This window comes from Silene latifolia, chromosome 6 (assembly GCF_048544455.1).
Source record: "Silene latifolia isolate original U9 population chromosome 6, ASM4854445v1, whole genome shotgun sequence".
NCBI lineage: Eukaryota > Viridiplantae > Streptophyta > Magnoliopsida > Caryophyllales > Caryophyllaceae > Silene > Silene latifolia.
This window is the reverse complement of record NC_133531.1, coordinates 15,736,255-15,808,343: the sequence shown is the minus strand read 5'-3', so window position 1 is coordinate 15,808,343 and position 72,089 is coordinate 15,736,255. Positions and strand designations below refer to the sequence as shown.

The 72,089-nt window shown below is 38.7% G+C and overlaps 3 protein-coding genes across 3 annotated transcripts; all 3 read right to left on the bottom strand.

Annotated features, from left to right (window-relative positions):
* Window positions 1-22,728: 22,728 nt before the first annotated feature.
* Window positions 22,729-33,200, bottom strand: LOC141587565 (heat shock 70 kDa protein 18-like). The gene is made up of 8 exons (XM_074409040.1): window positions 33,092-33,200; window positions 30,284-31,882; window positions 29,771-29,905; window positions 27,577-27,811; window positions 25,690-27,296; window positions 25,493-25,603; window positions 25,261-25,398; window positions 22,729-23,955 (listed from the first exon to the last, which is right to left on the bottom strand). Exons 4-8 carry the CDS (start codon window positions 27,791-27,793, stop codon window positions 22,729-22,731), a joined length of 3,300 nt encoding a protein of 1,099 aa, XP_074265141.1. The 5' UTR covers window positions 27,794-27,811; window positions 29,771-29,905; window positions 30,284-31,882; window positions 33,092-33,200.
* On the bottom strand, window positions 32,799-34,958 carry LOC141586450 (pentatricopeptide repeat-containing protein At1g20300, mitochondrial-like). The gene has a single exon (XM_074407663.1). The coding sequence runs from the start codon at window positions 34,864-34,866 to the stop codon at window positions 33,253-33,255; it is 1,614 nt and encodes a 537-aa protein (XP_074263764.1). The 5' UTR covers window positions 34,867-34,958; the 3' UTR covers window positions 32,799-33,252.
* Window positions 34,959-42,523: 7,565 nt separating this feature from the next.
* LOC141586449 (pentatricopeptide repeat-containing protein At1g20300, mitochondrial-like) lies at window positions 42,524-44,407 on the bottom strand. The gene has a single exon (XM_074407662.1). It carries the CDS (start codon window positions 44,324-44,326, stop codon window positions 42,713-42,715), a length of 1,614 nt encoding a protein of 537 aa, XP_074263763.1. The 5' UTR covers window positions 44,327-44,407; the 3' UTR covers window positions 42,524-42,712.
* Between the last annotated feature and the right edge of the window lie 27,682 nt (window positions 44,408-72,089).

The window sequence follows — 72,089 nt, the reverse complement described above, 5'->3', positions numbered from 1 at the left end:
CCGTCAAATAAAATTGTCAAGCTGCTTCCTCCTATTAGTAATTTAAAAGCTACCTTTGAGCATAATTGTGAGATTTGTCATTTTGCGAAACATAGTCGGACTAGTTTTCATTTGAATAATAATAAGGCTTCTGCAATTTTCGATTTAATCCATTGTGATTTGTGGGGTCCTTATCGTACTCGTTCTTCTTGTGGTGCCAAGTATTTTCTTACCATTGTCGATGATTGTTCTCGGGCGATGGGTGTATTTGTTACTTGATAAGACGGAAGTAACGGAAATGTTCATGAGTTTTTTAGCCATGGTTGAAAACCAGTTTTCACGCCGAGTCAAAATTGTTCAGTCGGATAATGGTACTGAGTTTGAACCTATGGCCAGCCATTTCTTTAAACATGGTATAATTTTTCAGCAGTCTTGCGTCGGTACTCCACAACAAAATGGGCGTGTCGAGCGTAAGCATCGCCATATTTTAAATGTGGCTCGTGCTCTAATGTTTCAGGGTAACCTTCCGACTTTCTTTTGGGGTGAATGTGTGTTGACAGCTGCTCATTTAATAAATCGGACTCCCTCCATTCTTTTAAACAATAAAACGCCTTTTGAGTTTTTATTTGGCTCTGTTCCTTCTTATGATAATCTCCGCGTTTTTGGTTGTTTATGTTTCGTACACAACCAAAATACTCGTGGTGATAAGTTTGCCAAAAGGAGTCGAAAGTGTGTCTTTATTGGCTACCCACATAACAAGAAAGGGTGGAAAGTTTATGAAATCGAGACGGGTAAATTCTATGTGTCTCGAGATGTTCATTTTTATGAGAATAGCTTCCCGTATTGTGATAAAGACGATGTTGACGGTGTTAGCACTCGGGTTCAGCCACTTATACCCGAGGAGCTCGCACCCTCTTCTCGGAAAACCCTTCTCCCATTCTCACGCGGGGGAGTCTTTGGCCTTGACTCGGGTACATGGGAGTGTAACACCTCGGAATCTGATGGAGTTTTGGTTGATCCGACGGGGTCTGATGGCGGGGGGAGTGTAGATGATCAGACGGGTTCCACGAGATCGGTTACTCCTCCAGCTCCTGAATTGGGTCGTGGAAAACGGGCTAAGCGACTGCCTCCGCATTTAAATGATTATGTTCTCGACACCACCACCGCCTCTACTGCTGCACAACCCGACTCACCAAGCTCCACATCCTCAGGTACTCCCTATGCTATTACTAATTACATTAATTGTCACAAATTTTCTCCTCGACATAGACATTTTCTTGCAGCTATTACCACGGGTGTTGAACCTCCCAATTTCCGAGTTGCGATTAATGATCCTAATTGGTGCCAAGCTATGCAAGACGAGATAACGGCGCTAGAAAATAATGGGACATGGGACCTTACCGAACTTCCACATGGCAAGAAAGCTCTCGGTTGCCGGTGGGTTTACAAAATTAAATATAAATCCGATGGAACTATTGAGAGGTATAAAGCTCGGTTGGTTATCTTCGGGAATCATCAGGTTGAAGGCATTGATTATGGTGAGACTTTTGCACCCGTTGTTAAGATGGTGACTGTTCGAACTTTGCTCGCGGTTTCTGCTATCAAAAATTGGGAGCTTCATCAAATGGATGTGCATAATGCTTTTTTGCACGGTGATTTGTCCGAAGAGGTTTACATGAAGTTACCACCTGGTTTCAGTCGAGGAAAAGAGGGTAAGGTGTGTCGTCTACGGAAGTCTTTATATGGACTTCGTCAGGCACCGCGTTGTTGGTTTGCAAAATTGGGAACCGCCTTGCGTGACTATGGTTTTATTCAATCTTATTCCGATTACTCCCTTTTCAGCTATTCTAGAAAAGAGGTATGTCTACACGTTTTGGTTTACGTGGATGATCTCGTTATTGCTGGGAATAGTTCGGCGGCCATTAAATTATTTAAAGACTATCTTGGGACTCGTTTCCATATGAAAGATTTGGGTCGTCTGAAATATTTTCTGGGGGATAGAGGTTGCTCGTAGCTCTGAGGGGATTTATTTATGCCAACGAAAATATGCTCTTGATATTATTTCAGAGTCCGATTTTTTGGGTGCTAAACCCGCGATTACTCCCATTGAGCAACATCACCAGCTTGCTCTTGCTTCTGGCGATTTTCTCGAGGATGCAGAGCAATATCGCCGTCTTGTGGGGCGATTGGTTTATCTTGCAGTCACCCGTCCGGATCTTTCCTATGCTGTTCATATACTGTCTCAGTTTTTGCACAAACCACGCAAAGAGCATATGGATGCTGCTCTTCGGGTGGTTCGTTATCTTAAGGGGAGGCCGGGCCAAGGAATTTTGTTACGTTCCGACAGTTCTCTTACTATCTCTGGATGGTGTGATTCGGATTATGCAGGTTGCCTCTTAACTCGACGTTCTCTTTCGGGTTGGGTTGTGTTTGTCGGAGATTCTCCCGTATCTTGGAAAACGAAGAAACAACAAACTGTGTCTCTTTCTAGTGCCGAAGCTGAATACAGGTCCATGACTGCAGTTTTATGCGAGTTAAAGTGGTTAGTGGGTCTGTTTTCTAGCCTCGGTCTCTCTATTCCTCGACCTTTGAATCTTTACAGTGATAGTAAGTCCGCTCTACATCTGGCTCAGAATCCCGTCTTTCACGAGCGAACGAAGCATATCGAGGTGGACTGTCACTTTATTCGTGATGCTATTTTGGATGGTTTGATACGACCGTCTCATGTTGCCACAAACTCCCAGATTGCTGATATCTTTACGAAAGCTTTAGCATCGTCACAATTTGATTTACTACTTCGCAAACTGGGCATTCATGATCTCCATGCTCCAGTTTGAGGGGGAGTATTAGGCCGTGTATTAGCATTGACCCGAGGCCGACTTATCGTAATCCCAAGGTCGTCTTACTGTAGTCCCAAGGCAAACTTATTGTAGTTCCAAGGCCAATACATTGAATCCACTTATCCCTATCTTGTATAAATACCAAGTATTTCTCTAATGGAAGGACACAATTCATTCTACCAAAAACACTTGTTGATTGTGATTATCATTGTTAGTTTGTTACGTTTATTATCAGAATACTCGGTTTCTTGGTGAAGATTTCGGTTGGCTTGTGCATGTTGCCCAAGCAAACTACTTACACTATTTTAATCACTTGTGCTTATGAGTGTAAGATATTTTCTTCTACTTATTAACTTCAAACTATTTACTATAAGAAACACATTGCACTATATGACTTCCAAGATAGATATTTTGTACATGAGATTTTCTATGCCTCTTGTGGTAATATAGCTTTTTTTTAGACAGACGTACCTCATGTGATATAGAATTTGTGTATAAAATTTTCACGAGGATATATTTAAACAAATTAAACACTAGAGAAGAATTCCTATGTTAACAAAATACAAGCATCATTCATTATTCATTTATAATTATACAAGTAATACGTTATTGGAGAGATGGCAAAGAACTACAATAAAATATGTTTCACATGCAATATGTTTTTTCACTCTTGCAATAACAGACGCCTGAATTGCATCACATAAAATGAACATTCATGCTTTTAAGTATGCTCCCTCACCTTACTTTTATAAGCTAAAAAGTGTTGTTAACGTAAAGAATCAAATCAGACGGCTCAAAATGAAATATGTAAAGAATTCATGAAACGGGGTAAGTAGTAGGAAACTAACTTGAAAGACCGTCTTATACTTGACTATTCATTTGGACTTAAGTCGATCCCTTTAAGTTCAGTTCAGCTTTTTTAAGTTCAGTTGAAAACAGTTACTCTCCTATAAGTTTAGTTCAGAAAAGTTCTGTTCCAATAAGTTTAATTCAGCTCTCAGAAGTTTAATTGAGAATTTTAAGCTCAATTCATAAAATTAAGCTCAATTCATACCCACTTACCAAATATACATTTAAAGACATTACTAAAAGGCCCGTGCATCGCACGGGCATTAAATCTAGTATATATATAAAAGAGGCTTTTTTCAGGCACTCTGAGAGACTCCAAGTTTTTTAAAACACCATTATTATTTTAATTATTAAAATCCATCTTTTCATAACTACTAAATATAAAATATATATCTACGTTTAGAGATAGAATTCTACCATTAATTTTGCTATAAATACTCACAATACATAAAGTGATAAAGTTTGAATTTTATAATTTAATATTTTAATCATAAGATAAGTTTTATTATAGATCTGCCATCTACGAAGAGTCTTACACTACAACAAATTGTCACTTGCGCCACGAATTATGCCACGGGAATTTTTAATTCGTGGCTAAATTCTGCTTAGCCACGGGAAAAACTTATTCATTATTTTGGAAAAAAAATTATGCCACGGGGTAACTTTTTCCGTGGCTAAAAGTCACTTGCGCCACGAATTAGGCTACACCCGTGGCAAATAATCATTTTAGTCACGAGCTATGCCACACCTGTGGCGAAATTTTATTTAGCCACGAAGTGTTACGTGGCAAAAAATTTCTTAGCCACGAACTAACAAACACCCGTGGTGAGTATCATTTCCTACTTAAATTAAGATATTTTCATGTTAAGGCAAACCTAAAAATTAGTTGATTAAAAAATATATAAAATCTGAATGAAATTTAATCAAATATAAATAATATGAAAATACATTTAGATATAAATTTTTGGAAACACTTTGATTAATTTAATTAATATTTTTTATTGTTTTATTTACTTTAATAAGAAATTTTAAAATTTTAAAAACTTATATGTAAGCAAAGAAAAGTTTATCGCCTAAATTTTTTGATTTTTTTACAAATCACAATTATGTTTTGTAGGTTTTTAAAAATATTTATAATTAAACAAATTTGTTTTAATATATAATTTTGTTTAATAAAGTCGTGAATTTCTATTACTTTTTTAATTAAAACTTTATAATTTTGAATAACAATCTTAAATGATCGTATCACATTTAAGGACATAGCATATCAAATTAAATAATTAAGTTATTTACCATCTATCTTAGAAAAATCTAAAATTAATATATTGTCAAACCGTTTGATTCAAAATTAGATTTACAACTTTATTTGTAAGATATTTATAGAAAAATATGAATTTCATATAAAATTGAACTTGTTGAGAACAAAAATTTGGGAAAAATTTTTTAGGAGTGAAAAAGAAATAAAAATTAGATTACAAAATTGATTAAATAAAATAAGTGCGCTAAAAAATGAAAGTAAAAAAATGATCTCCCACAAATCAATTAAGAAAAAAAACATATTCGAAAAATTATCAATATAAAAATTTAATATGGTGAATTTTTTCCATTGAAAATGAGCGTATCACAGGGAAAATATAGAAATTATAATAATTTAAAGTCACATGTGCAAATAATGTGAAAACTTTGAGAAAAGAAACGATAAATCTTAACAAAGAGAAATCAGTTTAGGAAAATAAGCAATTCTGTTATATGACAATCTTTTTCGTGTTTTTTGTGTAAAAAGTGACTACCTTTTGGTTAATAATGACCACTTTGGGGGAAAAAGACCATTAGTTATAAAAAGTTGTCATTATGTTACAAAAAAAATGGTAACATTTTTCATATCGCAGGTACGACGGTCATAGTATAGAATTTGAATAGAAAAATATACGAAAAAATGAGTACAAGAGAAATGAAAATAAAAATGTTGATAAACCAAAGAAATAACAAAAAAAATTTAAGTAAAACAGGATTAAGTTTACTTTTTTGAGAAAATGATTTTGCTGATTTCAGCAAAAAAAATTGCGTCAAAATCATAGTCGGAAGGTTAACATCGAAAATTTGATTGTTTTGGCCAAACTAATGCTTTTTCTCGCAAAAATTTGTAAATCATGTAACATTTTTGTAATTAAATAGTACTAAAAGGTAAATTTTGAAAGAAAAAAAAATAAACTTAAAAGGATTCAAAGTGCTAATTATATCAACAAAGTTAACTTTCAGTTTCGGTAGCACATCAAAAGAACTCTACGGTTAAGCGTGCTCAGGTGAGAGTAGTTTTGGGATAGGTGACCTCCTGGGAAGCATGTCCGATGCGCATGGATGCATGACTGGTGAAAACAAATAACGTTCAAATGACTCGAGTTAACTAGCGAAACAAGTACCTAAATTGTCACGGACCCATATATGATAAAATATCCGTTGTGAAAAAAACAAATTATTTTACGTTTTGTTTATTTAATTTTCATATATATTGTTTGTCACGGGAATTATTTTTTGGCCACGAGAAATTTTTTGGCCACGGGAGTTATTAGCCACGAGAGAATCCGTGGCCAAAAATTCAATAATAGCCACGTTCTTGTTTTTCCCATGGCTATCTCTTTGCCACGGCCACTTGCGTCACGGAAGTATTCCCGTGGCAAAATGATTTAGCCACGGAAATTTAGGACTTGCGCCACGAATTTAGCCGTGGCCCAAGTGCTCATTTGTAGTAGTGTTATACGAGCTCGCCTTAAATAGTGAGAGTTCTAGGTAAACAAAACTACGTAAAATTTAGTACCTATAAATTGAAAACTATCTACCATTGTTTATATATGCACATAGAAGTCTAGGAGCATTTGTTTTATCGTTGGGAAGGTTGATCAAGATGATTTTTTTTCCCTGCACATCTCTACCACCCTACCAGTTTGTTTGTTAAATGCTTCTAATACACTGTATAAAATTTCTTATTCATATCTCTATAGGCTTTATTTTCCTTATGGATTAAACTCATCATATATATTGATAATAAATCTAAATATTGTTTTCTTTGTTGTATTTCTAGGGAAGCCCCGCGCATATCTATTCGACATGGACATTCATCGTCGTGAATATTGTTACAAACATCCAATACATACAAGGTGATTAACCTGTATAATGTGAAGATATTTCTCTTATGGTTTATACTTATATAGCTTTAACCATTATATGTATACACCTCTAACAATTATCAATTTTGCAGCAAGATATCAATCTCTCATCATTAGTTGCATCTAATCATGCGATGCTAGCAATTTTGATAAACAGATTCATTGTTGTCACGGACTTCTGATTCTGATACGGAAATATGAAAATAGTTTACATAAACTATTAAACAATGGGGCAAAACTCCAACACTATTGATGATCTAATCGTGTACATTCATGAACAGATGAATGAGGATTATGTAGATTTAAAGAAAAATGAGTTTCAACTCATTTAAATTTAAATATCATGGTTTACAACTCCTCTCCAACCCAAGCCTATATTAACTTGGACATACGTTTATTGTAGATTTAAAGTATTTGTATTCGTTTTTTTAATAAAATTTTGTACCAATATTATTATTAGCAGACATGTAATACATGCTTTGATTTTTTTCTCTTTACATTGCAAGTTCTCTCACATGCAATTAAACAAGCACTAAGCGTTTTGCTCCCTACTTCGCCCCATCATCAAAATTCGAGTCTATCGTTGATATGAGCCAGTCGGCTAAATATAGAGTATATCATCACTTAATCAGTGCATAGTTTCATCTAATAGAAAATATGAGTATAAATATATCATGATATAGTATGAGGCAAACAACACGAGAAAAATCGGCAATAAAACTACACATGACACTAATACATGTACTATCAATTAGTTTAGCTACGTTGCTTCAAAATTCATGTATGCAAATTGTAAACAACGAGAAAATGAGAAGTTCAAATTGAGATTTTTCGAAAGAAGTTAATAATAACTCAAATTATACAAAGATTAGAATTCTTATTAAAATTATCGTAAAACAAGATCTTTAACGATCACTTTTACCCATTATTAGGGATTTAGGGTTATCTTTGGATATATTAGTATCAAAACCTGCTTAGACAAGACTAACTCATTTATTTACTTCATGTCAATGTTATCTCAACGAAAGTTATTTGTTGGGCATGCCGATTGAACGTATATTTTTTAGTTTACTTTATAAAACTACCTAATTAATTTTTATTTAAAATAATATTATGTATAATTATCCCAATATTTATGTATAGTTAGTTATCCCCAATATTTGTGCAAATTCTATCTAATATTTGTGCAAATTCTATCTAATAGACTTTTATAAGTTATGTACCGGTGGAAAATCATAAACTTATATGGCTATATATACCAACAAAAGATGTGTATTCTCATAGCTAATATAACTAATGTGCATTAATGAACAAAACGGAGGGTAGTGTCAAAGCCGGGTTTGTAAACTATTTTGGTAGTTGCTTTTTATTGCCCAAGTTTTCTAATATCGTCCACTTATGATATAAATTTTCCAATAATTTTGATCCTATGCCAAAATAAATAAAAGATATAAAAGGATTATTAAAATAACAGCTATTATATTGTTCCTACTTACGGTCACTTTGATAGTGACTATTTCCTCCGTCCCGGTCAATAGTTTACATTTTCTTTATTACTCCCTCTTAAAATAAAGGAAATGTAAACTATTCGACGGGAATAGTTTACATTTGCTACATTTCCCGCTCATAAAATAAAGGAAATGTAAACTATTCTACCTTTAGTGTTTCTATTTTTAGTTTCAATTCATTAGAGTGTATTTTACGAAATTATTTAGCAACCTAAAATATCTAGGACTCTTTAATAGTTAACACTTAACACTATATGTATGTCTATTATTATAGTTATGGTGTAGAGTTTTTAGTAAGAAGTCTATAACGACACACACTATAATGATGTAAGTAATACGAGTAATACATAAATGTGAATATATGAGCAAAAAATCGAAAACCAAGTAACACTTTAATATAGAATAAAAGTTACGTGCTATAATAATGCGGTAGTAGTCTAACTCAAAGTTATTCTTTAATGTTTGGCCTAGAAATAAGTTGGGAAAGGTGTTTTGGAGATAGATTTGTTATTAAAAATGATTATTTACGAGTTATTAATAACATGTAGTCAATTTCTAACAAGAAACTTTTCCTCAAAAAAAAAAAATCTAGCAAGAAACTTAGGTGGTTAAGGGATGATAGCACCGCCATCGGCAAATATTACATTTACAACATGGAGTTAAATTCCTGATATTACTATTATCTATCAATAAATATAAATATTACCCTTATTATTGCAAGTGGTTATAATACGTCCGTCACATAGGAAATCAAGTACAGAATACTTCATATAGACATATATATCAGTTGGCTAGATATGATAAGAGAGTCCCTCTTATGATAAAATTTGATTAAAACAATCCTTCTAAGTATTTAAATATAATTCATCGAGTAATTATAAATAAATAAAATATTTTATTAGAAGGTCTGAGAAACATATACGAAGTATTAATTAGCTAATTATTAAGTGTTTGTTAATTAGTAGATTACGACTATTAGATTGTTATTTTCAAATTAATTATCTTTTCGAGAACTATGACTTGATAAAAGAAATTTATCGAGTTTGAAATTCGTGACCAAGAAAGTGATAACCGGAATGGAGGGAGTACAATATTAGGAATTAGCATTCGCAAACTACATAAATTTTATATGAAAAGATTTTAATTAAAATAATTTAAAATGAGATATGGACTGAACATAAGACTCTCTAACTTAAGATTAAATTAATCTCAAAAAAAAAACAAATCTACTTAATGATACAGTAGTTTTATATGATGTTTATCATATTTTGTTGTTGCTGTCAATTTAATGATACAGTAGTTTTATATGATTTTGTAATCTACTACAGAGTACAATTTTGTTGAATCAGGTAACTGCACTGCTTAATTTGGCTATAATGTTTTAGTATACTGCATTATATTTTGTTGTTGCTGTTGATGTTGATTCGCGGAAACAATTTGATATGGATAAGTCAGTTGTTGCTCTCCATTCTGTTTATACTTTAAATTAATATTGATCTTAATTGCTCTGAAACGTGAGATATGTTTACAACAGAAAAGGTGAAATGTCGTCGTTAAAATCTGTGGTTCTGCAGTTTGTGATACGCAGTAATGTTCTGCCTCTTCTCTTGATTTTGTTTGTTGATGACACTGGTAAATGGTTTGCGAGGTTATGAACTACGATTGATGGGGAAACTGTAAAATGCACTAGTAAATGATCAATAAAATGTAAAGAGAAGGATTGTATTATATGTTAAGTTATGTTACAGAGAGTACATAAGTTGTATATATACTAAATACATGAGTATTAGGTTAGTGTGAATCAAATAATTTGATCCATAAAATAAGGAGTATAAAGAGGAAAATATAAGCAATAATATACAGTAGCTATACTTAGCCGAGATGCTCAATCAATCTGTTGATTGACTTCCTTGATTTGTGGAGATATTGTTGTGATTGATATGCTTATTATTAACATTCCCGCTCAAGATGGACGGTCGGAGACGAAGGCCAATCTTGGAAGATAATTCGTGAAACCGGGGCTTATGAAGGGGTTTAGTAAGGGTGTCAGCCAGTTGGTCGGTGCCGTGTATGTGCTGAACCCGAATGGTACCAAGTCGTACTTGTTCCTTGACAAAGTGGAAGGATAGAGCTAAGTGTTTCATCCGGGAGTGAAACACTGGGTTAGCCGCATAATTTACCGAGGATAGGTTGTCACAGTAAATGCTTGGAGCTTGGACAGTGGTGATACTAAGTTCATGAAGGAGGGATTGAAGCCATAGTAGTTCAGCGGTGGTGTCGGCGACAGCTCTAAACTCGGCTTCGGTGGAGGAGCGCGAAAGAGCGCGCTGCTTCTTTGAGGACCATGAGATGGGGTTGCCACCTAGATATACTAGGTAGCCGGTCGTAGAGACATAGTCAGAAGTATCGCCTCCGTAGTCCGCATCACAAAAGGCATGGAGGCGAAGAGGAGACGTGTTGGAGATGTGAATTCCAAGGTGGAGGGTGCCTTGTAAGTAACGGAGTAGTCGTTTTAGGGCTGTCCAATGAGAGGCTGTTGGATGGACAAGGAATTGGGCGAGCTTGTTAACAGGGAAGGCGATGTCGGGTCGAGTCAGTGATAGATATTGGAGGCTTCCTATTATGGCTCGGTAGTCAGTCTGGTTTTCGACGGGGTTTTGAGGCTCGGCCAAGACTGGTGGATGAGTTAGCATCGGTGTCGAGGCAGGCTTGCAATGTTGGAAATCGTATTTGTGAAGAATGTCTGATAAGTATTTACTTTGATTTAGATGGAGTCCATTTTTTGTGGGTGTGACTTCTATGCCGAGGAAGTAGGATAGAGGTCCGAGATCTTTGAGTGAAAATTTGTCAGAGAGACGGGTTATGAAGGTGGTAATGTGGGTTTTATTTGGGCCTGTGACGATGATATCGTCAACATAAACAAGAACATATAATTGGGTGGTTTTATTTGTGAGAAAGAAAAGAGAGGGGTCGGAAATGGAGTGGCGAAATCCACATAGGGCGAGATAATTTTTGAGTTCGGTATACCAGGCCCTAGGTGCTTGTTTTAAGCCGTATATGGCTTTATTTAATTTGCATACATAGTCTGGTTTTTCCGAGTCAATAAATCCCGGGGGTTGGGTCATAAAAACAGATTCGGTGAGGTTACCTTGAAGAAATGCGTTGTTGATGTCAAGTTGATGTAGATGCCAGTGTTTGTTGACAGCAATTGTGAGAATTAGACGAATTGTTGTTGGCTTAATAACCGGGCTGAAAGTTTCCGAGTAATCGATGCCGGGTCGTTGATGAAAACCTTTTGCAACGAGTCTCGCTTTGTGTTGTTTAATGGTTCCGTCGGTATTATACTTGATTCGGTATACCCATTTGCAGCCGACAACATTGGGTGCTTGGTTTCGGGGTACAAGTGACCAGGTATTATTGCGGAGAAGGGCGGTGTGTTCATCTATCATGGCTGCCCGCCATCTAGAATCAACAAGGGCTTGTTTTGTTGTTGTCGGGGTGGGGTGGGTTGGCTGGACAAGGGCGGTTTTGGCGTAGCGCGGGTTAGGACACACGATGTTGTTGGACAGTCGTGTGCCGTGTTTGTGGGAGGGAGGAGGTGGGGGAGGGGGAGGAGGTGGTGGACTGGTGGATGGGGGGGAGTTGAGAGCAGAGGAGGTGACGGAAGATGGTGTAGACGGTGTTGCAGGGGAGTCAGTTTCGATGGTGGTGGAGGCTGATGAGGACTGAGGTAAGGCGGAGGAGGAGGCAGGGGAAGGCGGTTCAGGGGTCATGACTGGGTGGGTGGTTGGTGTGACGATGTCAGGGGAGGGTGGTAGGATTGGAATGGTGAGCGTGCACCACTGTTCGGTGGATGGAAGGGGCGTGGGGCTGGAGTTTGTTAGGGTAAGGTAAGGGAAGCTTGTTTCGATGAATCGAACATGTCGTGAAGTGTATAGTTTATTAGTTTTGGGCTCGAGGCAAAGGTAGGCACTTTGGGTCAGCGAATAACCAACAAAGACACACGGTTGTGACTTGGGGTCGAGCTTGTGTTGATTATAGGGTCGGAGCCACGGGAAGCATAAACAACCGAAAGGTCGGAGTTTATTATAATTTGGATCATTATTGAAGAGAATTTGGTACGGCGATTTGTTTTTAATTGTTTGTGATGGTAGCCTATTAATCAAATAAGTGGCAGTGGAAAAAGCTAGGGGCCAAAAGGTATTGGGCATTTGGGCTTGGGTTAATAAGGCAAGCCCGGTTTCGACAATGTGACGGTGTCGTCTTTCGGCGAAACCGTTGTGTTCGGGGGTGTGCGGAGGAGAAGTAAGATGGGAGATCCCGTGGTCTAATAGGGTCGGAGTTAACTTTTTGTATTCCCCTCCGTTATCGGAATAGAATTGTTTGATGGGTCGTTGAAAATAGTTTTCGATAATAGCTTTAAATCGATTAAAGGTTGTTAATGAATCGGATTTATTTTTGAGCGGATATAACCAAAAATAATGTGAATAATGGTCGACAAATATTATGTAGTATTTGTATGAATCATGAGAGAGGACAGGCGAGGTCCAGACGTCCGAAAAAATGAGGTCGAGAGGAGCGTTTGAGGTCATTGTGGAGGCGGAAAAGGGAAGCTTATGACTTTTATTAATCAAGCACGCATTACAGTGTGTAAAATCTGAAATTCGAAAATTAAAAACAGAATTTAAAGACTTGAGAGTGGCGGCAGAAGGGTGTCCTAAGCGGTTGTGCCATAAGCTGCTGGTGGAGGCCGTGAGTGCAGACGGCTTGGGTGAAGGGCGCCATTGATAGGAGCCATTAAGGAACTGCCCGAGAAGAAGGTTGTGCCCCGTCGAGGTTTCCTTAAAACAGAAAGAAGTTGATGAGAAAAGAGCAACAGCATGATTATCAATACAAAATTGTGAAACGGAAAGTAAGTTTTGAGAAATTGATGGAACAACAAGTACGTTATTAAAAACAAGGGTATGAGTAGGAGTAGAGATAGAATAAGAACCAATATGAGTGATGGGAAGGGACGAACCATCGCCAATAATCAAGTCATCGGGTCCGTCATAGGGAGTGTGCAGTGAGAGGTTGGTGAGGTCGTTTGTGATATGGTGAGAGGCACCACTGTCAATAAGGTAGGAAGTCGGGTTTGGGTCCATATTTACAGTGGCAGAATGCGCATAGGGGCGGTTTTGCTTGCTCGGTGGTGGGGGGAAAACGACATTAGGGTAGTCTCGTTTGAAATCCGGGCACGCACTAATGACATGACCCGAGGATCGACAATACTGACATTTTCCCTTGAAAGGTTTGTGTTGGGAGTTGTTGGGTTGATTGTCACGGTGTTGCTGTTGGTATGGCTGACGGGTTTGGTTAGAATTGTAGTTGGAGTTGTTGTAGTGGCGGGTTTGGATGTTGTTGTTGGAGGAGCGATAGGCGGCATGGGCCGAGGGATTAAAAACAGGGGCAGGTTGTTGTTTGGCAATGAGTTCATGTTGGATAAGTTTTTCATGGAAGGCATCGAAGGAAATAGGTGTGTCACGAGCGCGAACCGCATCGATGACGGGTTTGTAAAGATTTTGGTCAAGGCCGTGTATGATTTGCGTGGTGATGTCTTCGGCATCCATAGGTTTGCCGAGATGTGCAAGTTGAATGGTACATGCTTTGATGGAGAGCATGTACTCGGAGATCGACTTATCGCCAAGGGTGATGTTGCGAAGCCGTTCCTTGACTTGGTTTATATGTCCACGGGTGGGATTGGCATATGTGGTGGCTAGGGTTTGCCAAGCCTCATGAGAGGTCGTGGCATCTAATATGATAGACGAGATGGATTCGTCAAGGGTGCCGGCAATGGCTCCAAGAATAAGTTGGTCTTGGCGAAACCATGTGCCGTAGGCCGGGTTGGGAACGGGTTCAGGCTTGGGTGTGGCGGTGGTTGGGTCAGGGGTGATGGTTTTGCTGGGTGGTGTGGTGGTTCCGTCAAGGTAGGAGAACAAGGCGTAGCCTTGAAGGAGACGGGTTATTTGAAATTGCCAAGTACGATAGTTTGTGGCAGTGAGTTTGGTGCAAGTAGGAAATGAGAGGGAAAGGAGGGGTTTGTTGGGTTCATCAAGGTTAGGGATAAGGGAGTTGGTATTGGCTGCCATGGGTGGTGATACGGTTGCAAGTATAAGAACGACGGAAGTGATGATGGTTTGGATCGAGATGGATCGTGATACCATGTAAAGAGAAGGATTGTATTATATGTTAAGTTATGTTACAGAGAGTACATAAGTTGTATATATACTAAATACATGAGTATTAGGTTAGTGTGAATCAAATAATTTGATCCATAAAATAAGGAGTATAAAGAGGAAAATATAAGCAATAATATACAGTAGCTATACTTAGCCGAGATGCTCAATCAATCTGTTGATTGACTTCCTTGATTTGTGGAGATATTGTTGTGATTGATATGCTTATTATTAACATAAAATATCGACATTGTGCTGCAAATACTTATCTATGCAGTCAATAAGCATAATCGGAGTTGCCAGTTCAAACCTTGAACATCCAAAGCTTCTGAACAGTCAAAGCAATCCACCTTGCCCATACTCCCTCAAGGTCAAGCTTCATGTCCCATTAAAGACCATCTGATAAGTTATTCGGCCGACTTCACAAGACTATAAAATCTCCACCAAACACGTTTGCCCAACATATTACTCGACTACATATTGGGATAGTTTAATAAACAACTAGTTCAGATTAATGATAGATTAGTTTCATTTCTCCCCTGCGGCTCTTATTCATAGGAATGACACCAGATCCTTGGCTCCGTATCCCTTGTATAACACCAAACTCTCCGAATATGTTTCTAGATTTATATACGAGTTCTTCAATTTTACTAGCTGTCGGACTCGACAAGTAGCAATGTTGTAGGAACCTTCCCCACAAATAAGACGGCCACCATCACTCTCACAATACAACACTTTTTCCTTCGAGTACTTAAAGGTGAACGAGCTGAATAAGTTATAACCATTGTTACTTGAAGATCCTGAGAACTGCAGAATCCACACACCGTTTTCCAGCACCCTTATCTTTGGACCTTACCAAGAAAAATCTTGAAAATCGCTAGTGACTCCCTTCGAAGAAACAGAACCTCGATGAGTCTTCTTCGTATGAAGCAAAGGGCGATTCAAAACGTGAATTTTTCCGTATCAAAGTCAAAGGAAATGAGATGAGTTGATTGATTACTTCGCTCGTTAATATCCCCATATAAATTATTTCCGATCCAGTGTGCCGCTCCTTGAAAGTAAATCGTATTTGATTTACTTTGGCTGTTATTGCCGTTAATCAAACTCTTAAGATACGAACTATCAATATTCAACCCGTCATCTCTAACAGTCCATTGTTGATCACTAAGTGTATAAACTGCGACATACATCTTCTTAGCTTCATCACTATCTCCAAATGTGATCGCAACCACTTTATAATCTTTACTAGCACGGGCGAATCCAAAAATATACTTGCCCCTACCGATCAAACCAGGGGGAAGTGGGTTCATGGGGAGAATTAATGATTTGCGAATACAAGGGTTAAACAATCTTAATTCTTTCTTTCTTTCTTTCTTTCTTTTAATTTGGTGGTAGACGAAGTTTCAAGTATTTTAATATGTGGGGGCAGTCTGATCAGTTCCTGGGCAGTGTTCAGTCTGTTTGGAGTAAGTATTACCCAGGGACACCTATGTTTACCATTGTTAAGAAGTTAAAGCTGCTGAAACCAGTGTTGAAACAACTGAATAAACACTGTTTTTCTGATATTGAAAATAGTACAAATATTACTAGTGATCTGCTGGTACACATTCAAAAGCAGTTAGTGGATCACCCAGGCAATCTGGATCTGATGCAGCAGGAAATGGAGCTTCATCAGGATTTGAAAGAGCTTATCAAAGCTAGAGATAGCTTCCTTACTCAGAAAGCTAAACTTCAATGGTCTTTGGAAGGGGACATTAATACTTCTTATTTCCATAGGGCAATTAAAAAAAGAGCAATGTTGAATAAAGTTTTGATGATTGAGGATATGAATGGGGTTATTTGCACTGAGGGGGCTCAGATTCAAGAAGCTTTCCTGTCTTATTACAAGGATATCTTGGGAACTAGCCATGAAACTATTGATGTGAATGTTAAGCTGGTGCAAAGAGGCAAGTGTTGCACCCAGGAGCACTGTGATATTCTATCCAAACCTGTAACTGATACTGAAATCAGGAAGTGTCTTTTGACTATACCCAAGGATAAATCCCCTGGTCCTGATGGGTATACAAGTCAGTTTTATAAGGATGCCTGGGCAGTAGTGGGTTCTGATATATGCCTTGCTGTGAAGGATTTCTTTGAACATGGCAAATTGCTGCAACAAATCAACTCTACTTCAGTAACTCTTATTCCCAAAATTGATAGGCCAACCAGTGTTCAGCATTTTCGACCCATCTCTTGCTGCAATGTGGTGTACAAAGTGATCTCAAAGTTGATTTGTAATAGACTGTCTCTCATCCTACCTGACATTGTTAGTAGGAATCAAGGTGCTTTCATACAAGGGAGGAGTATTTTGGAAAATATCCTAATCTGTCAAGATTTGGTCAGACTGTATAATAGAAGTAATGTTTCTCCACGGTGCATGTTCAAATTGGATCTTCAGAAAGCTTATGATTCAATTGAATGGAAGTTTTTGGAACAAATGTTGGTTGCTCTTGCATTCCCTGTAAAGTTTAGGAAGTTGCTTATGCTCTGTGTAACAACTACTACTTTTTCTTTGAGTTTGAATGGTGCTAATTTTGGATACTTCAAGGGTAGAAGAGGGTTAAGGCAAGGGGACCCTGTCTCCCCCTTGCTCTTTACAATCTGCATGGAGTACTTGTCCAGGGTGCTTGATTATGCTACTCAGAAATGGTATTTTAGATATCATCCAATGTGTGGGGGCTTGAAGCTGACACACCTCTTATTTGCTGATGATTTGTTGTTGTTTTGCAAAGGGGATGTGCGTTCTATTATGCTTATTCTCAAGTCTTTCTCTACTTTTTCCTCCACCACAGGCTTAAAGGTTAATGCTGGTAAATCTGAGGTAGTTTTCAGAGGGGTGGCAATGGAGACTCAGTGTGATATTCTTCAAATTACTGGATTTAAAGATGGTGACTTGCCTATGAAATACCTGGGTATTCCTATTCAGGCTACCAGGTTAACCAGGCAGGACTGTAACATTCTTATTGATAAGATTGTGGCTAGGGTCAAGAGTATTGGAGCTAAGAAACTGAGCTATGCTGGCAGGTTAACTTTGATCAACTCTGTTCTGAATACACTTCATAACTACTGGGCTTCTATTTTCCTAATTCCCAAGTTGGTGATCAGAAAGATTGAGGCTGTTTGTCGCAATTATTTATGGGATGGTGATACTGCTTATACAAGGGCTCCTCTGGTAGCATGGCAGGTTGTGTGCAGGAGCAAGAAATGTGGTGGATTAGGTGTCAAAGAGGCAAGTTTATGGAATATTGCTATTGTAGGGAAATTGGTGCATTGGATTTATACGAAAGCTGATAGACTGTGGGTGCAATGGGTTGATCATGTCTATATAAAAGGCACTAATTGGGATGTATATAAGCCTCCTCCAGATTCCAATTGGAACTGGAGGAACATTTGCAAAGTTAAGGAGAGGTTGTCTGGTGGGTACCAGAATGGTCTTTGGATACCTGATGCCAAAGGCTATTCTATTAGGTCGGGATATGATCGTTCAGGGGCCGCACCCGCTCGTTTCGGGTATAAGGAAGTTTGGGGTGGTTGGAATGTACCCAAACATTCTATGGTAGGCTGGTTGATTAAACTGGAAGCTCTGAATACTCGTGAGAAGTTACATAAGCATAGAATCTGTGATTCTGATCTATGTATTCTTTGTGAAGACGAGACTGAATCACATGTTCATTTATTTGGTTCATGTAAGTTTAGTAAGCAGATTCTGAGGGGACTGGAGAATTGGCTGCATCTGACAGTGCACGGTTCTCATGGTAATTACTCCAAGATGCAACATAAGGTGTGTTCTATGGCTTGGTTAGCTTATCATGAAACTGAAATCGACGGGTGAGAGGAATATTTGCAGAATTGAGTTACAAGTGAAGAGGCCTTCTTTAGTTTTGAAGCATTTGATACAGGTTGTTCGTGGAAGGATACAAAGTCTACTCCCGTCTAGGATCAATTCCACTGATGCTCAATGGTTAATTAGCATAGGTATCAATTGTTAAGCTGATTATTATGATTAGGTTGAATGTTGGATTGGATAATGATTGTACTTGTAATACGCCACTTTTATTATTAATGGAAAGACTCACATTTTACCAAAAAAAAAAAATCTTAATTCTTTCTTGAAACTAGGAGGACCGTATCGTTGAACTAGGAGTAATCCATCACAAGCCCCTAAAATGGAGTAACCAAATACATCTTTTATCCTAAAAATGCCACTGGTTTTTTTAAGAGTGTCGGTCTGAAGAACTGCCAATGAGCACCCTCTTTGTCCGTAGCGGCCATACCTCTCAAGGGCGAACAATAATTTATCCTTGTCCCGACGAACACGGGTGTATTTAAGATGCATGGAAACAAAATTAGGGTGGTCGATGATGGAGCACCATAATTTACAGACGCATTTGAATCTTATCAGGGTTTCCACAGACAAATTTGCGAGAATTAGAGTCACCAATTCCGGTGGAATATAACTGAATTCTGACATCATGGGTCTCCTGGGAATTACGTTATATAGATAATAATTTTTTATTTTTTTGGGTAGAGATATAGATACAAATTAATCAAAGCCAATTTAAAGGAAAATGATGGAGAAAAAAAAGGAGATTAGGTCAATTGAAATTAGGGTTTTATTCAAATGGATGTTGGGCTTGCCCAAAACTTTACAAATTGGGTTGTTTGTGTAAACCGGATTTATATTTACATAACCAGCATTCCAGCAACACTCTTGAAAAAAAAAAACCGTCTTATACCATAGGACCGTCCAGTAGAATAAATTATAGTCACCCTAACTTTTATTGTGAAATTAAACTTACAATAGTTATTATATTTGATTTGATTTCCAACGACTACAAATACAACTTCAAAATTACTGCAATATTCAATCAGAGGAAGAATGGTTGTTTAATCTAGAAAACGAATTGAGGTAAATCAACCTTAAAGAACAAACCAAGCTTCTCCATCCGTCTTCTGCCAACATAACCTAAACGAGACATTGAGCATCCCGCTAAAACCTCCAGCTCCTTTGTAATTCCATAGCTGTCGTCAAATTGAACCGATTTCTCTAGCTTGTCTAAGGCAAGGCGAGCTGCCTGTCTCTCTTCTAGTCGCCGCCTTTGGTTCGCTGACAATTCTTTGGTTCTTGCTTTCTCCTCACTCTTTTTCAGCACTTCACATGACTTAGCGATGATGTTTGCATATCGAGCTCTCAACATTGAGGCGCGTAATTCCTTTGGATCTTGGACAATCTTCAACTTCTTCGCCATCTCTTGTTTTTCATGTTCTTCAACTCCACGGCACCTCTTAATTCCTGACATTATTATTGTGATTCACTTCCGTATGTTGTAGTTTGTAATACTAATTAATATTAGGCTTTTGTTTTTGTAAGATGAAATTTGTTGTAAGAGAAATAATAAATGGAGTATTGTGTTGGAGTAATGATTTCTGTGTATATATAAAGTGATAAGGGTGTATATGTGTCGGTGTAAAACTTTCCTAAAACTGGAACTTAATTGGGGAAAACGTGTCTAGCTAGTTAGTTGGCTTCATCCAATTTATTCGAGTTTCAAATTTCAATCGAATTAGTACTTTCCATATTTGATGTTCCGAATCTATTACTCCACTCTTGCTGGGTAGTTCCTTCACTTCCTTGCATAACTTGTAAATTAGAGCTTGTAAACAATGACACAATCCGAGAAAGTGTCACGAATTCAGCACAAAATTAACAAATTTGGGTTAAGTTTTATTATCCATTAATTAATGTAAATTTTTTTTTTTTGGTCAATCGAAGCGCGCACTTAGTCGCATTACAATAGAGGGGAGGGGGATTCGAACCTGGGACCTATTGTCCACAATACCTCCGTCTTAACCACTAAACTAAGACATCTTCGGTTAATTAATGTAAATTATCCTTAAATTGTTTTAATTTTCCGTCGCAAGATTTTATTTACACTCCCAAATGTTGATATGACACGAAAACACAACACGGACCTGAAACGAAAAAAACGAGTTTGGGTTGAGGTTTAGACGATGACAGATCATTATTTAATTGAGTAAAATCCGTATTTGAAAAAGTATTAACCCTTATTTAATTGAGTCACAAACCTAATACAAAATTTACTTGAGTTGGGTTTAGGTTGAAGGTTTGTGACCCATTTACAAAGGGTGTTGCTATTTCATGGACATGATTTACTTAATCATGTACATGTTTTCCGTAATTACTCTTCTCATTTACTTCACCCACTCTAAACTCTCATTGTTTCCTTCTCTCTCAAAGAAAAAGAATTTGCTCACTTCAAACCTAAAATGGGAATCTAAAACTTCTAATTTGTCCCCAATTTATGCAACTTAAATATCACTAAAACTTGGGAGAGACGGTCTCTCACTAAGTTATTGAGAGACCAATTTTTCGTACCCTTTTATTTGTATTTTGTACCCCTTTTATTGTTGATCGTGACATAGTAATTTTGTACCTATTTACATAATAAATGTACCCATTTTATCATTAATCATGATTTGTACCTATTTTATTACCTTTAGTACCACTTTTTCTTAAAATTGTACAATGATCTCTCAATAAACCTTATTAAGAGACCGTCTCTCAGAAGACCTACTCTATATATGGGATTATAATTATCTGCATACCTGCAATTCAATGTCATCAAATACTAGAATTCGATTTGTGTTGATAAGTTACATGAATGTCAATTACCAATATTAGCCTTAAGCCCTTAACATTCAAAAAATATCTGCATTCAAGTTCCTTCTACTAATCATTGTCACATTAATCAATCATTCTTAACATTTCAATCCACCTTTGAAATGCTTGATTGCAAAATCCCGTAGAATTAAATTTTCCTCATATTTGTTTCTTTTTTGAACCAATTTCTAATTAATTATGGTGTCAAGATTGTTGACGATGTTGAAGATGATTGAAAGAAGCAAACTAATTATGCTAACGAAATTTCAAACGACATTCGAACAAGTTTGGTGCAAATTTAATTCATTATGTCACCCCTCCCACAAACCCTAATTAAAAAATCAAACTCAAATTGAAGAAATCAACAAAGTTAATGTAATTTATCAATAAAATGAAGTAATGTTTTATTTAATATGTAAATTGATATTCATTTCAAAATTTTGATGAGAATTAATTTGATTAATATGTTGCAGAAGAAAAGAGAGAAATTTTGACTCTCTACTTAAGAGAAGGATAGAGCGTGGAAATTTTATGAAAAAAAAAGTCCATAAATGAGTAAAATGTGTAAATGAAAGAGCAATGACGTTTACAAATGACATGAATACAAAATTGTTTGTTTGTCTTATAATGTGAATTAGCAATCAGAGCAATGCAATTCTAAATATATTTTGTTTCAATGTAGGTCTTCCTGAAATAACATCTCACTGAATCCTTTTAGAAGACAGGGGATTAATATTGGCGTGATCGGGATTCGGGATTTATATGATTTTTCATGCCCAATGTTTTGATTATGTGGTTGCTTAGCCTTACTGTCTTGTCTTGTTTTCAATTTACCCACCCCCATTTGTCTCGCTATCTTTAACACGAAAAAGCAAGGCTGCTTTCGCTTCCTCCACCTCCAGAGCGCAGATATGTCGCGTCTGTGCCACTACCCGAGTATCCGTCCTACAATATCCACCTTCCCTTATCGCCAAAAATCAATGTTCCGCCATCGCCAATTAACAACCTATAACCTTTCTTCAGCACCCATTTAGCCTCGTTTTAGCTATGTCATACGAACGAGGGATGATAACCAATAGAGGTAGTATTTCGCCTTCGGTAGCTTTAGACGACACCAAGGAGTGAGGTGGAATTAAAATTATCCATAATTGTTTCCTCAACATAGCATTATTAATCAGGAAACTAGAATAGTACTCGTAAATAATATGTTGTAGGTCCTGTCGTCCTACAATATCTATGATTAAAATCAAACAATGAACCCAAAGGAGAATAAGCAAACATGCATAGATATTTCAAAATCTATAGTAGACGAAGTTGTAATTTGTACTGTGTCGTTGAAGCTTTCCAGTTCATAACTAAGAAAATCAAGAGACGAAGTTGTAATTTGTACGAAGTTGTAATTAAAATCAAAGATATATCTATCTTCCCTATTCCATCGTGTTCTGTTGTTAGTCATGGGAATGATATCAGATCCTTGGCTCCGTATCCTTTGTGCAAAACCAAGCTCTCTGAATACGTTTCCAGTCCTAGATTTGACTTCGTTAACTTCTGCACTTGACAACTAGCAATGTTGTAAGACCACTCCCCAAAATTAATATAGCAGCCACCATCACTTTCAAAATAGAACACCTTTTCATATTCCACCGAGCTGAATACTTCGTGACCATCCGCAATTGAAGATCCTGAAAACCGTAGAGTCCATGCACCGTTTTCCAACACCCTTATGCTCGAACTTACTGAAGAAATACTGAAAATCGCTAGTGACTCCCCAAAAAGGAATAGCACCCTCAATGATCTTTTTTCGTACGAAGCAAAGGGAAGTTCCGAAAAGTTAAATTTTTCCATATCAAAGTCAAAAGAAACAAGATGAGTTGATTTCTTCCGCTGCTTACTATTCCTGAATGGATCATCTCCAAGCCAATGTGCCGCCCCTTGCAAATAAACCGCTATTGATTTAAACATGCGGTTATTATACCCAAACAAATTCTCAAAGTACGAATATTTGATATTCAACCCATCGTTTCTAATAGTCCACTGTTGATCACTGAGCGTATAAACTGAAGCATACATCTTAGATTTCTTGTCGCCCTTAGTTTTTCCAAATGTGATCGCAACCACTTTATAATCCTTACTATCATGGGCAAACCCAAACATGTACAAAGCATCACCGATCAAATCTGGGGGAAGTGGGTTCGCGGGAAGAATCAAAGATTTGCGAATACTAGGGTTCCACAATCTCAATTCTTTCCGGTAACAAGGAGGACCATATCGTCGCACCAATAGTAAACCATTACAATTCCCTATGATGTAGTATCCATATATATCCGATACCTCAAAAATGTGGCGGGTTTCTTTAAGATTGTTAGCCTGAAGAACTGTCAATACGCACCCACTTTCTTCACGGTGTCCCAACCTCTGAAGGCCGAATAATAATTCATTCTTGTCGCGACGACCAAGACTGCTATGTTTAAGTTGCATGGAAACAAAATTAGTGTCATAAATGATGGAGCACCAAGATTTACATACGCTTCGGAATCTCAATAAGGTTTTCACAGGCAAATCTGCGAGAATTTGAGTCAACACTTCCGGTGGAATGTAACTGATGATTTCAGATATCATAGGTGAATTTTTGTCTGATGTTTCGGTGGTGGTTTGCGAAGTTTTGCGCTTCTTCGTCTTCTTCATTGTTTCACAGCAAAAAAGTTTAGATCAAATAGCAGGAAGTTGATGGTGGAGAATAATGAGAGATTGGGTAGACTGAAAATAGGGTTTTATTCAGATGGATGAATCGATGCAAATTTGTAGAGAATTACGCAACTGTGTTGTTTGTAGGGCTTGGTACAGGCGGGGCCGGATCGGACTGAAGACCGACAAATCTTTAGGGTAAACCAAACACCGGACCTAAAGACTTCTGTCTTGGACCAGACTGAAAGTCTGAAACTGTATTTTTTGGGCTGGTTCCGTCTTGGACCGAAGTTTAAGATTTTTAATTTTAATTAAAACTTAATTTCAATAAATCAAAAGAATTAGGCAATTAAATTATATTTAGCGTAAATAATCATTATCAATATTAAGTTTATAATATTATTTTGAAGATAAAATACTTGATTAAGTAATAAAGTTTCGAAAATTAATACAAAAAACCTAAATCTCTGTCCATTCGATCTGAAGTCTGAACCGAAATTAACCGATCTTGGTCCGAGGACCGGACCGAGATGAATCCGGTCCTGTCCATTTTCCGGTTTGGGCCTAAACTTGCTCTGCCCTAATTGGTTGTGTAAATCGGATTTATATTTACATTACCGACAATTTTCGTGTAAGACCATCTTACTGTAGGGCAGACACAAAAGAAAACCCAAAAGCGAATCTTTAATACACCGTATTTATTTGGCATTCAAAACTTCCAATTTTACCCCTCACTTTTGCACTTTTTTTAAATAACCCATTTTTCCTTATGCTACCATTTGTATCGGAGAGATAAGACAGTATGCACACGACCAACTTATTAAACCTCATTATTAGATAAAAGAATACTCGAATATTAAGTAATTCAAAGCTTCTTGCTTGTGACGGGTTAATCTCGTCACAAGCTGAAGACCTCTCACAAAAATGGAGAGGGGACAAGGTGGGGCACCCCCATGTGCTTCCCCTCTCACCTCTCATGGATATTTTTTGAAAGACAACGATATCCATCACAAGTTTGTGATAAGTTGCATACATAAAGTGATAAAGTGATAAAGCCGTCCATTCTAGGCTTGTAATTTGGTTTGCATCGGTTGCATGCATAAAGTGATAAAGTGATAAAGTCGTCCATATATCCGTCACAAACTTGTAATTTGGTTTGCATCAGTTGCATGCATAAAGTGATAAAGTCGTCCATTCTAGGCTTTTAAATGCAGAAGTGCAATTACTAATAACTGGAAATATTCTGCGCTTAAGAATCTAAATATATGGCCCAAAGCTGTGCCAAACAAAGATTCATACCTTCAAGTCCAGCAAATCTGTCAGGTCCCCCTCCAAACAAAAGTCCTGTGTAATCCTTGTTTTATGGTAAGGAAGTCTATTAGCAAAGCTGACATGAAACTTTACTAATGGACATTTTCCTAAGCATAAAGTCACAACCTTTCATACATTACTTGTACAAGTACATACTGTCTACTGATTATCATCAAAGTTGGATGAGCAAAGTTCTGAGAAATACAAGGCAGGCAAGTACAGAGCCTCCAAAGAGGGATACTTGAAGAAATAGTCTCCTCTTTCGAGGACTGAAGACCGTAACATAAAGAGGGCTCACCTCCAATATCGATTCCCCATCAAGACAGTAGACCTGATAGTAAGACAGATTGGAAGCAAAGTCTTTCATCATAGCGACAGTTTGGAAGCAAAGTCCCCGCAAATGATTTTCAGATCAACCAATCTCTCATTAAAGTCTGAAGCCTCACAAGTGTCACAGATCTCTTCTAGCCATTCCAATGTCTCACCAACGGCCTCCGTCAGCTTCTTTTTCACAAATGCGCTGATCTCGAGCTTTCCGTTATTATGCAGTGCATCCCACATTGTGTTTGCATAATCCTCCAAAGCGATCTTAGCATTGACCATCTTCTTATACTTCTCATCTTGAGTCTTGTACATTTCAGCTTCTTCTATCATCCTCTCGATCTCCTCCTTTGAAAGCCGTCCATTTTGATTGATAATCGTGATTTGCTTTCTCTCTCCTGTTTTTATTACCTCTGCCGAAACATTCAGAATGCCATCCACGTCGATGTCAAAGCATACATCAAATTCAGTTGCACGTCTAGGCGCAGGAGGAAAGTCAGAAAGCATAAAGTCGCCTATCAAGTTGTTGTCTTTAACACAAGGTCTCTCTCCTTCATACACATCAATTCTAACAGAAGTTTGGTTATCAAACGAAGTTACATATCTATGATTCATCCTGGCAGGAATCGTTGTGTTCCTCGGAATGATTACGGACATTATATCGCCCTTTATACTCGTGCCGAGAGATAAAGGCGTGACATCCACCAGAACAATGCCCTTATTACTACTACCAACACCATTTAAAATAGCAGCATGCATAGCAGCCCCATATGCAACAGCCTCATCAGGGTGAACGCTTTTACACGGTTTCTTCCCATCAAAGAAGTCCTGCAACATCTGCTGAACTTTGGGTATCCTAGTTGATCCACCAACGAGGACAACATCATCGACATCATTCTTCTCAACGCCAGCATCTACCAAGCATTGTTCAACTACAACCATACATTTTCTAAACAAATCTATGTTCAACTTCTCGAAACGAGTACGAGTAATAGTAGAACTGAAATCAATACCCTCATAAAGGCATTCAATAGAAATTTTCGCCTGTGGAGTTGATGACAGTACCCTTTTCGCCCTCTCTGAAGCATTTCTCAGTCTTCTAAGGGCTTTTGGATTCTTGCTAATATCCTGTTTGTGCTTCGTTTTAAACTCCCTAACAAACTCCGTCACCATTCTGTTGTCAAAGTCTACCCCACCAAGGTGGGTGTCTCCACTAACAGCTTGAACTTTTATCTCACCCTTCTCTATTGCTACCAAAGACACATCAAATGTTCCGCCTCCAAGGTCAAACACCAACACATTTTTTTTATTACCACTGTTTTGATTAATCTTTGTGTCCAACCCATAAGCCATGGCAGCAGCTGTCGGCTCATTAATGATACGGACCACATTGAGGCCTGCAATTGTTCCAGCATCTTTGGTTGCTCGACGCTGTGAATCATTGAAGTATGCTGGCACAGTGACGATAGCGTTCTTCACTGCGCTGCCAAGGAAAGCCTCAGCAACATCTTTCATTTTCGATAAGATCATGGCAGATATCTCTTCCGGAGTGAAGGTCTTCTCTCCACCCATGTAATTAGCAACAATCAATGGCTTGTCATCTTTGCCCGAATCAATTCCATCTATAACCTTAAATGGCCACAGTTTAATGTCTTCTTGTATACTATCATCGCTGAATTGTCTTCCTATAAGCCTTTTTGCATCTGTCAAAACAACAATATAATCACTAACAAATTTTATTTACACAACCAGAAAGCCGAGGATAATAACATTAACAAATTTGAAGCAAAATTTTTAAAAAATTCACCATCACCAACAATCAGATAACTAATCAACTAGAAATTATACGGCGATTCTAGCACCATGATACAAGGAGAATTTAGTTAATTTCCTGTCACAGCTACTTCAAGGGCAGTAGACGGGAAAAAGGATATCAGTAAAAAGGAAATACAGTAGATTAAACAGAAAGAGAAAGAAAGAAACCGAAGATTGTGTTGGAAGGATTCATAGCAGCTTGATTGACAGCAGCTTCGCCAATGAGACGCTCAGAGTCAGAGAAAGCAACACAAGAAGGAGTAGTACGGTTACCCTGGTCGTTAGGGATGATCTCAACATGATCATGTCGCCAAACAGCGACACATGAGTATGTCGTCCCTAGGTCAATCCCTATCACTGGCCACTCGCCTCCTTTTTCTGCCATCCTTTGCTTTACCAACCTCTATAATACAGTAAAAAAAAAATAGGTAACAGAGATGAAAAAACAGTTTGATGACTGCAGAGTATATGCACCCAGTTTATTACTCCATTTATACCAAGTTGGAAAGTACAGTAATTTAAGTCAAATGTGCGCCTGTCTAGTTTCTTTCTCTTCGAGTACCAAAGCAGAGTGTTTCATTATTTGCATTTTCCCAAAAGATAACCGGGTATGATGATTGTATTTAGATTTCGTGAACAGCGAAATTTATTAGGTACAGATAGACGCACAGTGCACATAGATATTTATTCAAATCCGCTCACAACAATTGAAAAAGTAAACAATTAATCGGGACGAATGTAGCATACATATTACGGAGTAAGTTGTGAGTTTAGAAATTCAAGGTTTTATACTTTTATGCAGCGGAAAATGCAAATAATGTGAGGTAGCATTTGGAAACACATAATTGATTTCATTTTCATGATTTTAATTGTAGACATTCAAATGTTTGAAACCCATGGAATTGAACTTGGACGAGACGGATATGGGTCGAGGTCATTGGATGTTTTATATTTGAAAAATTAAATATTGTCTCGGAAAATATTTGCGATCGGAAAAAATATCATAAATAAAAATATTTTGATGAAATTTGCGTCACAACATAAAACGTAAGAAGTGATGGAATTGAAATGACTACCATATGATAACCCCAAATTTTAACTAGCTAGGAATTGATAAGGAATTGAGTCAACTCCAATTCCAAATTCTAGGGGTTCCCAAACACTTGAAATATCTCAATTAGGGAATTCAATTCCAATTCAAGGTTCCCAAACCTACCATGCGAATTGTTAAGGACAACGGAACTAAAGTATCACTCATACAAAAATTACAAGTTTAGCTAAAACAGTTAGTCTTGCTGAATACGGGTCGGAGCAAGTGACGGGTAATGTCACTCACAAAACGGATAGGGGGGACAAGGTGGGGGCACCCCCATGTGCTTCCCTCTCTCCTCTATTTGGGTCATTTGTGAGAGGAAATGGTATCCGTCACTCCAAAGTGACGGATACGTGCCGTCTTCAATGAGATTTTGTGTAGCTAAAAATATTTGACCGATCAGTAACAAAAATAGATACAGTAGCTAGTTGTCGTCAAGGACAACGGAACTACAGACAAACTTCGATGCTCCACGTCCCAATGAATTGAACCATAAGCTACATACAAAACTCCAGAAAATGCTTTTGCCTGGAAATACATTATTGTTGTTAAATAAGGAGCCGCAACGGCAAGCTTGATGCACACGTACAGTATCAAATCCCCAACACCGGTACCTCTGTAAACGGCCTTATTACTTTTTAGCAGGATAGCTGACATGCTACATTAAGGCCATTATAACGTGACTAACAAAATCATTCTCGTGCAATCTTCTGCAATTTACGGGGAATGCGTAGAAGTTCTATCAGCATAGCCTCTACGTAACACCAAGTTCTCCATATAAGGTTCCGAAGTTATATGACGACTCATAGTCTTTCCCAAGGGCTGCAAATGGTGATCGGTAATCTTACAAGAATTCTTCCCATAGATAAAAGATGTGCCACTGTTCTCCACAAAGAAAATCTTTTACTGTGACATGTTCTGGTAATTACTGTTACGGTGAGCAGCAAATGGATTAGGAGGTAGTATCATGCATCTTCTAACAGAAGGATTCCGAAGTTTCAAGTGATAACCACCAAATTGCAACAAAACCAACCCATTACAACTCAACATCCTGCAAGATTCTGAAGTCTTAAAGATTTGGGAAGTTTTCCTTAACGTGTGAGCTCCACGAAGGCACGAATTGTAAACCTAGATCCTTTGTACCCACCATACCCCAAACCTTCCATGGCTAGAATTTGATTCTTGTCGCAATTGTTCTCGTATAGTTTTAGATGCACGTAAATAAAATCAGATTCATCAATTACAGAGCACCAGTATTTACATACACACCTGAATCTCAACAGAGTCTTGACAGGCAGTCTAGGAAGAATATGTTGAGCCCAGACGTCCTACGGCAAGTATTTGTTCCTGTTTGTATTTGTATTTTTCTTCTTGCTCGCCATTTTTATCAGAGGACTTGATCAGCTGCAACAACAGAATTGTTTTTATGAGAAAGAATGAAGGGTAGTTGACTTGGCATTACTGAACTCCATACGCGAGCCCCTTTCATATTCAAGACTTGGTTAACGCCATATTTTTCAGCTGGCAACGGAGAGACCGAGAAGAGAGCAACTTCTTCAACTAAAGACGGATCAAAATTCTTAGAAATTTCAATTTCTGTATTTTCACATAATTATTTTTGTAATGTTGTACGGAGTATCTATTATCACAAAATGGGGAGTATATACTGTCAGAGTTTTATCATTGTGAAAATGGAAGAAACTAGAAAGGCTGGTATAGCTGTATTAGCGATCAATAATCATGACGAAACAACATGAAACAGGAGAAAGAAAGGAGAAGTACCTTTGTAAACCAGAAAGTAGACTCATATCCGCAGAATTCAAGAAGGTTGCACTTGGGTGCTTGCAGCTAGGTAGCCATATCCACGCGGATCAAAGAACGACCAATCTCACGCTAGTCATATGTACATAAAGTCACAAGTCATACAATATGAAGTGATGGAGACATAAAGAGTATCAATTTTCCATAAATTCACCTAACCAGAAGCATCTGGTATTCCAGAATTCATAACACAAAGCAACAGTTTCGCGCAGATGTGCACTGCTCGGATTACAGCAGAATACAGAATGACTAAAGTAACAACTAACAATGTAAAAATAAAAAACTGGCTCATAAACAAATTATACCAAAATTAAGCGCATAGTTACATTCCAATTTGAACAATACAGAAAGTAAAACAGTACATGAGTTGATTCATAAAACAGAAGTCACTTGGTACAGTTAGTCTTGCTGAAGACGGGTCGGAGCAAGTGACGGGTAATGTCACTCACAAAACGGATAGGGGGGACAAGGTGGGGGCACCCCCATGTGCTTTCCTCTCTCCTCTATTTGGGTCATTTATGAGAGGAAATGGTATCCGTCACTCCAAAGTGACGGATACGTGCCGTCTTCAATGAGATTTTGTGCACTTGGTAAAGCCGAAACTATTTTTTGCCTAATTAGAAACCAACCAATCTGAAAGAAGGGCCATAGAAACAACAAAGCTTAAAAGGGGTTGTAATTGCGAACTGCAATCATACAATAATACATAAAAGAATTTATTTCTGATATAAATTCTCTATTTTTTTAATATACTCTCCATCATATATGGAGTAGCATGGATTCAGCCCGGAAAATAACATATCTATCAGATAACAGAACAGTAATGGAAGACAACATCCTATACCTGGGGAGAAGAGCTTCATCATGAAGTTTGTTGATCACTGATTCTCGGATATTTCAAGTCCAAGGTTGTAACAAAAAACATGGAAAATGAATTATGTAAGATCATACTGATATGAAAATGCACATAGTTAGAGTTTAGACAGTAACTGTCCTATCATGAATACTTGAAGCTGCAGCCGGAAATACTCAGGCAGGAAATGTTCCATCACCTCAATCAAGTGGCTGTAACATCTAATGATTGTATGGTTCAGTGCAGCAACAATATGAATCAAGAAAGGCTCCTTCCCGTGGTGAGGTAAGGTGTCAGATTTACGCAGCTTTTCCTCCGTGTTGAGTGTAGTATTAACCTAGCTCTCAGTTGAACTGTTACTACGCATTCATCACCATACTCCAAACTAATGCCCTAATTTTCCAATCAATAGAGACTCGCTAATCATTTAAACTAGTCAATAAAAAGAGCCAGACAGCAGCTAGCTAACAACATTCAATCAATGGAGATTAAACCAAACTGCCACTACAATATGCTAGGAATAATAGTAACCCTGGTTAATCAAACAGCAAGAGGAATGGTAACAATCGTAATATCCGTCGTTTCCCAGAACAATGCCATTCCACTCTTCAGAGCAACGTCAGATACTGGAATCCTTATCTTTTGCACAACAACTATTTGTATGAGTCCACAACCCTTTTCCATTGTCCTTTTCCATCTCCCATATCCTGGCAGTTACAGGATGGATACTGAATATTGCTAGTGACTCAACAAGAAAAACAGATACCTCAAAAGTAAGTTAAAAATAAACAAGATGGGTCGACTTAGTGAATTAGTCACATGGTAACTATTTCCGTTTGGATCATTTCCAAGCCAGTATGCTGTTTTGAAGGAAAAACAGCAGTAAATGCCCTAGTTTTATAAAGATAACAACTGCTTAAAACAGAACTGCAACACACATTTACATACCCCGACTTCCTAATGATATCGGAAGGGCAGATTAAACACAAGTAAAAAGAGAGGAAGTAGGCAAGGGTGAAGTAGAAAATCTAGCATTGATTTTGTAACAGAGGGGTTCCAAATTCTCAATCCAGGTTGTTCACAGCGCATTAAAAGCAACACATTACATCTTCACAGTGATAGCATCTTTCAGAACTCTCAAAAATGTTGGTTTTTTGGAGATTGTAAGATCAGCTTGAGGGGTAAGATACATTTTAATTTTCAAAAAAAACGAGGTTTCGGCCGAGTTATTTCAAGTATGTGTTAGTTTGGATTTGGATGTTTACGGATAAAAGATTTCAAGTTAAACACCAACGTTCCGTATAGATTATATTATTTTCCAACACCGGTCACTTCTTTAAAAAAACACACAAAAGCCTAAGACATAATGAGCACTAGTCAAAACACCCAAGGGAGCATCACTAGACACTAGTTAATGCACTATTAATCTATTATACAATTTCTATGTTTATTCCTCTACAAAAACTAGTACTATGAGATATACAAATAACCAGTTAATGTCCTCGGTGAATATTATGACTAGTTGTGTGGTTGTACGCATAAAACCGTCTCATTTAAGTTGAGGGGTATACAAACCAGTAAACAAGTTGGTCAGTTTCGAGGTAAAATAATTAGATCTCCAAATTTTATAAATCTTAAAAAGTTGTATTTTTTTATTAATGATCAAACAAACTAAATGAGACAGTTTTACAGACTTACAAAACAGTAGAACAACTTAGTGTCATCTGTAAATCCTCAAGACATCGGAATTTAAACTCTGAGTTACACCATGTAAATTTCAAAAGACATAAAGAACAGAAAATTATTATCTAATGAGTACTAGTGCAATCTGAAAATAAAACAGGCCTGGCTGTGTACAACATACAGGCTTAAATAATGTATGATTCAGCCTTTAAGCCTACAAGCAAGGAGCAAACCTTAAAAGTTCTTCGCAAATACTTCATTTTTGAGTGACCATGACTCACAATTAAGGTTGCTCGGAACTCTTTGCCTTAGATATGAGTTCCAAATAAAGTTCTTCACCATAAAATCCAAGTGAGCACGCTTGAGATTGAAGCTACATCACAATGTTAGCTAACTACTCTGTGCTACTAATAGGCCGATCAGCAAATCCTCTTACAACCATCATATCCACTAACTCCTCATGCTTCTTAATCTGACCTGCAATTCTCAGCTGCTTCAGAACCATTTCATACACATGCTTACTGGGTCTCAAGTTCTTTTCCTCGACCATCTCCTTGAAGTACTTACACGCATTGGACCAGTGACCCATAGCACAAAACATCGAAATCAAAATCCTATAGGTATTCACATTAGGCTCAACCTCAAGCTCATCCATTTCCTTCTTGAGCTTAAAAACCATATCAGTTGACTTAGATTCAGCAAACATCCTCAATAACACATTATAAGTCACCGTATTAGGCTGGCACTTCAACTCCTTCATCTTCGCAAACAACTTGTGAGCAGCATTCACATCTCTCACATGCGCAATACAATTAAAAATCGGGTTAAAACTATGCACATTTGGCACAATACCCTTATTCACCATTTGGTGTATCACCTTCATCGCATCATCCCTATTTCCATCCCTACAATGACACTCAATCAAAAAGTTATAAGTAATCACATCAGGTTGACACCCAAGCCTCTTCATCTGATTATAAACCTGCAAAACCTTCTCCGTCTTACCCGCCTTCACATGAACCCTCATCAAGTTATTAAAAGTTGCAGCATTAGGCTGGCAACCTTTCTCAATCATCTCCGCAAAAACATCATGTGCCCGCGTAATCTGCCCATGTCTACACAATCCATCAATAACAATAGTATAAGTATACACATTTGGAACAATTCCCTTCGTCTTCATTTCGCCAAAAACCCTCTCAGCCTCTGAAATATTACCAACCCTACACCAACCATTAACCAAATTAGTATAAACAACCACATCAGGCTCAAACCTATCCTTTAACCCATCAAAAAACGACTGAGCTTCGACCGCCTTTTTCTTCTTAACAAGAATGGCAATGACAGCAGTAATTGCAGAACTATCAGGGCTACAACCATACTCCTCCATCCTATTAAACGCATGAATCCCCTCTGACGCCATACCAGCTCTAACATACCTCCTAATTAACGCAACAAAAATTTCAGAAGGAATGTCTAATTTTCGACGTTTCATTTCGTCAATTAAACCCCAAGCAACATCAAATTCCTTAACTTTTCCAGCTAAATCAACCATTTCAACAAAACCCTGCTTAAAAATCTCAACATTGTTCTCTTCCCCAACTGCCCAATTAAAAAAGGCCAGGGCTTGTGCAAAGGGGATACCATGTCGAACAGAACGGCATTTTTCGATTACGGAAATTAAAACCGAAGGCGAAACACACTCACCTGAACTAACATGAGAGAAGGAATGAGCAAGGGAGGAAATTGTGAAATTATAGCTAGGGTTTTGGTATAAATTTGGATTTTTTTTATAATGATCTTTAATCAATAAATGCAATCCTTCAACAACTAGGTTTTCTTGAGGAGTGATATTAGAGCTTGTGTTAGCATCAATTTCATGGGTTTCTTCATCATCTTCAGAAAAATTAGGGTTTTTAGGGGATTCAAGTACTGTTGAAAATGATGAGCAAAAGGGTTTAATAAAAGATTTAGGGAAAGCCAGATTCAATTTTGACCTAATTAACGCCATAATTAGATTGATTAATGAATTAGGTTTGAACAAAGTTTTGATTTTTCTGAGTGGTGTTGTAGGAATTGAAGGATCTGAGGTTTATCAAAAGGGTTTTAGGTTAAATTTGGGGAAGAACACTGAAATAAATCATTTAATAATAATTTGCAAAGGAGACACAAACGACGTCGTATTTGACATATGGGCCGTAGAATTCATTTATTGGGCCGAATTTTTAGCAGGTTGGAATTATAAGATGTCTTACTGAATGACACTCATAAATGGAGGATATTGCATATTTTTTTTTTTTTTTTTTTTTTTTTTGGGAGCTGTAAAATAAGGTACACCTAACTATCCATAGCCTTACATGCAAGACCATGTGTTGTTTTATTAAACGATCTAGGAATAAAACTAATAGCTAAACAATGAAAAAAGGCGGCAGCCTCAAAAACATCCTTTAGTAGCGCTTTGAGGAGATGATGCGGACGTTCAATCCCAGCCAGCTGGTAGACAATAGAAATGCAGTCCGTAGAGATCTCTAAGTGTCGTATGCCTTGTTGCTGAGCCCATAACATAACCGTTAACACCCCCAATCCCTCAGCCTGTAAAGGTGACTCCGCTCTAATCTTTCTTACCTCACTGCAACATCTTTGCCCATTCCCTAGTATACCCTCCCAACCAATCCCCGCTTTCTCAATCCCCCTCCACCCAGCATCCACCATAACCCTTACATAGTCACAATTTCTTATTTCACCCACAATACAAACCGGTTTACTATCTCTGATCCACAGCATACTATCCGTTCTTGATATACCTGAGGGAACCATTGTAGTGAGTACTTCCTTATCATTCACCTTCATCGCCTGATCTGCCGTCCCAACCAATTGCGCCCATAAATTATAGAACATTAGTGGATGGAAGGTCAAACCTTGGAAGAGTATTTTATTTCGAATACTCCATAGGCACCAAATCATTACCAAAAACCGGACCACCCGAGCGTATCCACCTTCCAATTTTCCTAAATACGAAATCCATTCAATTATCCATTTCGTAATACACAAATGCGAGCCCAATTCAGCATGTATTCCGAGCTCTGAACAAGCCCATAATCTTCGTGACACAGGACAGTCACGAAATAAATGTTCCATCGTTTCCATGCTCATATCGTTTGTCAAACATAGCTTGCAATTTGCGTCAATCCCAATATTTCTTTTCCTAAAATTTTCTCCTACCGAAAGAGTATTTGTAACAATTTTCCAGACCAGTATTTTCCATGTTTGAGGCCCCGGCAATTTCCATAATCTTCGCCTGCAAAACAAGCATAAATCCTCCCCTATTCTTGCCTTGTCCTTTTCCGATCCTCGACGATCCATAAAATCCTCAAACATAACACCATAGCCACTCTTTACACTATACTCACCATCATTGCAATGAAGCCAATACACCTCATCCCTTATTTGAGAATTGCAAAAAGGCTTAGATAAAATTAAGTGTGCACTTTCTTCCTCAAAAATTTGTCTGACAAAAGCTTCATTCCAAGCTCTTCTCCCATCAGCCATACTCATAGTCAAGTCTTTAATCGTCATGTTCCTTAGCTCCACGAATTCCGCATCCAAAACGCGCAAATGTGGTTCCGGACATTGTCCTCCCACCCAATTATTAACCCACACATTCAAGCTTGAATCCAGACCAGGCTTCCATCCTATGTTCTGTCGTACCATAGTCAGACCATGTAGGATACTTTTTGCCCCCCCATGACAAATTGTTACCATAATTCAGCGCTAAAGACTCCGTAATCGCCCCTTCCTTAAGCAATTTTTTACGAAAAACCTTTACAAAAAAGGATCCCGAATCTGATAAAATTCTCCACCCATGTTTAGCTAACATTGCTTGATTCAGGCATTCAATGTTTCGAATTCCCAACCCTCTCTCCCGCTTTGGCAAGCTTAGGAACTTCTTACTACACCAGTGAATAGACTTCCCTGATTTAACACCCGCCCACCAAAAATGTGCTAATAAGGAATTAATCTTATTAGTCACACTTACCGGTACTTTAAATACCGATAGAACATAATTGGAGAGATTTGAGAGGACAGAGGAAATAAGGGTAAGCCTTCCAGCCGATGATAGAAAAATCCCATTCCAAGAGGAAATTCTTTTCATGACATTGTCAACCAGGCTCTTAAACAGCACATGTTTAGATCCTTGAAACTCAGTAGGTAATCCTAGATATTTTCCAAGATTTTTCTTCCCTTTTATTTTTAACGTCTTCATCCCATTTCGTGCCTTAAGCATCGTAGTACTAGGACTGAAAAGAATATCTGACTTATCATCATTCATGACTTGTCTCGAGATCATGCAATAATTGTCCAAGATGGTCTTTAAAGACTTTGCCGAGTTGTTATTATCATGAAGAAAAAACACCGCATCATCCGCAAAGAAAAGATGCGATAAAGCCTCCACCCCTCGACACAGAGTAATACCTTTCAAGAGCCCGTTCTTTTGCGCATCAAGAATATTCAGAGACAGCGCCTCCATACAAAGGACAAACAAATATGGCGACAAAGGATCCCCCTGTCTTAAACCACAAGACGGTTTAAATAATCTTAAGGGGGCTCCATTAAAGAGAACCTGATAAGAGACCGAAGAAACACACATCATGATCAACTTCACCATTCTGGATGGGATTCCAAACTTTTCTAAAACAGCCCGTAGAAAATCCCATCTTACACGATCATATGCTTTACTCATATCTGCTTTAAAAGCATATCGGCCATGCTTCCCTTTCTTATGCGAGTTGATTTTGTGGATAGCTTCATGAGCTAATAAGACATTATCTGATATTTGCCTTCCCGAAATAAAAGCATTATGGAATTCCCCTACCAAGTATTTCATCACGTTTGATAAACGGTTCGTAATACACTTAGAGACAATCCTCATAAAAACGTTGCATAAGCTTATAGGACGGTAATCACTTACACCTTCTGGATTATCACATTTCGGAATCAAGTAGATAAAAGTCCTATTCATTTCTTGTAAAACTTTTCCGGAGTTCAGGACAGAGAGAACCGCCTCCGTGATATCCCTTTTGATGACGATATGATTTACTCAATTATGTACAACATTACCGATTTTACACTTTTTATTTTACTCAATCACATACACGTCCTCCTTTCAATTTTCCCCAATCCCCCCTACTACTTCCCCCCTACTACTAAGAGAATAAAAATTCTCTTATTTTTCCCTCCAAAAAGCATCTAGCTTAATAAGGTAATAGGTAGATTTTGTTTTCATTATTACATTATTATCTTTTTAATTAATATATTCTTATAATTAAACTCTAATCTTTTAATTAAAATTCATATTTATGACTTTTTCATTAAAATCCATAATTTATTATGCAATCATTTTCATTTTCATAAATATTATTCTTTATCAGTTACACTCTAAAATTACGCAAACCTACGCAAACCTACTTCTAATGCCGTCTTTAACATAATTATTGTCATCACTTATACCTTAAAATTACGTAAATCTGTTTCTTATATTATCCTTCATCGGTTACACTCTAAATATGATGTATATTTTAAAGGACAAAACAATTCTAATGTATTTTTTTAATTAAAAAAAATATATTAGTCTACTTATTCGTAAATCGTCTTTTTAAGTGCGTGGTATACTGTTTTTACCTGTTTTTTTGTATGCGTTTTAATTAGATTACATTTTTACATCACCACTACTACAAATTTAGGCAACTACAACGCCCCTTTAACAACGATTATTCACGAAAATCACAATAGACGTTGTAGAATGTATGGCGCGAATTTTACTAAAATCAATTACAACGGGTATAGTTATAAAAACCGTTGTTATTATTTTTAACAACGGGTCACACATGCGGAACCGTTGTTAATAATTTGGCGCAAAATTGGCGCAAAGTTAGTGAAAAGTAATCACAACGGTTACTTTTGAAATCCGTTGTTAAAACATATTTGACAACGGGTGTTTTTTACAACCGTTGTTAAAACATATTTCACAACGGTTGTTGTTTAATAACCGTTGTCAATACCTTCCATACTATAAACCACACAAACAAGTCTGCTGCGTGCCACAAAACACAACCCTTAATACACAAACACAAACAAAGCAGACAAACAAACACAAAACACATACACACTCTCTTTCTCTCTTTCTCTATTTCTCTCTTTCTCATCGTCGCTTTATCTTCTCGCCGTCATTGTGATTTCATCGTCTATTACGTTCTGTATTTATCAGGTAAATCTCGCCGTCACTGTCATCGTCATTATTTTCTTTTTCTATTTATTTCTTTTGCATATATGTGTTTTTATCGACCATTATGTTATTTGTTTAAGTATTGTTCGCATAATTAGTTACTAAAACAATGAAGAAGCAAGATGAAGAAGTAAGATAAACATAATTAATATATATATATATATATATATATATATTTATAAATACATAAATTAAAAAAAAAAAATTACATATGTAAAAATGCAATTCTTATATTTTCATGGAGGATCTTATTGTGCTCTATCGTATCCATCCTCTCCTCCTTGGCTATTTGGAGGTTCCGTTCGTGATTGCTATATCGTCATATAGCCGCAATCTCTTTGCCCAAATCAAGCCATCTTCTTTGGCGTGCTTGATGCGGATCGAGCTTCCGCAAGGTAGCTTCTGAAACTTTCCTCAATATGGAGGAACCGGCGGATGAAGTTGTTGTTGTTCTCGATCATGGTAAGAGTCTTTAGGATGAAATCATTCATTTTCTTAGAGTTTTTGAGTTTGATTTGAAAGATTAAGTAGAGTTTGTTTTAACGATTAGAGTTTGGAGATGAATATATGAGATAATGGAAATGTTAGTTGAGATATGCAATGTATTTATACTAAGCAATGTGTGGGTTGAGTTAATTGCTTTTTAATTAATATATATGTTAGGAAGTTGTGCCATAATCATCATCATCTCTCTCAATAATGCTGCTTCAAATCCTATTACTAACCCTTCTCATTCCATATTATCCGTTCATATGTACAGTGAATGTCGGTAATAATGCATGCATTGGAATTCTAACAGTAGTAATTATGCATGCATCTAGTAATATTTAATTTTTTTTTTTTTTTTTTTTAAGAACAAACAACAACGGTTATTTTAAAACAACTCGTTGTCTTTAGTTATAACAACGGTTTTGTATATTACAACCCGTTGTTATAACTTTCCCCCCAAAATTGAGTCACACTTTCCACAACGGGTTTTTATACATAAAACCGTGGTTAATAGTTTTAACAACGGTTTCCTTAAGTAAACCAACCGTTGTTAAAACCTTCTACAACGGACGCTTTAACAACGTCCGCTTTTTTATATAACAACGGTTTTTGACCGTTGTTATAGCCTGTATCTGTAGTAGTGCACTTAATTGTAATTTAATGTCATAAATTAGTTTCATGCAATGATATAGCATTATAGAGTTAATTTTTATAGTAAAGTAATATAAAAATGATTTAAGACAAAAATAAATAAACTTTCATTTTTCTACCTCTTACTAAGATTATATAGTACATTATAACATTAAAGGTACAGTTAATTTATGCAATTAATTTAATAAGAATGTCTCTTTATAAAACAAAACTAAAAAATATACCACGGACGACAATTCGACAACGACAAGCTGAGGGAGTGGCTGGAAACGTTCGACATTAAGCACGCTTACTCTGCCGTCTGCCACCCCCAAAGCAATGGTCAGGCGGAGGCGGCCAACAAACAAGTACTGGTCGGCCTCCGGAAACGCCTCGACGAGCCGAAGGGGCATGGGCGGATGAACTGAACAGTGTACTATGGTCAATCAGGACCACGGTAAAAGAATCGACTGGGCACTCCCCGTTCAACCTCGTCTACGGAGCAGAAGCCTTGCTGCCAGTTGAGGTACAAGTACCCACCCTACGCAGCAGATACTTCGATCCCGCAAGCAACGAGGAGGCAGTTTCATCTACACTAGTTTTCTTCAATACCCCTTCCCCACCACCGGCTACCCTCTTCCCCACCGCCTACTACCTCCCTTTTCCCACATCCTGCCATCTCTACCACCCCGCCCCCTCTCCATCATGAAATAATAATATGGGTTGCCATCAAGTATGAGTTGTCAGAACTCTTTTTTTTTTTTGCAAATACATAAAATCGAATAGTACCATGTTAACCAGAACAAGAATGAGAAATAATTAATTTGATTACTTCCCGAAGACTCACGCGATTGTAATTAATTTGATTAATTATCAATCCTAATTTCATAAAGCTAATTCTAATTAGACCTAATTGTATAAAATTGTAATTAATTTGATACAAAAAAATACATATGATTAAAATTTAAATTAATGTAAATGAAATTATTATTTGGTCAATCCAGACTTGAGATGCATACTTGATGAATTTATTAAACATTTGATTCATTTTCAGAGGAGGTTTTTTTTTTTGGTTTTTGAGGACAAGGGTATCTTTTGAAAAAATTATGAACAAAAGTCCATAAATGAGTAAAACACGTACTTGAGAGAGCATTAACGTAAATAAAATAGCTAAAATAAGATCCAAATTTGACATCCTGTATGCTCCACACATTACCGTCTGTTCATTGAACTGGCTTTTGTCTAGAACAAGGTTGTATCAAAGTTGATTGTCCAGTTACATTATGATTGTGAATTTGAAATGGATCGATGAAACGAGCATTGTTCGATTGTAGAGGATTCGAACATAAGCGAATGCCTTTAAAGCTCTCTTCTATGGCAACTTGGCAAGATAAGCAGCAAAAAGGCCAAAAAGGTCATTGTATACGCAGCCTTACCCTTGTCTTGAAAACATAGGGATACTAATCATACTATATGGGATGAGTCCGGATGACTACTAATGAACATTGAGCTGATAAAAGTGGGTTTTGAAGCAACTTTTTTTCTTGCTAAGCATTGCTATTGGTTTGTCATATCATGCTAAAACTTTTTTTTCTTTTTCCGTATTATCATAGTGCAAGATTAATTAAAATAGTAAATATCCGTAGTATCATAGTGCAAGATTAATTAAAATAGTAAATATCCGTCTCGATAGAAAGGTATGTCACAAGTTTTTTTTTTAACCATTACGATTTAGGGTGTGTTTGGATTGAGGGAAATGGAGGAAGGAAAGAATTTCCCTCCATTTCCCTCCTATAAGGCAAATTATTTCCCCACCAACATAGGCAAGATTTGGAGGGAAAATCATCTCCTCCATTCTTCCTTCCCTCCCCTCCCCTCCCCTTCCTTTCTCTTCCCTCCTTCCCCCTCCCCTTCCTTTCCTTTCCCTCCTTTTTTTTCTATCCAAACAGTAGTCTATCAATCTAGCTTAAATACATTACATTCCTGGTTCCGACCCTGGTGTAAACTCCAATTTTTTGAGTTTCACATTTACCTTCTAGGTTTGAATGTGCAACTAGTAGGGTTACACGGTTTGGTGTTCGATTGAGCACAACAGTTCGTGCTCCTTCGGCTGCTCCTCACTCTTTCTTCCCTAATCAGCATCCCTTTATAACAACTCAGGACTTTGGTACTGTTCTTTCCACCAAACTCGGAAGTCGGAACCGTGTAACAGAGTAACAGTGCCAACTGCCAACTAGTGCATTGCGAGTGCTTTCCTTTCTTAGCATTAGAAACTCAATATTATCGATTCTTTTAATTAAAATTAAAAGCTCGATTAACTATTTTATTGTTTTAACGAAATCTAAATGCATTAAATTACCGTATACTAAACAGTTCCAGTGAAGGTTTTTCACAGTATAATCCGAGAGCTAGCTTGAGATCGAAGCTTCACCACAATATCCGATACTTAATATGGTTACTTCACATATTTTTTCATCATAGCCACTAACTCCTCGTGCTTCTTAGTCTGATCTGCAATTCTCAGCTCCTTGAGAACCATTCCGTACGCTTCGTACACATCCACAAGTGGTCTCAAGTACGTACACTCGAGCATGTCCTCAAAGAATAAACACGCATCTGACCAATCCCCAATAGCACAAAGCACCGATATCAAAATCTTATAAGTTTTAGCATTAGGTTCAACATCAAGTTCACACATTTCCTCTTCCAACTTAAAAACCATATCAGTCGACTTAAATTCAACAAACATCCTCAATAACACATTAAACGTCACGGTGTTAGGCTGACACTTCAATTCCTTCATCTTTGCATACAACGTGTCAGCAGCATTCATATCTCCCACTTGTGAGATACAATTAAATATCGGATTAAAACTATGCGCGTTAGGCACAATACCCTTATTCACCATTTCGTCAATCAACTTCACTGCATCATCCCTATTCTCAACATCCCTACAATAACACGCAATCAAACAGTTATAAGTAGTTACATCAGGTTCACACCCAAACCTCTTCATCTGATTATAAACCTCCAAAATCTTCTCGGTCGTCCCAAACTTCACATAATAACTCAAGAAGTTATTAAAACTCGCAGCATTAGGCTGACAACCTTTCTCAATCATCACTGAGAAAACCCTCTCAGCCCGCGTAATCTGACAATGGCTACACAATCCATCAATAAAAACATTATAAGTAGACACATTTGGAACAATTCCCGTCTTTTTCATTTCGGCAAAAACCCTCGCAGCCTTGGAAATCTTATGAACACTACACCAACCCTTAATCAAGTTATTATAATCAACAACATCAAGCTCACAAATATCCTTCAATTTATCAAAAAACGACTGAGCCTCGACTGCCTGTTTCTTCTTAACAAACATAGCAATAACAACAGAAATTGCAGCTTTATCAAGACTACAACCATATTCCTCCATCGAATTAAACGCACCATAACATGAAATATTATAATGTTTAAATTTCCTTCTAAGCAACCTAACAAAAAGCTCAGAAGGAATTTCTAATTTTCGACGTCTCATTTCCTCAATAAAACCACAAGCAAGATCAAATCTATCAGCTTTCCCAAGTAAATCAACCATTTCAACAAAACTCTGCTTATAAATCTCAAAATTGTCCCAACTAACTGCCCAATTAAAAAAGGTAAGAGCTTGGTAATAGGGGATACGAGGTCGAGCATACCGACATTTTTTGAGAACAGAAAGGACAACCGAAGGCGAAATACACTCACCTGGAGTAATCTGAGAAAAGGATTGAGCAAGGGAGGGGATTATATTAGCATCAATTTCATACTCGCGGCTTGTATCATAGGGTATGCTAAACTTAGGGTTTTCTTTATGATGATCTTTAATCAATGAATTCAATCCTTTAACAATTGGGTTCTGTTGAGGAGTGATATTAGAGCTTATATTAGCATCAATTTCATTGGTTTCTTTCTCATTTTGAGAACAATTAGGGTTTTTAGGGGATTCAAGAACTGTCGAAAATGGTAAAGAAAAGGATTTAATAAAAGATTTAGGGAAAGCAAGATGTAATTTTGATCTAATTAACGCCATAATTAGATTGATTGATGAAATGGGTTGAAGAAAATTTTGATTTTTAAGAGTGGTTTTGATGGAATTGAAGAATCTGAGGTATCGAGGGTTTTAGCCTTTTAGGTTAACTTTGGGGAAGAACAATGAATGAATTAAATCATTAACTGCTTGCTCCTAGAGTGTAGGGCTGAGCAACTTTAACTCTGGACCGTAAAAATAGACCGCACCGAACTATTTGGTCTGGACCGAAATCAGGCCAAAATCTCTTAGGTCTGATCCTCGGTCCACATTTTTTTAGCTTTTAGTATTCGGTCAGGTCTTGTCCAAGAGCGATAATTTTAGGTACAGACAGAAAAGAACGAAATTGATGTTTTTTTAAGGTTAATCTTTATATTTTTTTTTGAAACAGTTTACGAATTAGTTTCAAAGACATTACAAACCAAATGATAACGATTATATAAATCAAATGCTAATTTGATTATTTATTACTCCCTCCTATTCCGAATAAGTGTCCTATTTGGACAATGACACGAAAATTAAGGAATATAATTAAAATAATGAAAAATATTTTATAGGGGTAAGAATATAAGAGTTAAATAATGAAAAGTATTGAATATGATGGGTTAGGAACTAGGGGTGGTTGGGGTGGTAAATAAAGAAAAGAGCCAAGGGTAGGAAAGTAAAAACCCATGTCCAAATATGGCAAATGGGACAGTTATGTGAATTAACGGAAATGACAAATGGGACACTTATTCAGAATAGGAGGGAGTGCATTTGATTTGGTGAAACTAAATTTTTTAAGGGTTTTTCTATATGGTAACCCCGAACTTTTTCAAATCCCACGTGGTAACCCTGCAAATTAGAAAACAAAAATGGTAACCCTGTGGTGCATTATTATGTATCACCGTAACCCTTAACTAAAATTCCGTCAATTTGCACCGTTAAGTGCTGATGTGGCGTGTGATGTGGCTCTTTGGTGTTGATGTGGCGTGTCTTCCATCTCTCCTCTCTTCCCATTACCACTGTTATCCGACCCCACTACCCACCCCCCATCGTACTGCTGCTCGCCACCGCTGACCCGCCAAGACGACGGCATGTCGCCGGCGTTCCAACCCCACACGTTATCATATTCTCCTTGCTTTCTTCCTCATCTTCTCCTTTCTTTCTTCCTCATCCTCCCGACGTCAATGGCATATCATCTGTAAAATAAACCAAACAGATGCGTTTTGGTCAGTTTCAAGCGCATTTCAAGCCATTTACACCAAGCACTCGACATAAATGTTTAACATACATTCATACGTATATAATTCAAGCCTAAAATTGACGACGAGTCAAATTTTTCGACAGTATTTTGCCCAAATTCGTGCTCCCTGCCAAGTAGTGTCCTGGAGAGGCGGTCAAATACTGCAATTTCGAAGACAGAGAAAGCTTACCCATAACACAAGGGTTCCAAAACAACAAGTTTCATCAAAATCCGACAAGTTTTGAGTCATTTTCGAGCCTATGAAGCGGTTGTATCTCTAATCATCTCAAACTAGCCTAAATCCTTCTACGGTCAACAAAAATTCGAATGAAAGGCATGGTTGTGCTCCTAGCATGCTTAATTACACATTTCTAATACTAAATTTACAGGACAAATGCATTTCATATGTTATCCCCAATTTTTCGAAATTGGGTATATGAACCCTAATTTTAATCGAAATTCTGCCCCAAATCAATCAATTAATCAAAAGCAAGATACATACCTCGATTTGTCATAATTAATGGCGGGGTTATGTGTGACACCCTCAAAATTTAGCGTTAAATAAACACGTAAAATCTACAGAAAAACTGACAGGATATGTTTGTAATTGGTTCAACTAGACAAAACCTGTAATTTTTAAAACTTTCCTAAACCATTCACAAACTATTCCGAAAGAAGAGTGTCAAAACCTGCAAAAGCTAACAACTAATTTACATGCCATAGCTAACGATAAGAAAATATAATGATACAAACCAAAATCAAAGAGGGAGACATATGTCCCTTCAAAATATATACACAACCAAAAGTTAAAAGGTTTACTACAAAAAAAGTCAAACTAGGTCCAAGGTTCTTTTGCTCACTAGCTCGTCTGTATACCCCATCTAATCATTTTCAACCTGTCAATCGCATTTAATACAAACACGAAAGCCACAATTCAGTGGGGAGTAACTTCGAGTCCTCCCAGCCACGAAACGTCATATTTAATGTAACATGTAATGTAACATGTAAACAACATGATAAATCAATTAACTATCGAGTATTTTAACATGTGAACACTAAACTGACCAAACTAAACTATCATGTGAATCATATAACAAACAGAAATCCAAACTTTATCAATTGTAACCAAACTTACATCTCACCTATTACAATTCATAAAATCACCATACAAGAAAGGGCAATATATCAAAGACAGGCATAAGTTCTTAGCACCGTCAATAGTCACTCTGTAACTCGAGTCTATACCACGAGGTAGGGAAGGTAATCGAACCGGTATCTTGGCTCAGAGGTTCTATCAAAACATGGCCAAGACACAACACAACCCTAGCCTAAAATCTGCGCAGACCTAGACATGCGGATACACACCACCACACCCAAGACCCACAATTTTTCTAAAACAAAGTGAGTACCCTAAGGAGTCCACCAAAGGGTTGGCTAGTACTTAAGCTGACCACTTACTATCAAAATAAGTAACGAGGTCATGCCCCAACTTGGATATAAACTCACCAAGTCAGGAACACAAAGGCTATTAAGCAGTGAACATATACTCGTCAGAGACTATAAAGACCTATCTATGACAAACACAACAACCTGCAAGAAGTATTCAATACCAATTCTAGCAATATTAACAATATTAAAGGCTTCAGGGAATCTAGGGCCGTTTCTACAATATAAGAAACTATTAAATTCAACCAACTATACATGTGAACTAAAAACTTGATAAATGGCCTAAAACAAGAAAAGGGCCGATTATCCAATTCATATAAAATTTCATCCAATTCATATAAAATTTCATCCAACCAACTATACATGCGACAGGTACGGGTTAAATTGCGGCTGACCAATCACTCAATTAACTGACATCGAATCAGTCAAAGGGACTAAGGCTCAGTTTTCGGCACAATCATCAAAACATTACAATTATCGCTATAAAATTCATTTTGAGCCTAATCATTACAATTTCATTTTATAATCTATCCTAACATGTGCAACTACCAATATAAACATAATTTTTACCATTAACATAATTTTTTACTACTAATATGATTCAATTCAAAAGTGTACTCATATGTAACTTATACTAACTATAACATTAATGAACCCGAAATGACAAATATTGCATGAAAACCGCGAAACAAGCAACGGGCTGACCCGGGCCTGCCGTGGGCCTGCCGTGGGCCTGCACGGGCCTGCTGGCCGCCACCCCCACTCCTCCATTTTTCCGTTTTTGTTCATTTTAACTCCGTTTTAAGCATTACTTAATCGTTCCCATTCTATTTCTATACTATTATGAGAATTTAAACTAACAAAAGACATGCATGCAACCCATTTTATCATGTGAAAATTAACTACTCAAACAAAAATCACAAAAACATACAAAAAGCAAGGAATGTGACGATTATTCGTCGAGTAACTCGAAATATGTTACCTTAAGCTAGAAAATGAGCAATTAGCACCTTGAACACCAAACCCTAATATACACTAGCCACTATCTTCAACAATATACGAGTCCCCAAACTCGTCTTCCAAATCTTCACCTAAATAAACAATAAAAACACAATAATAAGTATAAAAAACCGAAATTTGCCCAAAATTGTCTTAAAACAACTTAATGAAAACTGAAATTAAAACATACTAGGTTGTAGATCTCGAAGAGAGGATTCCGGAAATATAAATTTTGTGAAAATCCGACAAGAAATGAGGAAGTTATGGCGAAAACTAGCTTGAAATCTTAAGTTTTAATGGTGTTTTGTTTTGGAATGTTTAAGAATGTTAAGGAAGGTGTAGTTGGACAGAAAAATCAGAAAAAGGAAGGGGAAAGGAGGTGCCGCGGGAAAAGGAAAGGAAAAAAAAAGGAAGGGAGCGGGTTTTAGTCGGGATTTTACGAGTCGGTTTTGGCTCGTTTCGATAATAATTAGAACCGTTTGTCAAATGCAAATTCCGACAAGACCAAAGTTCTTAAACACGAGATTACAAGAAAATTGAGTATTCATATGACCCATTTCCAAAATCGTTTGCCCAATTTTCAATAGAGTTGTCATTTTTCCCCGATATGCCCTTATTTCGAAATAAAAAGTTTTTACACGGTTTAAACTATTTTTAAACGTTTCGAAACTATCAAAATAAATACTTTACTTCAAAATATAATAAAATTATATTTCTTTGAATTATTTTTACTTCAAATACATTAATATTAAATTCAACTTGATTAATAAATTACCTTCGCAAAATAATAACGGTCCAAAATTACGGGGTGTTACAATCACCCCTCCTTTTAAAAAGTTTCGTCCTCGAAACTTAGAAGGAGAAATTATAGTATACAACATCTTAATAATATAATCATAAGAAAAATATAGGTATCTTTTCAATGAAACGGTGATACTCTTGTTGATCAGACAAGAACATCCACATTCATATGAAGATATAACAATATTTCTACACCAATAAATGAGAAAACCCATTATTGGGACGTCTCCAACAACGAGATTTAACACTCATTAATGTTAAAACCATTGAAAATCATAAAAGCATTTTCAAACTTTTAGTTTAAAGTTCTATAATAAGAATAATATCTTTACTAATTATGATTAAACACGGCTTAGTAACTCGGAAAAAGAGTAAGAAAAGGAATACCTTACGAGAATTGATGAGGCATATTCTGCACCGCTGACCAAGTCAACATGATTGAGCAAGGTCAAAGATATCCACAGCAAGTCAACGACTTGGACAATCTAGCCGATCAGACCCATCGCCGTCACCTGGTCTCGGCATGGTAACCGCCAGCCGGGACACATATCCGCGTACTCATATCCAAGACCCCTCGGCGGCGAGTCAACAGGATCCGCCGGCCAGCCATAGGCCCCTCGACCGAGGGGTAGATCAGTCTTTCCACCTGCTAGCCACTTGGCTACTTGGCCACTACGTGACAAAAGGTGAAAGCCTATAAATACTCCTCAACCTTCATTGAGGAAAGGATCCCAACTAATCCACAACTAAACCTAAATACACTATTCATCTGGTAATATCTTCCTTATCTCTCTACAATACACATTCAGCCAAGTAACAACTTATCTCTTAAGTTTACTGACTTGAGCGTCGGAGTGAGTACGCTTGGCACAAAGCCAAGCCCTCGCCTCGTTCATTGTTGCAGGAGAGGCCGTGAGGAACGATTGAGACCAAAGGAGAATCCAACTCAAGACATCATTCAACAAGCCACGGGTGGTAACTATACTTGATCTGGAATTACACCCGGAACAATTGGCGCCGTCTGTGGGGAGCGACACTAGAAGCTAGTCACATTCATTCCCAAAAAAAAAAAAAAAAAAAAAAAAAAACCCACCCCAAAAAGCTAAGATGTCAAAACAACAAGACGCAGTCGTCACCGACGAAACCGCATTCTACCAGGATGACACCTTCAACAATTGAGTCGTGCGCGCCCTCCACCGGCGGGGGTAATCCAACCGAGTTCGGCATGCCAATAATGCCGACACGCCGCGCCGACCAACCAGTCACCATCATGGGACATGTGGTTGACATAAATAAACGAAAATGGTCCTGGACCTAATTAGTAATACGCCCGCTTGCACACACGTCACACGCCGACAAGAGCGGCGGAAAACGCCCAGAGACCAGGGGCCAAACGTGACTCCGAGAAATTTGAACGGAGCACTGGGAGAAGCTGACCCAGCCAAGTCGCCGGGGGAGCCCAAAGTGGGCGTGGTAGACCTAAGTCCTTCCCGCACTCATGGGAGGACAGCGTCCCCGCAACACGAACGAGGCTTACCCCGGAGGAACCAGAGGAGTCCGACTCAGCAGAGTTGGAGAAGAAGTCCGAGTCGAAGAAGGAGTCCTCCCCGCTACGAGGAGAGGAGCCGGAGTAGGAATGCGAGGAGCCGATCGCCGCGTGTCGTTCGACACATGGTCAGACAACCCCTCAACGCCTACGTCCTAGAAGTCCAGGTGCCAACTAAGCTCAAGTTGCCACCCCTATCGTACAAAGGAGATAGTGATCCAGCCGACCACGCTGAGGCTTTCGAGTCTTACATGTCGGTATGGGAGCAGCCCGATGAGGTCTGGTGCCGAGTCTTCCCAACAACTTTGCATGGGATGGCTCAAAGTTGGTACAAGGGGCTCCCCGACGGCTCGGTATACTATTACGCCGACCTAAGAGACGCCTTTCTAGCCCAGTACTCTTGCAACAAGAGAAGGGCCGTGGAGACATCGGACCTCCTAACTATCAAACAGGAGGGGGGCGAGTCTCTACGAAGCTATGTGAAGAGGTTCGACGGAAAGGTCCAGCAGATTCGAGAAATTAATCCCGAATTGGCGGCCTTCGCGCTGATGAAAGGCCTCCCAAGGGGAGACTTGAAAAATGAGCTCATCAAGTGCGGAGGCCTGAACTTGGATGCCGCCAGGAGGATGGCCGACCAGGCCATCAAGGTAGAAGACTATCACAAGACATGGGTAGGCCCCAGCGAAGCCGAGCCCTCCGAAAAGAAGAGTCGCCGGGAGGACAACCCGGATGAGAGGCACCGTGACAACAACGGGTCACGGTCCGATGAAAGACGCCGTGACAATAACAGGTCACGGCCCGACAAATCTACCAGGAAATGCGAACTCGGCGGATGCCGGGGAGCTCGGGAACGTCTACAAAAAAACGGTACGATGATCACACCCCCTAGTCGTATCGGCCGCCGAGGTCTTCGCGTTGAGCAAGAACGAGGGCCAGAAGTGGGAAAGACCCCTAGGCCGAGGAGTGACGGTGACACGAGCCAAGATCGTGAGTACCACGCCACACCGACACTTAACCAACGACCGCCGTCATCCGAAGAATGCCATTGAAGAACCGATCCGTAAGGGGAGCCTCGGCAAATATGTAGTCGGGGCCAAAAACCGATCTTGGCGGAGCAAAGAGCAAGCCCATCTTTGAACGGGTAGGAGTAATCCACGTGGTCATCGGAGGCAACGGGAACGATGGGTCCGCTCATGGGCACAAACGGCACCTGAACGAACCATATCGGGCCATCAACTTTGTGCCCAATACAGCCACCCTCGCTCCCCAACATCCCCGATATGACCATCGGGCGGGAGGACTACGAGGGAGTCATCGCTCCTCACAAATGACCCACTTACATCCCACCTGACATAGCCAACCATTTGGTGAAGAGGTGCCTGATTGACACAGGCGCCTACACAAACATTATGTACAGAGAATGCTTTCTCAGCCTCGGTCTGAGAGTCGAAGATTTGAGCCCCTGCACCAACCCGCTGTACAGCTTTTCTGGGGTCGGCCCGGTACCCACGGGGTCGGTCGATCGCCGTGAGGTTAGGCGAGGGAACTATGACCCAGGAATGTTATGTCTGAGTTTATAGTTATCGACGGCACATCTGCCCACAACGTGCTCATAGGTCGGGTCACTTTGAGTGAAACCGACGCCGTAATTTCCATCCGGGCCTTGACATTGATATACCTCTCGGACCGGAGGGAAGCACATAAGCTCGTCTCGAAGAACGAGAAGGACCCCGGCGTATGGGAGATACACACCAACGGCCCCTCCAAGACGGATAGCTCGAAAGCCAGCATCGTTATTTTTAGCCCAAGCGGAGACGTGTTTGAGCACGCCTTGAAGCTTACCTCCTTGACCTCAAACAACGAATCCAAGTACGAGGCGTAATAACCGAGTCGGAGCTAGCTGAGATCGCCGGGCGAGCATGTCGTGGTGAAAACAGATTCGCTCTTATTGACCAATCAGATCAAAGGAGAGCACAAGGCTCGGGACCATAGGACGACAAGGTATCTAGAGAGGTGAGAGTCGTCGCCTCAAAATTAAAATCCTTCCGATACAACATACTCCCAGGGGCCGACGACGACCGAACCATCGATTGGTCGAAGGAGCGGAGATCGAGGAGGTGGAGATTGACCCAGGCCGCACCGTAACCGTCGGTGTCAACCTGGAACCAAAATTCAGAGCCGAACTCCTGGACCTGCTAAGGAAAAATAAAGACGTTTTCGCCTACTCAGCGGCCGAGATGCCAGGCGTGAGCCGGGAGGTAATTATTCACAAGCTAAACGTACTCCCCAACGCTCGCCCCGTCAAGCAAAGGATGAGGAACTCCTCAGTCGAGAAAGATGAGGCCATCAAAGCCGAGGTAGATAAACTACTTGCGGCGGGCTTTATTATGCCTTGCACCTACCCTGAGTGGTTAGCCAATGTTGTGATGGTAAAGAAATCATCGGGGGCATGGAGAATGTGTGTAGACTTTACCCAACTTAACAAAGCATGCCCCAAAGATTGTTACCCTTTGCCTCGAATAGATAGCTTGATCGACGCCACGACAGGATACACCATGCTCAGCCTGCTAGACGCCTTCTCGGGGTATCACCAGGTATTCATGGCTGAGGAAGACATGCCTAAATGCGCATTCATCACCGCTAACGGCACATACATGTACAAAATGATGCCGTTTGGTTTGAAAAACGCCGGCGCCACGTATACAAGACTGGTGGACAAGGTATTCCAAAATCAGAAAGGACGAAACATTGAGGCTTACGTCGACGATGCTATTGTGAAAAGCAAGTCCGACAAATGAGCACTGCCGATTTACACGAAACATTTTGTTCACTAAGGAAATACAAGATGAAGCTCAACCCAATGAAATGCAACTTCGGTGTCCGGCAGGGTAAATTCCTCGGTGTACTTGTCAGTGCCAGAGGCATCGATGCAAATCCAGACAAGATCCAAGCAATCCTAGACCTGCCGGAACCAAGGAATCGAAAAGAGGTTATGATGCTGACCGGGAGAATGGCGGCTCTCGCCCGTTTCATCTCTCGGTCAGCCGACAAGAGCACCCCATTCTTCAAGGTATTGAAAGGGAATAAAGACTTCACTGGGGGAGGAACAGAGCACGGCTTTCAAGCAACGAAAGCCCATCTTCGACTCTCCCAACTCGTCCCGTGCCGATCTTTGGGAGACGCTATACCTATACATAGCATTACCTCGCCACGGTCGCCGTGATCATCGTGGAAGAGGACAAACAACAACACCCAATCTACTTTGTCACCATACGCTTGTTGCCCGCCGAGAGAAATTACCCACTAATCGAGAAAGCAGCCTTCGCCGTCGTCGTTGCCACAAGGAAGTTAAAACCCTACTTCGACGCACACCCCGTGACGGTCCTAACCGATCAGCCACTTGAGAAAGCTTTGGAAAGATTCGAACAATCCGGCAGGCTCATCAAATGGATAGTGGAACTCTCTGGTTTCGGCATTCAGTACAAACCAAGGCCTTCGATAAAGGGGCAAGCACTTGCAGATTTCCTGGCCGAATGCACATATCAAGAAGAGCCAAACCCAGGCATATGGGAGGTTTACACCGACGGCTCCTCCACGACGAACACTCGGAGCCAAAGATCCTTATCATCAGCCCAAACGGAGACGAGTTTGAGTACGCCTTGAAATTCACCTTCTCGGCCTCGAACAACGAATCCGAATACGAGGCGGTGATAACCGAGTCGAGCTAGCTAGGGCCGCGGAGCAGAACACATTGTGTTGAAGACAGACTCACGGTTGGTTACTAACCAAATCAGAGGGGAGTTTGAGGCTCGGGACGACGGAATGGTAAGGTACCTAGAGAGGGTAAAATCCGACATAGCGAAATTGAAATCTTTCCAAATCCAATGCGTTCCCGATCCGAAAACAACCGGCCGACGCTCTCTCCAAACCGCCACTCAACCATCAAGAATGTCACCAACCGTGCTTTGGTAGATATCGAGAATACGAAGAGCATCACAGAGACTGTCGGCATGGTAGGCAACATAGAGACCGAGACAACGTGGATGACCCCGATCATGAAATACAAACTCACGGTGTGAATTGCGGAGGGCCGCAATCCCTCGGCCAAAATAAAAAGGATCGCCACCAGGTACTTGGTGTTCGAAGGGGAACTGTACATAAGATCCGTAATAAGACCACTCTTGAAGTGTGTCGGTCCGGCCGACGCAGAATCGAGCATCGACAGAGATTCACGAAGGCATATGTGGACACCACATGGGGGCAAGAACACTAGCCCACAAAGCCCTCCGAGCTGGCTACTTCGGCCCACCATGCTTCAAGATTCCGAACAAAACCAAGAAATGCACAAACCGTCGATGCATGCCCCGTGTACACGCTCCCTCCAGGGACCTACAACCGGTGCTTAGTCCCCTTCCTTTCGCACGGTGGGGATGGACATGCTAGGACCCTTCCCCACACCTCCGGAGGAAGGAAGTTCTTAATCGTCGCGTTGATTACTTCACCAAATGGGTAGAAGTCGTAGCAAGATGCAGCGAAAACCACAAATTTGTCGAAAAGGTAATTTGGGAAAATGTGATAACTCGCTTCGGGTTGCCCCAAGTTATGGTATTCGACCACGGCCGAGAATTTTGGAGCGACCGATAATGAACTCGGTTAGAAGAGCTTGGCATCAAGTTTGCGTACTCCTCCGTCCGCCACCCACAGAGCAACGCGGCAAAGGAAGCGGCCAACAAAACAATCCTCAACGATTTGAAGAAAACAGTTGAAGACCTTAAGGGAAGGTGGGCCGACGAACTACCCGGCGTCCTGTGGTCCCTTCGGACCACGGAGAAAGAAGCAACGGGTACACCCCTTCCACCTGGTCTACGGTTCCCGGCGATCCTACCAATTGAAGCAACGGTGCCGACATTCAGAACGGCTACCTTTAACCCAGGTGAAAACGAGGAGGGCCTGAAAGCCTCCCTAGACCTGGTCGAAGAAAGCCGAGATACAAAGACGTCCGTCTCGACTTGGCGGTATATCAAAACCGGATGAGAAGAGCCTACAACCGAAGGGTCCACAAAAGGGACTTAAAAATAGGAGACCTAGTCCTAAGGAAGTCACCGCCACCAACAAAGGAAACATTCACGGTAAGCTGACGGCCAACTGGGAGGGTCCCTACAAAGTGGTTGAAGAGATGAGGTCGGGTACATACCGGCTGACGGACATGGAGGGTGTGCCTTTGATGAGCCATTGGAATACCGACAACTTAAGAAAGTACTTTGTATAGCGGCGGAGGTGTCCAAGCCCATTGTGGACACCCCAACGCGTAATCATAACAAATGAAGAATCACCCAAATTTTCCATCAAAGTACTTGTCCCCTCCATAAAGTTGCCACCGGTCAGTCACCCAAAGAAGAAACGTACACTCAGTGCAGTTGAGACGCAAGTCTGGCGGTCAATATGCCTACAGTTACGAATGCTATCGAGCCATAACCCCGATTACCTCGGCCCTAGCCGAGAGCGACGGGGACACAATGACCGATACGCGCTATCGAGCCGTAACCCGATTACCTCGGCCAAAGCCGAGAGCGACGGGGACACAACGACCGATCGCTAGAAGAAACGTATACTCGGTGCAGGTTGAGACGCAAGTCCGGCGGTCAATATGCCTACAGTTACGAATGCTATCGAGCCATAACCCCGATTACCTCGGCCCTAGCCGAGAGCGACGGGGACACAATGACCGATACGCGCTATCGAGCCGTAACCTCGATTACCTCGGCCAAAGCCGAGAGCGACGGGGACACAACGACCGATATGCTAGCGGGAACATAGACTCGGTGCGGTAGGAGACGCAAATCAAGCGATACACTAAAGACGTTAGACACGGTTGAGATATGTATTCTAATCGCCTCGGCCATGCTTTGGCGAAAAACGAAGGCACTCAATTAATAACGCAAGAAAAGCAAAGGTTCGTGACCAAAGTCCCGACCAAGCCGAGGACCGAAAAGGCAAAACTTTATTGAAAATGATTGCAAGGAGAGTACAAACGACGGCCGTCCCCTTGGGGATAGCCTAAACTCTACCTACCAAAGCTTTACAAAAGCTACGAAACAAAAAAACAAAAGGTTACAGACTTGGGATTTGAAGCGCCAAAAGATGGCAGGGAGAGGAGGCTCAATAATTGGCCCCCGAACAGCTAAAGCTATCCGAGACGCCGGGTGAGTCTGGTGACGACCGCCCGTCTCCCTATGCCTGTTGCTTCCCTCCATCAGCAGCAGCAACATCTTCGGTGGCCGGCTCAGAAGAGGGCTCGACATTTTCAAGTACCTTTAGCCCGTCACCCTCCTTCACCTCTGCATCGCAGGCCGCCTTCGCCTCAGCTATCTGAGCCGCCTTCGCCGCCTCCGCATCCACGCTTTCCGCAAAGATCGGCCATCTCATCCGTGTTTGGTCAAATTTATCCCACGGGAAGGTGCCGTCGGGAGAAGTTTCTTAATTGCCTCCTGGTCGCCTCCTCGGCCCGGTCCCCGAAACCGGGCACACATTTTAGGGAGGAGATCATCTTGAAGCATTTCAATATCCTTCTCCTTCGGGCAACGGCACTGCGCGTCCCGAGCGCCTCCGCCTTGGTTGTCGAACCGATCTTTCCACCGATCCTCTTGGCAACCACGGCGTCATAAGCATCCCTATACCTGTTCCGCTCTTCCATCATCTTGGCGGTGGCGGCATCGCCTTCCTCAACTTTGGCCCTCTCGGCCCCTAGCGCTTCTCAACTTCCTCCACGCGCTTCGTGGCGTAAGAGAGATCCAGCTTTAGCCTTCGCGGCTTCCCCCTTTGCGGCGAGAGATCCAGCTTTAAGCTTTGCGAGCAGTGGCGCAGCTTGGGCCATAGTTTTCTCCTGCTCCGTGATGTAGGAGCCGGCCTGTTGGGTCCACCTCCCCAGCCTCTTATACAGTTTCGCACCCTCTGCCACAAGCTCGGAGGCAGAAATCTTCTGAGCCGAGGAGTCAACGATGACATTTCGTCACCCGCCCTCTCAATAGCCTTCTCAGTCTGCTTCCCTGGTTGCCGTTCAGCAAGAACGGCGGTCGCCGAGGGAGGATCTACAAAAAATTTACACAGAGCATCCATATCACCTTGCATTGACACATCAGAAAGCCGGTCATCAGGGATGTCCAACGAACCGGCTAAATCCGAACCGCAAAGTTAGATCCGTACAGTTTGGACCCTCTTAGTTGGAGGGCTTGTGAGGCTTCTCCCGGCAACGGTGGAAGCAGGTGGTGGCTCCTTTCTCTTCTTTGGGGAAGAAGGACCCTTAGCAACGGTCACCACCTTGTCGCTGATGTCGATAATCTCCACATGATCCTTCTGCACCACCGGGGTCGAGGAGGGAGTGGACACCGATGCCGTCGCCACCGGACGCTCCTTTCTTTGTTCTCTTGCACGCCTCCGAGAACCCGTACTTGGGCCGCCGACGATCCAACGACTTCACCGCTTCTCCATAAGGTCGTTAGGAGCCGGTCTACGATCACTTTTTTCAGCCGTAGGATGTTCGTGAACGACCTTCCCGTCCTTATCAAGGCCTATCCTCTTTAAGGTACTCTCGGACGATTCTGCCAAACCGGTCCGCAAGAAATCAAACAAAGAATTACATGAAAGAAATGAAACATAGCTCTAAAAACAGGAACATAACGAGCTAAGATGGGCCTCACACCGACCCCACTCACCCCGGGCCGAGGGCCGGTATGAGGCCGACGTGGCTGCGCTCATCCTGAAGAATAATCTGAGTCGGGGCAGCCATCCCTTCTCGGCGTCAAACAACAGACGCCCGCTTCTCATCCTCGCAAGAAGGACCATCGAAGCATCCATCTTAGCCTTACCCCGGGAGATACATTTATCGTACTCTTCCCGGCTCTCACACCGAAAGTGAACAGGGCTCTAGAAAGACCGAGGCAAAGGGTAATCCTCCGGCACTTGGACATACACCCACCGTCGTTGCCGTCTTTGCAAGAAGTAAGCTTGTTCACGGAGACATAGCTGGCTCCGTCCGTACGCCGTACCACCCCACTTTACCGGAAATTGACGGCCGAAGACCGTGAAGTCGGCGGAATAAGTTGACTGTCGGGGATCTCCCCCTAAAGAGACAAAGCCACACAAAGCCAACTATCGTCCTCATGGCCAGCGGATGTAGTTGGGCCACCGCGACGTTCATAGCACTGATAATGGCCACGACGTATTTATTCGGAGGAAACCGCAGCCCATACTCCAGATGCCTGATGTACACGCCGGTGTGACCCGGTGGAGGGCAACAGACCGCCTGACCCTTCTTAGGAATAACGATCTTATACCCCTCACCGAATGAGAAATGGCCTCCGAAAAATGTCTCGCCGGAACAACTGGCGAACTTATGGGACCAACCACGTTCAAGACCAATCGTGCAGGGCTCGCCATGATCCGGGACAGACAGCCTCCCACCATCAGAAGGGGTCCCCTCATCCTCATCAGCATCGTCACCCTCATCCTCCCGTCCCTCCAGAATTGGTGGATCGACTACGGGAGAAGGAGACCTAGGGCCCCCAAACCTTATCGGAATGGCGTCTAGTATCTCCTCCCCATCAAGACGCAACGGGGAACCCCCCGGCACAGAAGTGCTAGTCCCGGCGTCAGCAGAAGACATAATAGCAATAGTTGTTCAACAAAATAAAGAGAAGAAGTTTGTTTGTTTACCTTGAAGAAAAACACTCGCCGGAATGACAACTGAGAAAATTAGAAGACAAAGAACCCTTGAAAGTTTAGAGGAAAATTTTAGAGAATGAAATTGGTGGCCAAATTCACGGGATAACTGCCCTATTTATAGGGAAAAGCCCATGAAGAAGGACCAATCAGAGAACAGCCCATGAAGCGTCAACCAATCAGCGTGCAGACACGTGTCGGACATGCAACCACGGGATGTCAATCGTTGCAACAGTTAGACGTCAATCAATGCAATGCGACCAAGCGTCTTCAACACGCCTATTCATATCTCCTTGCCTACTCACCTTCCTCAAACAAATTCCCAAGCATCCGCTCTCTCCGCCGCCACATAATCAACCAAGCTAAAAAGCGCCGGGGGCAATCAAAAACAACCGGACTCTCAACCCCGGTCTCGGCCAGCGTCACTTTCTTTTCCACATCGGATGCCCTTTACGCATCCATGTGGAGGGGGGATATGGTACGGCCTAAGAAAGACCAGGCCGAGGCAAAAGAAGCCGCCGCAGAAGAAGCCGATGCAGGAAATTTTTTACAAATTACTTGCGCAGAATATACGCTCAAACATACATCGGAGCCCATACCACGGCATAGACTACGCTGGGGCAAATTGATGGGGCATATTCTCGCACCGCCGACCAAGTCAACATGATTGAGCAAGGTCAAAGATATCCACAAAGAAAGTCAACGACTTGGACAATCTAGCCGATGCACCCATCGGCCCGTCGGCACTGGTCTCGGCATGGTAACCCGCCAAATGGGACACATATCCGCGTACTCATATCCAAGACCCCTCGGCGGCGAGTCAACAGGATCCGCCGGCCAGCCATAGGCCCCTCGGCCGAGGGGTAGATCAGTCTTTCCACCTGCTAGCCACTTGGCCACTTGGCCACTACGTGACAAAAGGTGAAAGCCTATAAATACTCCTCAACCTTCATTGAGGAAAGGATCCCAACTAATCCACAACTAAACCTAAATACACTATTCATCTGGTAATATCTTCCTTATCTCTCTACAATACACATTTAGCCAAGTAACAACTTATCTCTTAAGTTTACTGACTTGAGCGTCGGAGTGAGTACGCTTGGCACAAAGCCAAGCCCTCGCTTCGTTCATTGTTGCAGGAGAGGCCGTGAGGAACGATTGAGACCAAAGGAGAATCCAACTCAAGACATCATTCAACAAGCCACGGGTGGTAACTATACTTGATCTGGAATTACACCCGGAACAAGAATAATTCAGGATATTTAGCTAACATAGAAGCTTCAGTCTCCCAAGTCTCTTCTTCGACATTTCCACAACGCCAAAGAACACGGACTAGAGGTACAACTTTGCTCCTAAGTTGCTTGTTGGCTTTTTCAAGAATTCGAATTGGCCTTTCTTCAACCGCCAAGTTAGGCTCCAATTCAAGAATCTCTTCTTGGATGATATGGCTATGGTCACTAATGTACTTCCTCAATTGAGAAACATGGAAGACATTGTGAACCTTAAACTTACCATTTCTATACCAATTGTTCACAATATTAATACCAGTTATAATAGAACCAATTCTATCCAGGATTTCATTCTTTACTTTTATAAAGCTATATAAACTTTATTAATAATGGAGTTCTCAATATCCTTTTTTGGACAAGATATCTATCCTTAATGTTGATCTACCATATAGTGCGTACTAGCAGGAAAATTGTAAGTTCTACTTCACTGAGCCCAATTTTCGACATAATCATGTGCAAGTAACGAAATCCATTTAGCTAACAATGCTTTATTCCAGGAGAGGAGTACTTTTACATTGAATCCCCTCTCATTGTGAGGTCTGCAAATACTCTTCCAAGCATGAAATACCATTTACCTAATGTCAGATTCAACAATTCATGGATTATACAACCAGTTGTATATGTTGTACGGTATAAAATCTGAGCTTTGTGATAAAGTATCCGAACTTTATGTTAAATAATATGAGCTTTATTAAAAAGTATTGAACTCATCCATTAACACATTAAAAACATGAACTTTGAATTAGCTCAGAAAAAATACATATAAGCTCGGATTCTTATACCTTGGTTGTACAATACTTATTGTACAACTGGATGTATAATCCTATTTATGTAGATTCAATGTTTCATAAATAGTCTTTGAATATTTTGTTGATCCTCTTAAGAACATTCTTAACAGTGGGAGAAACCCCTCTAAAATAGATCTCAGTCTTACTAATATTAGCATGCAATCCAAACCAAGAAGCAAATTCATCTAGTATCCTAATTGCACCTTTAACTGAAGGCACATCTCCTCTTGTGAAGATTATGAGGTCATCATCAACAAACACCAGATGAGTGAGTTTTAGTTTGGCACACTTGAATTGGGATGTAGAGAGACCAATGGCTGAAAATTTGACCTCCTCAAGTGCCTAGATAATATTTTCATGCCAAGTACAAAGAGATAAGAGAAAAGAGAGTCTCCTTGCTGAGTCCACTTTAACCTTTGAAAAATCCATGAGTAGCTCTATTGCTTTTGATGGAAAACCAGGATTCAGAGATGCAGCCCATTATCCAACTAGTGAACAATAAGTCTTCCTTGTGATGGATATATCGGTCACAAACTTGTGACGGGTCAAGTATCACCCACATTGGTAGATAAAATAAAAGTAAAAGTGCCTAAGTAATCACAAAGGTTTGTCCTTATCTTACCAAGTAAGTTTTATTTGACCCGTCACAAGCTTGTGACGGATATTAAAATGAGAATTTGTGTTTTAGATATCCACCTTAATCAAACTCCCTAAGAGTAAGATACTTCCTACTGTAATTTCTTACTAAGGATTGGAAAAACAAAAGTTTTTCAAAAATATTAATGATTTTGTGTGAATGCTTTTATATATAACGTACTTCAAAAATAATCATTGGATAGTGTCAAAATTATGTTAGAATTCTTGTTTTGGGATTACTTGATACAAGCATATGGCTCAACAAATAAATTGTGTTTTTCTTGTTATTGTGAAGTAGCCATTATTCGGTATAGCTCCAACAATTTTTATTACGGCTCATTCTAAAACAACCAGATTTCATGGTAGAGAATGAGAAACCTCACATGTTTATGTTGATGATGTTGCTTTATGAAATTTAGAATTTTCCTGGTACGATTTCCATTTTACGGCATGGCACTCTTTTTTAATAAATAGCTGATTTTTCTGTCTACGTTCTGCGAATCCAGGACTATTTTTACTTTCCAACTGGTTGTTGCTAGCATTTCTAATCACCCGGTGTGAGTGTGTGCGACATATAGTGATATATGCATGATCAGAAACTTGCATAAGTCTCAGATTGTCGCCGCCCGACTCAATGGTGGCGAACACTTCAGAATGGTCCAGACACTGTCAAAGAGCTGCTAGATCACCATGTGATGAAGGAGCCATAGTATGATGATGATGATGATGAAAATGAGAGGCTATCTCTTAGGAGACTTACTCCTGCTAAAATGGTTTTGTTGTTTGTATTTGGATACAGTTCTTTGGTATAAATTTACTGGGCATTATAATTCAGTCGAGTCTTCGGTCCTTGTTTTTGTCCGTCCTAGTCTATCCTAAGATCGAGTAATTAAGGATTTAAGGTTCTCATTGAATTTACCGAAAGTTGAAATTTATGTTTTTCCAAAACTAGCCCTTAAAATCAAGTAATTAGGTATTTTACCCAAAAAAAAAAAAAAAGCATTAGAAACTCAATATTATCGATTCTTTTAATTTTTTTTTTTGGCCGTTGATAAGAAAGGTTCCACATAATCTAAATGCATTTAATTAATTACCGTATACTTAACTTGACAGTTCCAGTTAAGGTTTTTCACAGTATAATCCGAGAGCTAGCTTCAGATTGAAGCTTCACCACAGTGTAAATTGACAATTTATTATTTTCTAACGTTTTTCATCATTGTTATTTTGATTTGAGAGAAAAAAAAAAACAATTTAAGTAATACTCATAACATGAAATGTGTATTTTAATGAAAAAAAGTTTTTACACATATTTAATGATAAATGTTTTATACTCCCTCCCATCCATCCTTTTTTTCCCCTTTGAAGTGAGCACGGAGATTAAGGGTGGGAGTATAATATTGATAAATATATGAGTGGGGTTTGGTAATTGGAGAGAGGTATGAATAATTATGATTAAATATTAATAAAGGAGATGGGTGGGGTTTGGTTATTGGAGAGAGGTAGGAATAATTAAAATTAAATATTAATCAATATATCTATCTATCTATCTATATTAATAAAGGAAGCTTTTTTCGAGCGTTTATAGAGTCTCCAACTTTTACGTACTACTCCATATTAAAAAAAAAAAAAAAAAAAAAAAAAAAAAAAAAAAAAAATTCTATCCTTCTACAAGAAATTCGACTATGAATTTTAATAACAATAAGAACTCAAATTCTCAAATAGTCAAAAGATAAAGATGTCATTTGCATCCTAATTGAAATAAAATTCCCAGATCTCATCATATCTACCACTTCCTCTATATATATATTTGATCATATTGCATCTTGCATATCACACACACCCCTGTTTGAAACAATCCCCTTCCTTCTATGATGTTTTTATATTTTGTTATTTAATTAGTTAGCCAAGAATATTGAATACAATGATTTTACTGACATTATTCATTAATTTTATTTATGATGCAGGTTAAGAATAAATAGATCTTGGAAGAATTTCCAATATATTGAAGATCATACATATACACGATGGCATTAATACACAAAGTCTACTTTCAGTAAGAGACAATGTCTATTTATAATTAGAAAAGTTTCTTACCTTACAATTGGAAATTAGCAATTTCATGACATGATCAACATGGGGTATGATACTTATGTTATACTCCGTATAATTGTGTGTAGCAAATTTTGTGTACTCCGTGTGTATTGCAATTATGTTTCAACTACAAGTAATATATTCTCCAATAGCAGTGAGTAGACTATACAACCAGTTGTATTGGTTGTATAGTAAATAATTCGAGCTTTATAATGAATTATTTGATCTTAAACCTATACATTACGAGCTTTATTAGAAAAAACTTGAGTTTCATTATAAAAATATTGATTTTAAAAAATTATAATGAAATTCAAGTATATATAAGCTCAACTAGAATTTAATTTTGACAAAAAAAAAATTTAAATATAAATCAAAAGTTATAAAAGCTCGAAAAAAATACAAATAAGCTCAATTAAATTTATGATGGTTGTACAATACTCTTGTACAACAGGTTGTATAGTAGTATTTGTGCTCCAATAGTCCAACACGTAGATGGAGATGACATTGGTTAGATTTACTAAAGTATGCTCCCGTCAGCTTATTTACATAAGGTATTGTATTGCGTTATTTCAAGCTTGATTTGTAAAATATATTTATGGCCACATTCCTCTAATTTTTTTTAGTTATCCTCTACTATGTATGGTTAATTTTGTTACAATAATAAACTAATAATATAATATTACTCTGTAAAAGTTTACGTATTATGTAATGTATCTTGCATTGAAATCAATGTTTGTTTTTTGGGATGAAGCATTTGACGAGTGTCCAACTATCCTATAATGATCTACCAAAAAAAATGCATAGATGCTATCCATAGTAAAATATTGCTACGTAATTTAACAAAATATACTAAGGAGTCGTTTGGTTGTCTCGATAAAACGTAGGCATTGGGAAATCCCATGAATTGAAAAATCAAGACTTGTTTGGTTTGACATATTTTTTGTAAAATGGAGGAATTCTAATTTCCTAGGAACTTTCAATGCCTACATAATGGGGGAATTGGCTTACCTAACCCCCCCTAAGTAATTGAAAGTTCCGGTGGAATTAGATTCCTACATTGATAACCAAACAAGTTTTCTCAAATCACATGAATTCAATGTAGGAACTTAATTCCTATGAATTAGCATTTCCTAGGAAAATCTAATGCCTTCATGAACCAAACGACTCCTAAATATATTGATGGAGCAATAATAACCGATTTTAGCATTAAGATTGTGAGTCTTGATATGAAACTTTATGGTACTTATTGCAAATTTCATGCTAAATTGCTAATGCAAATACATAACTTGATTTATTATATAAATTAAAGTTTTTTTTATGAAGGATACGCAATTCAACTCTTAAAACAAGCTTTGAGCTATAGTCTAACGACAATAAAGTTCTATCATAAAAAGAGATTAATTGGCTAAAATTTGAATGTTATCAGAATTCGGGAGGTGCAGTTCGAGAATTGGTTTTGCGGTAGGATAAATAATCTAAACTAAACTAAACTGAATAAGATTAACTGAATTGAAATAAGCTGAAATTAAGTCCAAAAGAACAGGACCTAAATAATAAAAACTCTTTTCTTTACTTTTGTTTATTGGGTGTACTACATACCAAGATATGAATCCCTACCATGGTATACTACGTATTTGGATTCCGTAAACGAGTGTATACTTTTATGCATGTCTTTTAAAATCGAAAAATTGGATGATTAATAGTCTATGTGTATGAGAGGATTGCAATGCATTCACACTTTAAACTTAAAAGGATATTTTTGTGAGGGAGTTGTGTTAGAGTATAACTTGACATTCAACGATAGTTCAAGAGACCGAATATTACAGTGGCCCGTGCATCGCACGGGCATTAAATCTAGTATATATATAAAAGAGGCTTTTTTCAGGCAATTCTAGAGACTCCAAGTTTTTTGAAACACTTTAATTAAAATAATAATATTAGTCTTATAAAAAAAACAGAATTTGTAAATATTAATCTTAATCTAAGAAGATAAACTACATGTATTAAATAATATTATCATGATATAACTAATTGATCCCAACCTAAAGTCTAACACTTCTAAAAGACTAGATGTATCCGTATGTTTGTTCCATATAAGAATTACATGCATGCACCTTAGTTTCCCATCAAAAAAAATTTCTCTTTGAATTGTTGTTGATTATTGAATGATTTTCAAGTTCATTATTGTTGCTTTCATATAGTACTGCATCACATTAGTTTCATCATTAATTACGTAATAAGTGGTGGTATTACTAACTTTAGAATTGAGAGCTAATTGATTCGTATTATGTTCTATCTGCAGGTTGTAGAGCTATATATTGACGAAACGTCAAGGATGAGACTTAATAAGGTAACAAATTCAATTTTTTTTTCTTATGTAGTTTTCCTTATAGTGATACAGATTGTATCTCATGTAATTGTTTTATTTTTTTTATTGATAAAAGATTAAGATTAAAATTGTTGGTACAGGTTGTTTCGCAAGATGTACCTAGAAGATGTTTATGGGTAGGTTTGCTATGAATGTATATAGTCATCTTAACCCTACCTATTTTCTTATGAACAACGCAGTGATTCATCGGTTTTGGGTTTATTTTCCTTATCCATTCCTATTTTTTTAGGTACTACAATATGATTATTATTGCTTTGAATATGAGATAGTGTCCTCATTTTTCTCACTTCTTGATGATCTTTCGGTACAACGGCAATGTATGAACTCGAATAATTGTAGTATTTAGTTTGGAAATACGATTTTTGTTACAACACAATGTTTTGTCTCATAAGCTTTGATCTATGTCTAATACGGAATATATGTAACAAACCGATTCTATTCGGGAGTACTTACATCTAATAAAGGTACAATAAAAACCCAACCTTGACACCATTATACACGAAGCTTTACTCCATCACCTACAGTTAAGAGTTACACCAAGATATTACCAAATCTTATACACACCGACCCACATAATCAATCTGACCTTGGAATAAACTTTAACCAGGATGAGGAGACTAACAAAGTTTTATACGTGTTTCAATATTTGCGGAGTATATAATTCTGCCAAAAAAATTGCTATACAAATAATGCATGCTCTATCAGATTTTTACTAAACAAACGCCATTAGTTTAGAATGTCAACGCTCAAAATCATCATTAGTAGCATGAATTTGTGGGATTTTGTATCAAAAAGACTTTTGATGAGAGGTTAAAGCAATATATCATTTTAAGAATAAGAATATCATTAAGTTTCAATACACGAACGAAGTACTCCCTCTGTCCCGCTCATTTGTTGTCCTTTTTCATTTTGGGGTGTCTCGGTCATTTGTTGTCCTTTCTATTATGGTGAAAGTTATTTTACTTCTCATATTTTGAGGAATGGAGTTTAAATATCGGGGGATAGAGAGTTATGGGATTTTAAGAAATTTGAATTTGAATGAATTAAGAATCCATAAATATGACATTCTATTCCAAAATACCCAAAACCAAACATTGGAATATATCAAGTTCATTCCAATCCATCCAACGTAAATTGTTCCCTCAACGGTAATAGGTGTTTCAAGGAATTGAAAACATTCATGAATCTAATAAATATTTTATTAGATCTAGCCAGCTAATAATAGCGTACATAAATAATGCACAGAATCCATTAAAAGGCGAAATGAATGTTATTAGTAGGGGGAAGATAATAAAGAAGATTTTATTAACAAAATTAGAATTTAGCAACAATAAATACAAGTCCCTACGTCTTTATATTACTTTGTCCCTAAGTATACATGACCGATAAGTCTTTTAAGACCCGGTTATTACAATTTAATATTCAACTGGGTTTTTTATAACAAGATAATAAACAATCGTTATTCTTTCACCAGTTGCAGACTAAGTGGAATTCATGGATATAATGAATAACACACGTGAATAACACTTTAATTAAAATAATAATATTAGTCTTATAAAAAAAACAGAATTTGTAAATATTAATCTTAATCTAAAAAGATAAGTACCATATTAATAAATACCAAAAATAAATCTTAACTTTAAAAGATAACATAAAAGATAATATATACAATGTCGACTAAACTTATTTTCAAAGTCATTAATTACTTTACGATATCAAATTTTACCGTTCTCACATTCAAGAACTTACATATTCTATCACTTCAGTTAAAAATAAAACATTATTTAAAAACCGTGCAACGCACGGGCACACAATCTAGTAAAATATATATTGGGGTTTGATGAGTGGAAAGAGACAAGAGTATAATATAAATAAAAACTTTCTCAAAAAGGAAAGGAGAAGAAAACCTGAATAATCCGTTTTAGGAAATAGGGAAGAAAAGAGTGGATAGGAGGGAGTAACTTTTTTAAAAGCATATTTTTTAGCTATAACTTATCTTATAACTTATCTTACCAAGAACGAAATTTTTAACATCAAAAACCTAGAAGCAAATCTTAAATTGGGAACTACTATATCGAAATAGGAAAGAAAATAAGAGATTATATCAAAATAAGGGAAATATTTTAGGCGGTGAGTTTTCCTATTCATTTAGTATATAGGGGATGGGTTTTCATCATATCCACTAACTCCGCGTGCTTCTTAGTCTGACCTGCAATTCTCAACGCCTTGAGAACCATATCGTACACTTCGTACACAAGCATACGTGGTCTCAACTTCATTTGCTCGAGCATCTCCTCAAAGTATTTACACGCGTTTGACCAATCCCCCATAGCACAAAACATCGAAATGTAAATCTTATAGGTTTCAACATTAGCATCATCCATTTCATCGAAGAGGTTAAAAACCATATCAGTCGACTTAGATTCAACAAAAGTCCTCAGTAGCACATTATAACTCACGACATTAGGCTCGCACTCCAATTCCTTCATCTTTGCATACAACGTTTGAGCAGCATTCACATCTCCCACTTGTGAGTAACACTTCAATATCGGATTAAAACTATGCGCGTTAGGCTCAATACCCTTATTCACCATTTCGTCAATCAACTTCATTGCATCATCCCTTTTCTCAACATCCCTACAATAAAACTCAATCAAACAGTTATAAGTAATTAAATCAGGTTGACACCCAAGCGTCTTCATCTGATTATAAACCTGCAAAAACTGCTCAGTCGTCCCAAACTTCACATAATGACTCAACAAGTTGTTAAAAGTCGCAGCATTAGGCTGACAACCTTTCTCAATCATCACCGATAAAACATCATGCGCCCGCTTAATCTCCCAACGTCTACACAATCCATCAATTAAAATATTATAAGTATACACATTTGGAACAATTCCCTTTCTCTTCATTTCGCGAAAAACACTCTCAGCCTTCCAAATATTTTTAATCCTACACCAACCCTTAATCAAGTTATTATAATCAACTACATCAGGCTCAAACCTATCCCTTAACCCATCAATAAACAACTGAGCCTCGGCCGGCTTATACTTATTAACAAACATAGCAATAACAGCAGAAATTGCAGCATTATCAAGACTAAAACCATACCACTCCATCCAATTAAGCACCTCTTCCGCATCTGAAAAATTACCAGTTTTAACATGCCTTCTAAACAACCTAGCTAAAAGCACAGTAGGAATGTCTAATTTTCGATGTTTCATTTCTCTAATTAAATTATAAACAAGATCACACCTATCAGCTTTCCCAAGTAAATCAACAATTTCAACAAAACTCTGCTTATAAATCTCAAAATTGTCCCAATTAACTGCCCAATTAAAAAAGGCAAGAGCTTGGGCAAAGGGGATAGGATGTCGAGCATACCGACATTTTTCGAGAACAGAAACGACAACCGAAGGCGAAATACACTTACCTGGAGCAATCTGAGAAAAGGATTGAGCAAGAGAGGGGATTGTAAAATTATAGGTTATATCACGGGATTCGTAAAGTTTAGGGTTTTTTCTATGATGATCTTTAATCAATGAATTCAATCCTTTAACAACTGGGTTCTGTTGAGGAGTGATATTAGAGCTTATATTAGCATCAATTTCATGGGTTTCTTTCTCATCTTGAGAAAAATTAGGGTTTTTAGCGGATTCAAGAACTGTCGAAAACGATAATGAAAAGGGTTTAATAAAAGATTTAGGGAAAGCAAGATGTAATTTTGATTTAATTAACGCCATAATTAGATTGATTGATGAAATGGGTTTGAAGAAAGTTTTGATTTTTAAGAGCGGTTTTCATGGAATTGAAGGATCTGAGGTTTATCAAGGGTGTTGGGTTAGATTTGGGGAAGAACAGTGAATTAAATCATTAATCGCTTGCAAAATGAGACAAAACGACGTCGTAGTCTCGTAGATGACATTTGAGCCGTATAATTTCAATTTCCCTGGGTCGAATTTGTAATGGGTCGGTTTTTTAAACACAAAATCTCATTTTACGCTATTTGTCTAAAGTTGTAGATGGGTTCATAATAATAAGACAAACAACAAATCACATGATGAGAGTTGTCTTATTATAAAAGTGGTGACATATTTGACCCGTCTATACTTGTACCCTGAGTTTTTCGGTTTATGTTATAGCCCTAATTTTTTTTATATTTTACATTGTACCTGAGTTTTTTTTTTTTTTTTTAATATATTTTTTTTTATTCTGACTTAATAATTTTGTATCATTGTCCTATATGAGAAAAATCACAAAGCACTTTTAATAAGCAGAAACTACTGTTAAAAACATCCGTTATGATTCATGAGTGACCATGACATGATAATGGAAATTCGATGAACTTTTAGTTAGATTTATACTCCCTCCTATTCTAGATAATCGTCCCATTGTCCATTTCCGTCTAGTCGGGTAACTGTCCCATTGTCTATTTTTGGTAAGTGTTGTGTAGTCCAAATTCAATTCCATTTCCCTCTATTCACATAACTGTCCCATTGTCCGTTTTGTGTGGTCTAAACTCACTTTCTTAATTCTTGTGCCATTTTCACAATGGGACGGTCATGTAGAATAGGAAGGAGTATATATTATTTGGTGGGTTTATGGGTAGTTCGGCAAACTAATAATTGGTCCAACTCCAAGTAGCAAGAACAACATTTCAGGTATAAAGAAAATTTGTATGATCTGGGTTTTTGTTTATTCCGTACCTCTTGCTTATAACGGTCACAAGTTTGTAACCTCTTACAACTCTCTCTCACTTGCCCTCCTATTTGCCCCACTTGCCCCTTTGTCTCACTTCACAAGGTTGTGACGGATTTTGTCCGTCACAAATGAGAATTTGTGCAAAGATTAAGGAAAAAGAGGAGACTATTTGTGAGTGTTGACGTGTTGTTATTGAATGAGAAGTGAATACTAAATAATACTCCGTAGGCTACATGGATAATCAGATTAACCTTTAAAAATATTTCTAATATAGAAAGATAAACAAATAAATAGGACAATCGAAATGAAATAGGTAAATTAATGTCTGGATGAAGGGGGTATCTAGATAAGAAAGTGCATAAAGATCCAAATTTGAAATACTTGTATCTTATATGCTCCACACATTAAGCGGTTGTGTAATTTATTTATTTATTTATTTATTTTTATTTTTTTGGTCAGAGAGGAAAAGATGTATTACATGATGTTCCGGCTCTCAGAGCCCATAATACATCCATTGTGTAAAACTAAAACAACATTATTAATACAAACTAATAAAACTATGATAGCATGGAGTACAACAGAATATTGATAGCGAGCGTTTGAACTAGCTTCATCATCACACTTGACTTCCATAAACCGCTGATACATAAAATCCGCCGGGTGACAATAACAAGGTATACTTACGCTCTTGCGAAAAGAACGTAGAAATAAAGGGTGACAAGCAAGACGATGAAGTCTGCCATCGGTGGAGATAACTCTCCTACACCTTAGAGATCAAACTCTTGGATCGTAAGATCAGCAAACCACAAAAATCAGAATGTAGGTAGATGAAAACAAGAACAACCCCACAACCAAACTCCCCTCCAAGGACTCGAAAAGGCACCAGCCTCTTATGGGACCAACCCACACTTGACTGAGAGGATCGATAACATGATTCCAAGACGGAAGCAAACTCCAAATGATAGAGGGACATGACACCTTAAACTCATGAAGGAGACGCTTACTCAAGGAAATCTTTATTAAAGAAAAGTAAATTAAAAAGACAAAAATAAAAAGGACACTTATAACAAAAGTCATGAAATAAAAGAAAAGAAACCACCACAACCAACCAACCCGACACTACAACCCGTCCCATAT

What these genes read in the sequence shown, in the direction of transcription:
- LOC141586449 (XM_074407662.1), bottom strand. Translation starts at nt 44,326, where the DNA reads ATGGCGTTAATTAGATCAAAATTACATCTTGCTTTCCCTAAATCTTTT.
- LOC141586450 (XM_074407663.1), bottom strand. Translation starts at nt 34,866, where the DNA reads ATGGCGTTAATTAGGTCAAAATTGAATCTGGCTTTCCCTAAATCTTTT.
- LOC141587565 (XM_074409040.1), bottom strand. Translation starts at nt 27,793, where the DNA reads ATGGCAGAAAAAGGAGGCGAGTGGCCAGTGATAGGGATTGACCTAGGG. An exon ending in CAGACTTTAATGAGAGATTG is followed by an intron (nt 25,604 to 25,689) that starts GTTGATCTGAAA and finishes TCTTACTATCAG; the next exon opens with GTCTACTGTCTTGATGGGGA. An exon ending in CAGATTTGCTGGACTTGAAG is followed by an intron (nt 23,956 to 25,260) that starts GTATGAATCTTT and finishes GAAACAATGAAG; the next exon opens with AAGACGAAGAAGCGCAAAAC.